Here is a 72089-nt window from a genome sequence, read left to right as displayed (position 1 = left end):
GACTAAACATGACTCTAAGACAACATGGATTAAGTGATTTACACTTAGGTTTTTGTGTTTTTTTTATAATCAATATTTTGGAAGAAAATTTAGATCGGAAGGTTTAGCACAAGAAGATTATGACTTAAAAATGATAGAACCTAAAATCAACAATAAAACATGATTCAAGAGTAGATCTATAAAATTTGAACAATAGAAATGCAAGAACAAGTGTAGATCTAAGATTTAATCGGTATATTTTTTTGAATATACTCTAAACAGAACCAAACCACAAGATAATGGAGGATATACATGGAGAATAAGATGAAGAAAAAGGAATTAAACTGAATTGACCGAACAAAAAGATAGAGGAAGCAAAAGAATATCACCTAGACGAAGATACTCTGATACCACATGATGTAGCTCTAAGTAGAGCTTGTAGGCCTTGGATCTTCTTCATCAATGGAGTCATTTGCTTCTTTAAGATCAATGACAGCAGAATGAAGAAAGAGGAAAGGTGATTGGAGATGCCACTTCAAACAGAAGATGAGTCAATAACAAGCTCACCACCATAGGAAGTCATATATAAGAGCTTGAAGGTAAGAGAAGATGAGTGGAGGGAGAAGGAGAAAAGAAGCATGAAATTTTATGCCTTAAATGAGGTCTGAACTTTGAAGTGTAATTCTCAAATGATCAAAGTTGAAAAAATGCACACACATAACCTCTATTTATAGCCTAAGAGTCACACAAAATTAGAGGAAAATTTGAATTTCTATTCAAATTTTCACTTGAATTTGTGGAGCCAAATTTTGGAGCAAAAATTTCACTAATTATGATTAGTGAATTTTAGCTATGGTTTAACCCACTAATTCAAGATCAAGTCCAACATTCTCCACTAAGTGTGCTTAGGTGTCATGAGGTATGTAAAGCATGAAGGACATGCACAAAGTGTGACTATATGATGTGGCAATAGGGTGTAGCAAGCAAATGCTCACCTCCCCCTCTAAAATTTAATTGGATTAGGCTTCTGCAAATTCAATTAAATTTATTTCTGTAAAAGCAAACATGATATGAAGTTTTATGAAGTTTTGGTGATGCCAAAGATAAGCACTTCTCATGTTTGATCCAAGTCAAGAATCCAGAAATTCAGGATAATTGATGAACTTAGTTCCTAAAATCTAAATAAGAGTTTCTTAATTGATGATGCACAGGTTTGGCCAAAGGATATTTTCCAAAAGTTTTTTGAGATTTCATAAATATGATATTTACTCTCTGGTGCTATAATCGATTAGCAGTGGCCAAAATAATTTCAGAAATGCTCTTACAAAATTTGAATTTAAATTTTAAAGCCTATAATCGATTACACAAGGCTTGTAATCGATTACCAAAAGTTTTAAACGTTTTGTAACATCCTTTAGAAATTTGAATTTAAATTTTAAAGCCTGTATTCGATTACAGCTTATGTATAATCGATTGCCAATAACTTGAGGGATTGTATCATATCTCAACAAAATACCTCAAAATTGTTCAAGAGCCCAGACAACATTGTTTATATGTTCTCCCTCCAAATAGATAAATGCAATTGAAAATGTCATTCCTGTAGGTGTCTAATACAATCTTACCCCTCAAAGGCATTGGATAAAACATTCCAAAATATATCAAGTACAACATGTTCATCCTTCAAACTATGTCAATAAATATACTGATTGTGTTCAAGAAGTTTCATTAGTTGTTGCATTTCATTATTACTACCTCTTATAGAAGACCATTATGCATATCTTGCATTGTCTACTTGCTTCAAATGTTGTACAAATGTTGACATTCTGCTCCTTCAAAGTGAGCAGGATATTATTTGGTGTGACCATTGACTTTGTCATATCACCAATAATAATTTTTTCATCCTCAATCAGTCGACCAACACATGGATGTCCAACGAATGACTTAGTCAATACATGATTATGAGTCTCATATATTAACTTCACCATCCACCCTTCACCTCCCAACACTGGTTTCACTCACAGCTTAAAGGGACACCCACATTTTCTACTATTAGTCACTATTCGTACTAAATCTTTCTTCTATGATCCATATTTTCAACTCCTCTCACAACCAATTAAAACAAATAAGGTCATTTCTCTCTTTCCAGTATTTGTATCTGACCTCATTATCACAGTCACAAAACCAATATCATACGCAACATTAAGAACCCATTGCAATACATCCTCACTGGTAGCAAACAACTACAAAATGAATAATATATGCTTAGTCTTGGGACATTCATTTGCTTACTTTGAAAAAATATAAAATCATATCAATACTTGAGAATTATTGAAGGTATCAGAATAATCAATATTTTCAAACACACTAGGTTCCTCTCCATTGTCTTCATTCATATTAATTTCTTCAAACATTATGCTCTCGTATATCCACTAATCTTTGTCGCTCTTAACAAAACATTAAAAAAATTCAATGACAAACTAACGACAACTAATGAAATTTCATACATATAGCATATATGGATTGACATATAATAATTCATACCTCTGTATACATATAACAATAATTTATCTCTTAATAAAATATATGAATTATTATCACTTATAATTAATTCTAATTATTTATAAATAAATCTATTTATTTTAAGAAAACTACCATGTTGAAATTTATTTTAAAATCTTCTACGGTAGATAAGTATGTAGATATATCAATAAATATGTTCTTTAACATATACTATCACAAAAATTTATTATTTTTTTACTGCATATACTAATATATTACATTGAAATTGATAAGCATATATATCAAAATTTATATTTAAATTTTCATATTTTATACACCTGAATAAACTATTTAATGTAATATTCTTTATACAAATATATTAAAAAATATAACTAAATTTATAAAAAAACATTAAAAATAAATTTTATTTTATTTTTAAAAAAAATTTGTTAAGATATATGAATTGAAAATTCGTATAATTTATAAAAATTAACAATCTATATAAATCATGCGAATAGACAATCCGTAAGGTTTATATGAATTGTCAAATCTGTATGATTCGTACAAATTGACGATTCATACAAATCTTATGGATTATAAATTTGTAAGTTTCTTACGGTAGATATTAATAATGAGTTGTAGGAGTAATCCCAAAACATTTGTGAATGGTGCATTTAAATTATTTTTTTTCAGCCAAATACCCAACTGATCATTTTTTTTTCAGCCAAATACCCAACTGATCATTTTTTTTTGTATCATTTCGTTTTTGTTCTCCATTTTGTCTGCAAATCAAACCCTAACTAATGTGAAATATATTGAACCTTTGGTTGTACATATATATGATCCAATTAATTGAACCTGCAAGAACATGAAATATAATACAGTATTAATAACAAAATTGAGGTCTCTTTTTTTGCTTCTTAATTTGAAAGTTCAAAGGGACAAAAAAATAATACTACTGATTAACAAAGAGCTGACATGAGATCGATATGCATGTGGTCATTGAATGGAATGCCTTTCACTTTAAACAAGAAGATATCTAATCGCATATATCCCTTTGTTACTTTGATTTTAATGATATATCTAGAACCGTTGAATGTTACCGGTTACCACCTTATATGCTCATGCGTGACAATCCTTCACATCCACGCATAAAGTAGATATATAGAGTTGCACAAATAATGTAAGTTTTTGCATAACTAGCTAATATAAATGCTTGTTTAATATACGGTAGTCGTATATATGCCATATTATGATACATGCATATATATGTAACAAGTAATATTAATGTACACATTGGCTGGCATGATATGTATCTTAGACGCGCATGGATTGCAAAAGTATATACAGGATAAATTCTTAGCATTCAATTAGAGCATAAGTTTGATTAATTAAGATTTAAGAATCATGGTAATTTAAACTTAACGCAAGAATGAAAACTTACTCCTCTAGCTTGGCATCTTCGTGAAACAGTTGGGATCAAGGTTATCAAATTCCAGAGTTTACTTAAACTCGTAAGAGTTTCATAAACTCGACTCATGACTCAACTCGTAGACTCGTAAGAGTCTATTTCATATAAAAATAATAATAAAATATCTATAAATAATATAATAATTAAATATTTCAACAAAGTAAAATAGTAAACCATAAAGTTCATAATATTTAATTAACCAAGTCTAATAATAATACACCACTACTAGATAATAACTTGCAGAGGTTATAGTAGTGGTAGATGATTCTCATCGAGGATTTGCTGTTATTACAGAATAAATGTTTGATATTATTAAAGGTGAGAATTTGTATTTGAGAATAATACACTAAATGAAGGTATATTAAATGTTATACAAAAAGAAAATAATAAAAAATGACTTACATTTTAGTTTAATTTTTTTAATTTGCTAACTCGTTGACTCAATAGTAAACTCGATCGAGAGTTTACCGAGTTTACTTAGAGATTATAAAATTTGTCCAAAATCTACTAAAAAAAGAGTTTACTCAAGATTCAACTCGTTAAAGATAAGTGAATTTATAAACTCGTAAAAATTAGTGAGTTAATTCAAAAATTTGATAATCTTGATTGGGATCGATATTATAATGCATGATGAGAATCACTAATATAATTAAAGATATTATATGTAGTGGGTTTAGGCATCAAGACCGTACGCTTTAATTCGACGGTTTTTGGACTTGGAGGATTCAAAAATGTGGTCAAGGTATGATGTATGATTACTTCAGAGTGCATGTGAGTATGTGACATGATGACTCCATTTTGTAGTTCCGGTGGCAATTAAATTGTTTTTTCTGTATAAATATCTTTTTAATATATGTAAATATACTAGATTTGACATTCATCTTTGATTTTTTGTGATGTGTAAGAGATTTTTGGATAAGCTATAATTATGTATTGTATCATAAACGATATCTAATGAGCTCTGACCAATAAAAAAAATTCTAGATTTAACATTTAATTCCGCTAAAAAATTTCTTTTGTAAAATTGTATCTAAATACTTCATTTTTTTTTTGTCAATTTTTGCTTACACAAATGCTTACGTAACTCGGAATTTTACTGTGTAGATGAAAAAAATGAAAGGATTGGATAGTACATACTTCCTAAACAAAAAAAAAAATTACAAGGATTAAAACCATCGAAATATAATATTATTCATATAAAAATGAAAAAAAAATATTTAAACCTTTAACTTTTATCTTTGCCAAATTCTTTCCATATATGACAAAAAGATAAAATTGGAATTACCTCATGCATGGATTGCATGGTATACCTAGCTAGCATAACTTCCTTGTACTTTAAATGCATGTTAATTGTGAATATGAATTGCGAATTTACACATATGCTCCAAGCAACGTACTATACAAATTACAAAATAAAGGATTATACATACATACCCTCGAGCCTCAATAATGTCAATATTATATACATTATTTCAAGCAGTGCCAAAAGAAGGGTTGGGGTTTTAGACTAAACAAATAACACAGAAAGTGAGGGAAAGGGTGGATGATAGAGAATGAGATGAGGGAAAGAAATTAAGAAAAGAAAGTGTAAAGCTATAAGAACCTGGAAATGAGGGAAATGTGGGTAAAGTGAGGGACAAGAAGACAAGGCCTGGGCTTGAAATGCACGCATGCTTTGCCTACTAACAGCAGCTTCCCTACTCACCACACCCTAACCCCTCTCTATCTCAGACACGCCAACTTGTTTTATTTTCCAACACGGCTAGCTTCAACCCCACACACCCCTTTGCTTTCTTTGGACTCAGCACCTCTTTTCACCTCCAAAGAAAAACATAAAAGAAAGTATAGTTCCCTTTTCCTTTAATGCCTTTTTTTTTTTTTTTTTTTTTCAAAGCTAAGTATTCTCATAGTAGGGATCCATATAACAAACTTCACACACCTAATATGATAAGACTGTTATTATTGTTTATTCTTATAGTCACAAGTTGTGAGATTAATTTTTTGAGACTTAAAATTATCAAAATAAATTTTACTTCTTTAAACGAAATCCTTTCATATAAACGGATAAAGAATCAAATTTTGTCATGAAACTTAGTTATCTACTACTTTAATGCCTTTATTGTCATTGTTTTCTGCTAGATTTATCCATGTTTGTGTACATATTATAGGACTTAGTCATCTTGCAAGGAACTAACTAAAGCGTTTAAGTAATGTGGGCATTAAGAAAAATAGCCACTTTTATTTCACGTACAGCAAATTTTTGTGGTTATTATAGAACAAGTATATATTTTGTGCATGCATTGTGTTAGGAATATTTCTTTTCATGAGATGACAATTTTAGTTTATGGGGCGCATTTCTTTAAATAATTCAGGCTGATCAGTTTGAACAAACTTTTGACAATTATGAGAGTTCTTTGATTGGGAGAAGCATTTGTTCTCTTAGACAAAAAATGGTGATAAGTTTATATGTACCTATAGAGGGTAGTTAAATAAAGGAATTCTGAAATAATTAAGATGCACAAGTTAAATTCAACTTAAATACATAGTAAACTTAACTCATTGTGATTCCTATATTCATTAATTTTTTTTTACTTCTAATGTTAAATATCATCTTATCACAAGAGAACTTTTTCATAAGCATTATGTTTAAGACAGCGAATGGAAAATAAAGATATATTACTTTTTATTTTAATAAATTTTATTAAATGAAGTTAAAAGGAAAGTATAAGAAAGTTATAAGTTAATTATTATCAAAGACCTAATTAAACATTTGCCATTTTCAAATTAAGTGTTTATATAATAAAAAAATCTTAAATAAATTATGTTTTTTTTATATGTATCTTGAACTCAAGTATAAAAAAGTTCACAACAACAACTTATGCGCACATACTGCTTAACCAACCAAGGCAAACTTAGTTCCTTGAATAAATTCTATTGAAGTTATTCCATATGCCTAAGAAGCCTAGTGTATTGTGTATGATCTTCATACTCATGAATCACATGAATGGGAAACTCTTCTTAAAGTACATTCATCTTTCATCTGATGAAATTCGAAATATGTGGCCTTCATTTTCCTTTTCAGGTAGCCGTTTATCAGTAAGACTTTAATATACACTCTACTTTTATGACAACAGAAAAGCATAAAATGCAACCAAAAACGTAACCAGTGCTTATTATGTTAGAGAGCATATTAAGGTCCCACACAAAAGATAATCAACTTGAACTTAGCATCATAGAGAGACAGGTAGTAGGTCACTTTCAATCTACAGTGGGAGCCAGATCACAAAGTCGGCTACACATACCACAATTCTTCCTTTTGTACACAACACTACAGTACCATGCAAAATATTCAAGTAATGAGAAAGAAGATATGCCTCAATATCACTAAATTAGCATCAACATTATTCTCATTAGTCCATAATGTATAAAATATAAAACCACCTTCAACATGCTTACCTAGAAAACTATATTAATTAGTTCTCTATAAGAATCTAGCTAGCTAATTATCTCTTCTACATCTCCCTCTATAAATGTAATCCTTTGCTTTCTATGTATCTCACCACTTATCACAAATAAACCAAATAGTGTTTTGCACAGAAATTTTCAGCAATAGTATTATCCAATATTTTTTTGTTCATTTAATCATGGCTGCACCACATGATAATGATCCAAGAAACATTGTTTCCATTTCAAGGATTGTGTCTGTGCATCCAAAGCTTGTGCAACCTCAGAGGGTTTTGACCCTTTCAAATTTGGATAGACAGTGTCCAAATCTCATGCACTTGGTGTTCTTTTACAATAACCTTCCTCACCAAACTCTGAAGGACTTGTCCCTCAATTCAGTGTTCTCCAACTTGAAATCTGGCTTGGAAGAGACCTTGACTCTGTGGTATCCTAGTGCAGGTAGGCTTGGGACAAATCAAAGTGATGGCAAGCTCAATTTGTGGTGCAACAACCAGGGTGCAGTTCTGGCAGAGGCTGAAACCTGTGTTAAAATATCACAACTTGGAAACCTCTCTGAGTACAATGAATTCTTTGAGAAGCTGGTTTATAAGCCAGATTTTGATAAGAATTTCTCAAACATGCCTTTGATTGTTGCTCAGGTGAGAAACATATATATAATCTGTGTAGAATATAATATTGAAGCAATTAAATAGTAGAATATATAGAAGTTACATATGTAAATGTAAAATACGTCATACAAAAGAAAATTAACCTGGTTTGTTTAGGGTTTTATATTTTTTTTGCCATCCGTGTGTTACCTAATTGATTAATTTCTTGATTTTCTAATTTGTAAATCCCTCCATTGGGTCCCTGAAAATTGCTCTTCTCCCCAGAATTAGTTATAAAGAAATGTTGGGATTTGTTTTTCATTATATAAGTATGGCAGAAGCTAGGGTTTGTCCTTGTAGTTGTATAAAAACATGGGACATGTTCCCTTCACACTGGACAATAAACGGAGCCGTAATATCTTCTTGTTTCTATAATTTATTTGCTTAATATTTGTTAATTCTTATTTTTCTTATCATTTTTTAGAAATTCCAGGTTCTGAGATGTATAGAGATACAAGAAAGAAGAAACATAAACCCTCTTCCTTCTGTGCCCTAAGTATCTTAAATATGCAGCCAAATCACACCTCACAACTTAAGTAGTATTTATCACATGATCAACAATGATATTTAATTATCATAGGGTTTCATCTTCATATTTATGTGTATGTGTATGAAAAATTATTTATTAAAAGAAGTTAATTTCTTAAATAAGACTTAGTCGTCTAGTAAATTAATTTTTAACTCTAAATAAAAAAATATGTTGTATTCACAAAATATATATATATATATATATATATATATATAAAAAGATATATATATATATATATATATATATATATATATATATATATATATATATATTATAAATTCAACATATCCTTTGACTAAGTAATAGACTTATATTATTTTTTTTCTATCTCATTTTCTATCTATTTTATCTTATTACAACACATATATCATCTCACGTGATACATCTTTCACTCCTCTCCCTTCTCTTTCTATACTAGCTAGTGCATACACTTAGTGAGTGTATAACGAGTATTTCTCTTATCACATGAAAGTTCTTAGAAAAAATATTAAATTGATTAATTAGACACTTCCCCAAAATAAAAACACTATTTGTTAAATACAGGTTACTAAATTTGGTTGTGGAGGGTATTCAATTGGTATTGGAACAAGCCACTCATTATTTGACGGGCCAGCAACCTATGACTTCTTGTATGCATGGGCCTCAAATTCTGAAATTGTGAAAGGAAGAAGCAGATCTGATGATGAGCTTCCAAAACCAGTGCATGAGAGAGGGATAATTCTGAGTGGTAGTCTTCAAGCCACAAGAGGGACTATAAATTTTCCTTCAGATTCAAGTTCAAATGTTAAACAAGTTAGGGCCATGGCAATAGATCACTTATATCAACTTATAATGCAAACAGCTAGTGGACAAAATGGCTTCCCTATGCAAATTGGAGGACCCTCTAATCCAAAGAAGTGTGTTCTTAAAACCTATCATCTTTCAGGTGATATGATTGAAGACTTGAAAAGGAAACACTTTCCCATGCAAAGAGGTTCACTTCCTTTCTCAACCTTTGAGGTTCTTGCGGCTCACCTTTGGAAGGTAAGTTAATATGCCTCAGTTGTTGTTGTTGTTTTTCCTGTTGATTCCTGTGTATTAATTTGTGTTTTAGTTCATTATATGACAAAGATGTGACAGCCTAACACACATCTTTTGTTTTGCCCCCTAATTTATGCCACCAAATTTGAGAACAAGTACAGTAAGCACCAAGCACGCACTACTAATTGAACCTATATAACAAAACAACATAGTATAGACTTGACTTTGCAAGTATCAGAATATTAAAAATTAAGACTTTCATGAGTTGCAAGCCAGGAGCGCAATATTATCCTTGAATAATATTCGAGATTCAAATGTGAAAATTAATAGTGATATAATCTTGTAAGAACGAGAGTAATACTTAAATTAAGTGTCACATCATCGTTTAAAAGAGTTGTGTAATATTTAATATAATTTATATAAAGTATATGTATTTTAATATTGACCATTAATAAGTTAGTTCTAATAGTTAACATTTGATACTTAGAGAAATTGAAAGGTTTTAGTGCAAATATTTTTGGGTCAATAGATGAATGAGTTTAAATACATCCAGAGAAAGGAAGGAAAATAGGTAAAGCTTATTAAATAGAAACTAATTCAACTATTGGTAAAGGAAAAAAAAAGTGTCCAAACATTTAAATTTTTATATGGTTACTATAGAATTCTCTAATAATTATTCTTCTTAATCACTTATATAGAAAAACATTATCGATAGATAAAAACATACATTTATAAATATAGATATATATAAATATATAAGACATAATTAATTGACACATACATTTATAAATATAGATATATATAAATATATAAGACATAATTAATTGACACCAAGTGTCCAAATTTATAGTTACACCAAATAACAACCTTTTTTTGTATAATATGAAATTAATCAATCTCGTCGTTGAATTGAAAGTTATTAATTATAAAATAAATCAAGTTTATAAAAGTTCATGCAAATAAAAATCTAATTCATTGCACTATTTTATTTTGACAAATAATATGTTATTTAAAATATAGTTAAATATTTATTCATAGATAACATATAAAAATGTGATAATATCAGATGATTCACACGCATACTATTAAATTTGGTAGAATAATTACACATATAATTAATATTAGGTGTTAAATTTGGTAATTAAACTAGTCTTTTTTATAAATCATAAATTTTATGAATTCAACTATTGAATTATATTATATAATTGACTTAAATATATTTTTAATGTCTATAATATATTTACTTTTTTACTTTAGAAAAAAAAATTAAAATATGCCCCATTATATGTAACTTTATATATAGCATAAGTCTCTATTGTTATTTAGTTGTTGTTAACCATAAAATAAAAAAATATACAAAGTGATTTGTTATTACATGATAGGATCAGTAGTAGTTAATAGTGGTAGAATTTTACTTCAAAAAATTAAAACTTGATATATATAATAGGAGCTAAAAAAAAAATTAAACCAGCTATGTTTTTAGGGTCAAATATATTTTTGGTCCCTCTAAAATTTGAAAAAAAATATTATTTTCAGTCTTTCTTAATTTTTCGTACTGAATTTTAATAATTCAGACATTTCTAGACATAATTCAATGTTTATAATTTAAGCATCATATTATATATAAAAATAAAATAATGTGATTAGATATTACTTAATTTTTAAATTGTATGAACATTTTGGACTTTGCTAGACTGAAATTTTAATTAAAAAATTTAATTGATACATTTGATATCTATAAAATGTTATTAAGTATTCATTTTGTCAACTATTAGACTTGATATTAATTTTTTTCCGTACACAAAAATAATTAAAATCCATAAAAAAAATATCAAAACAACATTAAATGTTTATGTATTTCACATCATTATAAATTATTCTACCTTCATTTTTTGTTTTAAAAAATACATTTTGTCCCTCTAATAGGTTAATCTACATCTATATATTATACACTTTAATGTAAATGAACCTCTTATGATTAATTTACTCTCTTTATGAATTTTAGCTTTAACGAAAAAGCAGTTTTGAGCGTATATTATAAACTTTGGAATTTTAAAATTTATATGAAATCAACTTTTTGAGCAAAGTTCTAACCCATTAATATAATAAGTATTAAAATAATTTCATGTACTAAAATATTAAAATTAGTGTATTGAAAACTGAACCGGTGAATTCAACCGAGAACGGTAGAGTAATCAATCCGGACACTCCAAAAAAATTGAGACTTTTCTGAACTAGTAAGAATCGATCAATTAAGAATAAGATAAACCTGTCAAAAACTGGTGTTAAACTGCTACATAGAATCAATTTGAACCGGTACATAGAACCGGTTTGAACTAGTCTTTTTTAATTTTTAAATTCAATCTAAAATAATTTTAGGATAAAAAAGTACATATTTAAATAATTCACATAACTATCAATTATTTTATCAACTATTATTAGTTTTTATCTTGTAAAACATATAATTTACTCATTTATCTTAACTTATAATTTTTTAGATCCTGATCTTTTATAACTTTATATTATGTCATTACTTTAAATATTATATAATATTAAAAAAATATAAAACCGATTCAATCATTGTTCAACTATACAATTAGATCATTAAACCTTGAACCAATATCTTCAGTATTTCAATTTTAAAAACATTGTTTAAAATTAATAATGCCATGTTTAAAATTAGCTCTTGATAAACTTAACCTAAAATTAGCTCTTGAAGAAAAATAATTTTAGGAGATCTTTTATAGCTTTTACCATCATTAGCTAACATACTTAATTATTTACGATAAAATAAATTAAATTGTAACTCATACTAATCTTTGAGAACAAGAATGCAATTTAAACATCTCAAAAAGAGAAAATGACCGTAGTTAATTTATTTATGACAGACAAAAATGGCTTTTGTATGTTTTTAATATCTCAAATTTAGGATGAGTTTATTTTAGGTCTCTAAAATTAAAATTTGATTTTTTTAGTTTCAATAATTTAATGAAAAAACTATTTTGAATTCATTTGTCAAACACCATTAGAGATTTTATTTATGTGGCTAACAAATTACAAGTAACATTACATGGAAACCTACTTTGATTTTACGTTCTTATTATCAAAACTCCCCATCAGTACATTTGTTTTTGGGTTAATTAAATTTTTAGTTCTCAAATTATTTTTTAAAAAAGTGGTCTCTAAAAATTTAGTCATTATTAAACATAAGTCATGTCGTTAATATCTTATGTTAAGTGATGAAGTGTCATGACAGATTAAATATCACGTGTATATCACATATATGTCACATAAATTTTATTATATTTAAGTAAATAATTAAAATATTATGTTATAAAAATGCAAAAGGAAAATAGAATAGTCATTATTGTATCTTAACGCTTTAAGCACTCATGAACGTACAACAATCATTTATGAGAAGATTTGTGATGCGGAGTAGCAATCCATTCTCCTCATCTATAATCTATAGTAATATTTATGGTCACTTAAGTAAATAACTCAATACTCAACCGAGATTATTAACGACATGGACTATTTTTAATAATGACAAATTTTTTAGGGACCAAAAATTCAAAACTCTCATATAATTTGAAGACTAAAAACTTCATTAACCTTTGTTTTTTTCAAAGTATTAACTGTGCTGGGACAGAGACATTTGGATTGAGAGACTAATTTAAAAAAAGGTCATTTTTAATTTTTAGAGGATGAAAACAAATTTATGGGACTAAGAATATATTTAAGAATGAAAGAAAAATTAAGGCTTTATTTTCCGTATAGTATTCCTCATTGAGTAATCCAAACAAACTACGTACATTGTTTAATTTTGAGTTTAGGCAAGGACCAAAGCATTAGGGGTGAAGAAAGAGAAGCTAGTATGTTTCCAATTCGCGGTGGACATAAGGAACAAGATGACACCTCCATTGCCAAAATCCTTCAGTGGAAACGCTTATGTTCTCGCCTCCATTATGATGTCAGTGGCAGAATTGGAACAAACAAGCCATGAATTCATCGTTGATAAAATAAGAGAAGCCAAAAACAGTGTAAACCATAACTATGTGAAAGCCTACGTTGGTGCCCTAGATGGACCACAACAAGGTTCTTCACTCCCTCCACTCAAGGAGCTAACTTTGGTCTCTGATTGGACAAGAATGCCCTTTCACAACATTGAGTTCTTTCGTGGAAAAGCAACCTATGCATCCCCTTTGGCCACTCCTATGCCACAGGTTGCATATTTCATGCAAAGCCCTAGTGACCACAAGGGCGTTGACGTGAGGATTGGCTTTGAAGCGGAAAACATAAGTGCTTTTAGTGAATGCTTTTTGAGCATGGCGTGATGGAAATGTCTATTGATGTATCTAATCATAAATAATTGTGTTGGTGAGGGTCTCGTAGGAGAACATTAGTTTGCATGTTAACTTGTGGAAAGATAAATAGCTGAAAGCTATAGTACGTATATACACTACTGTTGTTTTTAGACGAATAAATCCTTACCTTTATCGTGATATTACATGTGTTGGGCATTTTATTCTCCAACTTTGCTAAAATTTAACTTTTATACATTATTTTCGAAATCTTTGGACAAGTGACGCTTGATTTAAGTGTTTATTTTTTATTTTTAAATTTTTAAGATTTCAAAACTCATGTTTCAAAAAGAAAGTATTATAATTTGTTATTTTCAGTTTTGTGTTTGCTTTTGAAAATATTTTTAAAATTTTAAGCAAACATATTTTTTAAATCACATTCAAAATTTTAAAATAAAATAATATTGTTTTAACTAAAAGAGAAAACAGGCAATAAAAATAGAAAGTAACTTTTCAAGCTAAATAATTTTTTCTTCTGAAAGATGTTAGTAACTAACATAAATGATATTTTATAAACTTTTGTGAATACCATTATTTAAAGAGTCCTTAACATTAGAAGTGAAAGATTTTCAAAATAAGATGAAGAGTAATTCTCCAACAAATTTTTCTACTTCTTTATAAAAGAAATGTTAAATGAAAAGGTAAATACATTTGTGCCCAGCTTGTAGGGAAAAAAAATACTAAAGCTTCTGTCAAAAACAAATTACAAGCTAAAATTAACTTATATATTACATCTTAACTTTTGTAGAATTTAAATGAAAAGACATTTTATAAAAAAAAAAGTCCATAAGTTAATTTAGCCTATGCAAAAAGTTTTTATTTTTTAATTTTTTTCTCCTTATGTTGAAAATATAATACACATTTGATACTCACCAAGTCACAAAGTCCATACTAAGAATGTAAAAGAATTTACACCTGTACAAACTTTTTTTTTATGATGAGAATAAAAATCGAACCCAAATTCTCATGTATATTATTCAAATTTCCACTATTATATACCAACTCTAGTGGGTTTTTCAGTGAATATATAGGACAAAAAAGTCCTAGAAAAATTACACAGAACTTGTTAAGGCATTTGCATCAACACTAAACGATTCTAATACATAAGATAAGACGGAGGAAGGAGGTAAAACACAATTCCTTCATCTAAAGAGAGTTTGTGTTTAGCAAGGCAATCAGCTGAAGTACTGCACTCTCTAAGAATATGCTTGAAAGTCACTTCCATAGGAGTCACAATTGTATGACCAATATTGCTTTCACAATTTGGATACTATCAACACACATACTTGGAGCACCACCTCCATGGTTGATCATCTCGATGGCCTCAGCAGAATCGGATTCAATTCCGATCATCATGTATCCATGCTCCCTTGCGAGTCTAACTCCATTAAGAATCCCTATCTAGCAGCTCCGCATTCAGAAAATGCTCCAAGGAATGTAGCAGTTGAATTCCTTAGCACACCTCCTCAAACAACTTTGCGTGTAGAGTGGGACACAACTCCATCACAATTGACAATTATTTTCCCTCCCTCAGTAATTATCCAAGTGAAAACATCTTGACTACGAACTGAAACATCAGGAAGCTGATCTTGCAGCTTTTTATTTGCATTCCACGGCATGTTCATGTGAGATAGTTGAGCCAACAAGGTCTCGTTGCTCCAAATATTGCTACCAAAACCTTGTTTCTGCTCTGCCAAAGCAAATCCAGCACTACTCCAAATATTTGGTTCCAGGAAGAAGGGAACTGTTAGAATATATGATACATATATTCTATATTTTTGTATATCTTCTATTTTGATTACGTAATTAATCTTATGCATATTCTGTCCATTTTCTTAGCTAATTAGTTTCCTACTTTCTAGGCTAATTAATGCTCTTGTATATTGTATATATTCTCACGTTAGTAATGAGAAAGCGACGATTCAAACTCTTTCATGGTATCAGTTTAGTTTCGATCTTAAAATCCCTAACAACGGCCTCTCTTCCACCCTTTTTAATTCTCCTTCCGCTGCAATTCTCCATGGCTGATCAACCCAAATTCCATCCTGCTTTGACTATCATCAATGTTAAGTCCCTCATTCCCATAACGTTCGATGCAGAGCATGGCATGTATCACTCTTGGGCAGCTTTATTCAAGGTCATTGTTAGGGTTCATGATTTACGTCACCACGTCATCTCTCCTACGGAGGCACAAGAGATAGCCGCCTATGCCGCATCCAAAGCCGCAGACCCTGCTCTATGGAAGTGTCTTGATGTCGTGGTGCTTCAATAGATATACGGGACTATATCCACCGATCTCCTTCACGCTATCTTGCTCAAAGACGACACGGCTCAAGGGGCATGAGCTCGTCCGGAATCTATGTTTCGTGACAACAAGGCTTCTCGGGCTACTCATCTTGAAGAGGAACTTGTTGACCTTAATTTCGATAATTTTTCGTAGATTGATAGCTATTATAATCACATCAAGTCGTTGGCTGATCAACTTGCCGATGTTGATGCCCCTCTCACTAACAGCACATTGGTTCTCAAACTCACGGCAAGGTTGCCTGAGGCCTATGCCGGGACGGTGGATATCATCCAAAATAAAGAACTATTACCCTCGTTTGCGAGTTGCCGATCTCGACTCAAGCTTGCGGAGCGGACCATTAAAAACAGCTTGGCAAAGGAAGGCAACTCCGGCAACCGCTCTCTGTGACACCCTCTACCCCACACATATATGTACTAATAATAAAAGAAATAATTAAAAAAATTAAACTTAATTCAAGTTTTTAAAACATATTTAAATACAAGCCTTTCAAGAGGGTAGCAGACTCACATTCACCTTTCTAACATCATCATAAAATTTTTCTAAATAAATAATAAATTCACTTCGGCTCAAATAAGGCCGTCTATAAAACCCTATACCCCAATGTAACATCCTATCAGAGCGTTGTGTCCCGACATCCTTCAGCATATGGTTCCTTAAAGCAATTCACCTAGTCATCTGCTCCCCCGAACACAAAGTTCAAGATCATCACAGGATCCAAACACAAACAACACACGGGGAGTGAGTTATCACATTCTTAACTAATAGAGAAATAAGACAACTAGATATACATATCATATAAACCAAATAAAACTTAGTTACACGTAATTCCACCACTTTGTCATTCAAAGTTCACTTTTCAATCATCAGTCACATTACACACGAATCACACGCTCTGATCAAGACATAATAACACATCAATTTCATAATAAACAATTAGCAAGCGCATGAGACAGTTAAGCTAAGACTCAAGCCTATATGCAATGTGGAATCATGTCAATGAAAAACCACCCTGGGGTGCTTAGGAGTACATAACAAGACACACCAAACAATGTGTTTGTCAGGTCACTCTCACTAAGTAAGATCATAAGGAGACCAGTCAGGGTCACGATGTTTTGCGAGAATTCTCCAACCATATGGGATCAGCATAGGCTTAAAGGAGCACTCAAACCTGGTGACCCCCAAGGCCTACACTCCGAAGAATCCGTCAGGGCCTCTCCCTCTTGATTCAGGTCCAACCCCTAAAATCATTTTAGCACACAGACACTGTTCGTGAATTATACAATACCCATGACCTCACACTCCTATGTTAAACACGCACAACATATTGCGCTACAATTTAACACTGATTTCTAAATAGGAAACCTACACTTTCTCTTTAACACTGCGCATTTACACTTTTCTCAAGATAACACTGGTCGGGTTATTGTACAATTAACAGCTTACAGCACAAATAATGTCACATCAAGAGTTAATCACACACTTATTCACAACCAAAACTCATTCACAATTTCACATCTCATAATGTCACAATCCACCATCACATGTTTTCACGTATCTCACAATTCAACACATGTTCTACTTTACAGTTTTACTCAATCTCAATAACAATATTATAATCTCAAGGCAACATATTATTCGATAATTCATCACATATTTCATTTATAAACATTGCTCATGAATTATACAATACCACGACCTCACACTCATGTTTCAAACATGTTTAACACAATTGCGCTACAATTTAACATTGGTTCCTAACTAGGAACCTACACTTTCTCTTTAACATTGCACATTTACACTTTTCTCAAGATAACAGTGGTCGGGTTATTGTACAATTCACAACTTACAACTCAATACACACATCTCAATACACATGTATCTCAAATCTAAACATAGTATTCTCAAAATCCAACACTTGAATAATTTTTGGAATCACACAATAACAACACTACAACATTATTTACATAAAATATTAATATAAATATATATATAACTAAATATATATATATATATATAAACACTTTCTCATATATATAAGTATACATGAATTCTTATATATATATATATATATATATATATATATATATATATATATATATATATATATATATTATCTAAGAATACAACACATAGTCTATTAGAATTCTTTTCTCAATTTCAAATATAATATCAATTTTAAACTATAAAAAAACTAAAAATCATGAAAAGGGGAAAAATACAAACTCAATATCTCCTTAATTAATTTCCTCAACTACGGTTCATACTCAACACAAGAGCACATTAATTTCACAAAAATTTCTCATTGGGACATCAAATGATTCATCAAACATATATAATTTATATATAACTCATAGTTATAATTATAAGGATAAAGTAAAAATTGTAGAAACACCCCAAAACCCATTCCAATTGATACTCTAAGGATTCCTGCACATGTTCTCACTAATCCCCAATCGTGAATAACTCATCCCTTACCTCTGAGCGGACTCACGTGTCTTTAGCCAGCGATAGCAGCATCTCTAGCGGTTCCCTGAGATTCCTTCAGTTATTCCTCCGACTGCTCCGATAGAATTTTCAAACGTCAGAGAGACGGAGAAGAGATTGAAACCTCCACTTGTACTGTCTTCATGCGATTCCTTTTTCTCCCTCCACGAATATTATCTCGCAAATCTCAACGGTGGAAGTGTGAGAAATTGAATTTCAAATAACATATCCAAAGTTCATGCAAATCCAACGGTTAAGGAAACCGGGATCATAATTTTACCGAGACAGTTTTGGGTTTCTACGGGAAATTAAAAGGCTACAATGCGAAGGGTTTTCCTATAAGCTCAGACATTATTTTGAAATTCTCAACTGTGAGAATGCTAGGAATTGGATTTTGAACCTAGTGTTTAAATTTCACGACGATCCAACGGTGAATGAGTCCGAGATCGTCATTTTACTGAGACAGATTTAGTGAGCTGCGGGAAAAAGAAAGGGTTTTGAGAGGAGAAGGAGAAAAACGAAAATGAGAGGCAGAGGAGGCTGAGGAGTCAGTTTGAAAAACCTAGCATGTTGCTATTTATAACTAGGGGCATTTACGACCTATTATTTACTCTATTTATTTATTTTTATTATTTTTACTAAAAAACTTTTTAAATTTATTTATGAAAAAAATGGGATGTTACAATTCCACCCCTCTTAAAAGAAGTTTCATCCCCGAAACTTGCCGAAAGATCGAGAAAAAGATATCTCGCATATGATTCTCAATATCAAGTTGTGTGTCTAGTTGAAACTCTTTTTCCGTTACTCCAATCATAAGACTCCTCTGCACTTAACAACTAAATTCGATGATCCTCATTTACTCAATGATAGTATTTCATAAATCTTCTCACGAGAGTGACATCTCAACTATAATAGAATGTGAAAGACATACTATTTGGATTAGGGTAATATCATAGGAAACACGAATAACAATTTGAAACAAACAAATATACCCAAGAACACGCGACTAAACACATGATCGCCCCCTTTTTTTTTAACATGGGACGGTTCAAGAAAAGAAGGAAGAAAGAAAAAAAAATGTCGAGACTTTCACACTCCATCAATCCTAATTCACAATGACTATCGAGAATACATGATTTGCCTACCCTTGAGTCTAAGCCTCTTCCTTCAACATGATCTTTCTCACTTTCGTATACTTGACTCATAAGTCTTGCTTCAAGAAATCGTAACGGTCCAACTCTAAGATGTCCTCGTGATACTAACTGAATGAGCAAAACAAATCACTTCTCACTTCTATAAAATTGTTCAAACTTAAGTTTTACTCCCTATATAAATTTCACTAGAAAGCTTAAACTTACTCGAGTCATCTTTAACAAGCATTAAGTTTAATCCAATGAGTCCTAAAATAACCTTTTGGTTTGACTACTAGTTAAGAGCATTTCATCTTAATCTTAGGTTTTCTCTCATCTCAAAATAACTTCTGCCCAAGAAGGATTTGTAGTTATCTTCCACCTAGACGTAGCATACTCTAAGGGTCATCTTCATCTAACTAAAATGCATAACAAAACTCTTAGCTCGAAATATGATGCCCAAGGGTCTATAACAACCTTATAATACACATCATAATTCAACTTAACTGGAAACATACTAAACATTAATCATCAAAACCACAACAAGAGCTAACTCAGGGTGGGAGATCCTATCACGCATTCTACGAACACACATGGACATCAAGTATATTATGACATGACCAGGTACACATAGAGGTCACAATAGGTACTAAGGTATTTCTTAAAGCATCCACAAACTTTTTCCATATTAAGGTAAAAAGAACTAATATTTATCTTGTTAATCATACAACTATCATCAATAATCTTTTAGGTCACCTACCTTACGCAAGAACACTCACTCTTGAATCCTTCTATGCTTTACTAACTACCTTACTCTTTTCTTAAGGTTTCACATTAAACCTCTTAACTATTCTTCACAACTTTTCCAACTACTCTATATTCTTAAACAACTCTTTACCGGTCATCTTTTAGGAACTAGGATTACAATTTTCTATGGGTACCACACTCATAAGATTCTCAATTTCATACTTAGGTGGTAACTAAGCATATCCTCAAGGAGCACAAGTACTTGACTTATTAAGTTTACTTTCATCTGTAAGTACAAGGATCATGCCTACTCAAGGATTTCCTCTCGAACGCCTTAATGTGATTAACAAGAGTGGAGTCTTTCTCTATTCATAACAAAAATAACAACATCACAATATATCAAGCAGTTCAACAAGACGTGATTGGAAGATGAGCAATCAATAATAAGATGAACACTCGATTGATTAGGAGACAATAATTTTGAAATAAAAAAATGATCACTTATTCAGAACCAACAACAATATTTCAATGAATTCTAGAAACGAAAACATGACCACAATGTACACCCATATGAGGATGTTAACAATTGCTTGATTGTGACAGAAACATCAATAATCCAAATGTTTGATGTAGGCTCACAACACAAAGAATGAATTATACTCAAGCTTGGAAGCGTAATTGAATTACTTGACTTAAGCACACAACACAAAGAATAGTTTGCACTAGAATCAGAAGGTACGGTCAAAAGAGTATTCTTTATGAAATATATTTTTTTATGAGTCATTGAACTATAGAGTATCACCATCGCTAAGAACAAGAATCTCAAACAACCATACTCTTTATGCAATTAAGGTAAAACACCATACTACAAGTATACATAGAATTATAAGGTTCTTATAATAAGTATACAACTTACATATAAGAAGTAAGAATTAAATAGTTAATAAGGATGTATTAAGGAATCATAAACTTCAACTACTACATTCACGACTACGCACAAAATAAAGGGAGTTAAGTAGTCATGTGTTTACACATCAAGAAAGACACACTCATCCAAGACATATATATGGTTCAAAAGGTTTTCAAACCACTAATCCACATATCAAGATAAAAATAAGTTTATTAACAACATACATGCAGGAAGATAAGGGCTCATTAAGGCATTATCCATCAATATCAAGACTACTTGAATCACCCAATGGCTTGCCATAAAGTCCAACCGCACTTCGCAAATTATAGAGATGGCCAGTCTCATAACTCAAAACTCAACAGTGGATTTATGGTATAGAAAACATTAAGGATGCAAGGTAAACACAAGCATTATTATTAAGTCTCATTTAATCATGTAGGAGAAAATATGAATAATAAATCAAGCATCTTTAACAAAAGCATTTATAAGTAACCACATAGAGTGCACACCAGAATATGATAAGCACATAACACACTGGCAGAAGGTTCGACCTGCTCTGATACCACTAAATGTGACACCCTCTACCCCACACATATATGTATTAATAATAAAAGAAATAATTAAAAAAAATTAAACTTAATTCAAGTTTTTAAAACATATTTAAATACAAGCCTTTCAAGAGGGTACCAGGCTCACATTCACCTTTCTAACATCATCATAAAACTTTTCTAAATAAATAATAAATTCACTTCGGCTCAAATAAGGCCGTCTATAAAACCCTATACCCCAATGTAACATCCTATCAGAGCGTTGTGTCCCGACATCCTTCAGCACATGGTTCCTTAAAGCAATTCACCTAGTCATCTGCTCCCCTGAACACAAAGTTCAAGATCATCACAGGATCCAAACACAAACAACACACGGGGAGTGAGTTATCACATTCCTAACTAATAGAGAAACAAAGACAACTAGATATACATATCATATAAACCAAATAAAACTTAGTTACACGTAATTCCACCACTTTGTCATTCAAAGTTCACTTTTCAATCATCAGTCACATTACACACGAATCACACGCTCTGATCAAGACATAATAACACATCAATTTCATAATAAACAATTAGCAAGCGCATGGGCAGTTAAGCTAAGACTCAAGCCTATATGCAATGTGGAATCATGTCAATGAAAAACCACCCTGGGGTGCTTAGGAGTACATAACAAGACACACCAAACAATGGGTTTGTCAGGTCACTATCACTAAGTAAGATCATAGGGAGACCAGTCAGGGTCACGATGTTTTGCGAGAATGCTCCAACCATATGGGATCAGCATAGGCTTAAAGGAGCACTCAAACCCGGTGACCCCCAAGGCCTACACTCCGAAGAATCCGGCACAACCTCCCCCTCCTGATTCAGGTCCAACCCCTAAAATCATTTTAGCACACAAACACTGTTCGTGAATTATACAATACCCATGACCTCACACTCGTATGTTAAACACGTACAACATATTGCGCTACAATTTAACACTGGTTCCTAAATAGGAAACCTACACTTTCTCTTTAACACTGCGCATTTACACTTTTCTCAAGATAACACTGGTCGGGTTATTGTACAATTAACAGCTTACAGCATAAATAATGTCACATCAAGAGTTAATCACACACTTATTCACAACCAAAACTCATTCACAATTTTACATCTCATAATGTCACAATCCACCATCACATGTTTTCACGTATCTCACAATTCAACACAAGTTCTACTTTATACTTTTACTCAATCTCAATAACAATATTATAATCTCAAGGCAACATATTATTCCATAATTCATCACATATTTCATTTATAAACATTGCTCATGAATTATACAATACCACGACCTCACACTCATGTTTCAAACATGTTTAACACAATTGTGCTACAATTTAACACTGGTTCCTAACTAGGAACCTACATTTTCTCTTTAACATTGCACATTTACACTTTTCTCAAGATAACAATGGTCGGGTTATTATACAATTCACAACTTACAACTCAATACACACATCTCAATACACATGTATCTCAAATCTAAACATAGTATTCTCAAACTCCAACACTTGAATAATTTTTGGAATCACACAATAACAACACTACAACATTATTTACATAAAATATTAATATAAATAAATATATAACTAAATCTATATATATATAAATCCAGCAACGTATATCATATTTGATCATGAATTTTAAGAAAGTTTTCAACGTATCAATTCTAAATAATTATATAAACACTTTCTCATATATATAAGTATACATGAATTCTTATATATATATATATATATATATATATATATATATATATATATATATATATATATATATATTATCTAAGAATACAACACATAGTCTATTAGAATTATTTTCTCAATTTCAAATATAATATCAATTTTAAACTATAAAAAACTAAAAATCATGAAAAGGGGAAAAATACAAACTCAATATCTCCTTACTTAATTTCATCAATTACGGTTCACACTCAACACAAGAGCACATTAATTTCACAAAAAATTCTCATTGGGACATCAAATATATATAATTTATATATAACTCATAGTTATAATTATAAGGATAAAGTAAAAATTGTAGAAACACCCCAAAACGCATTCCAATTGATACTCTAAGGATCCCTACACATGTTCTCACTAATCCCCAATCGTGAATAACTCATCCCTTACCTCTGAGCGGACTCACGTGTCTTTAGTCAGCGATAGAAGCATCTCTAGCGGTTCCCTGAGATTCCTTCAGTTATTCCTCCGACTGCTGCAATAGAATTTCCAAACGTCAGAGAGACGGAGAAGAGATTGAAACCTCCACTTGTACTGTCTTTGTGCGATTCCTTTTGCTCCCTCCACGAATAATATGTCGCAAATCGCAACGGTGAAAGTGTGAGCAATTGAATTTCGAACAGCATATACAAAGTTCATGAAAATCCAACGGTTAACGAAACCGGGATCATAATTTTTCCGAGACAGTTTTGGGTTTCTGCGGGAAATTAAAAGGCTACAATGCGAAGGGTTTTCTGAGACAGGTTTAGTGAATTGCGGGAAAAAGAAAGGGTTTTGAGAGGAGAAGGGGAAAAACGAAAATGAGAGGCAGAGGAGGCTGAGGAGTCAATCTGAAAAACCTAGCATGTTGTTATTTATAGCTAGGGGCATTTACGACCTATTATTTACTCTATTTATTTATTTTTATTATTTTTACTAAAAAACTTTTTAAATTTATTTATGAAAAAAATGGGATGTTACACTCTCAAGCCGCTCTCCTCACAAGCACCGGCAGCCACCACGGCACGTACAACAACACCTCTGCATCCTCTGCTTCATCCCGTCAAAGTTCCAAAGGATCAGAAATAAGCAAAAGAAGTCCAACTCCAAGGTTTCTGGGAAAAGCCGTAATAGCAATGGGCAAGTGGCCCCACAACAATCTGAACTCATCCCATTTAATTGGCAGCAACAACCATGGGCCGCTTGGGCTCCTTGGTTGGCTCAGTGGCCAAACTCGCCTCCATGCCCATATCCTACTTCCTCCTGGGCACTGAAAAATGTTGCTGCTCCTATTTATGGGCCAGGCCAATCTAGGCCAGGGATCTTGGATTTGCGTCCACAGGCGTACAATACCATAGCACCATCCACTAGCTACACACCTACGGACATTGAAGCAGTAATGCATGCTCTATCTTTTTCTCAGCTGGATGGGAATTTCTATATGGACATCGGCGCTATATCTCACATGTCTACGGACTAAGGTATTTTTTCTTCTTATTTCAATTCGAGCATTAAAAATAATAACATTGTTGTGGGTAGTGGACATCTGGTTCCAATTGTTGGTCACGGTAGTACTACGTTGCCATCCCCTTACCCTCCCTTTCACTTGAACAATGTCTTACATGCTCCTAAGTTGATTTAAAATTTAATATATGTCCGTAAATTCACCACTGATATTCAGTTTCCGTTGCATTTGATCCCCTTGGTTTTTCTGTGAATGACTTACAGACGGGAGCCATACTAATGAGATGTGACAGTACTAGTGACCTTTATCCTCTCTTCTCAAACACTCAAGCCACTCCTCCGGTCAATAATTCAGCGTTTACCACTATTTCATTTGATCTTTGGCATACTCGCCTAGGCCATCCTGGTGATGTTGTTCTTAGATCCCTTAGTAGCAAAAAATTTATTAATTGTAATAAGGCTTGTAAAACCTTTTGTTCCTCATGTCCTCTCGGGAAACATTCTAAGTTATCGTTTTCTGATTCTATGTCGCACACTGCTTCTCCTTTTGATATAATTCATAGTGATCTCTGGACTTCGCTGTCATGAGTTCTTCTGGCCATTGTTATTATGTTCTATTTCTTGATGATTACAGTAAATTTTTGTGGACATATCCTATTGCAAAGAAATTCCAAGTTAAACACTTGTTCAAATCTTTTTATAGTCTAATTCATACACAATTTACCCGTGATATTAAGACTTTTCAATGTGACAATGGCGCAGAATATATTAATGGCACTTTACAAGAATTTTTTGATCAACATGGCATGTTTTTTTGTCTATCTTGCCCCCATACTTCCCCTCAAAATGGAAAAGTCGAACGCCACATAAAATCAATAAACAATATCATATGGACCTTACTTGCTCATGCTTCTTTGCCTCTTTCTTTTTGGCATCATGCATTAGAAATGGCCACATATCTCCTAAACATTCTCCTAACCAAGGTCCTAGGATTTATGTCCCCCACTCAAATTTTATATCAATGTGATCCCATATACTCGGAATTACGTGTCTTCGGTTGCCTATGTTTTCCTCTTTTCTCGTCCACTTCTATTCACAAATTGCAAGAAAGGTCCACTCCTTGTGTCTATCTTGGTCCCGCCCCAAATCATAGAGGTTCAAAATGCTATGACATGTCAAGTAAAAAAATTATTATTTGTCGTCATGTGAAATTTGTTGAAACTGAATTCCCTTTCTCTAAGATTCACTCCCCTCACAAAGATGACTATAATTTTCTGGATTTTAATCCCATTTTTCATCACTTGCACCACCAAAGCAATACTCCTCCAAATTTAGCGCACCAAGCTGACCCTACTTTCTGTCCTAGGCTTGTGGCGTCAACAGACTCACCTCAGCCCAGTCACTCATCTACTTTCGGTACTGTCACATTGCACGCTCCTGACCAGCAGCCTGGTTCACCCCCTTCTTTCCTTATGCGAACTGGGCCAGTCCACCAGCAAGCCCATCATCCCTCCCCAGATCGGCCTACAACCATCCCTACACCGTTGCCAAGTCCTACCCCTCATCCAATGACAACTTGAGCTAAAAATGGGATCTACAAACCGAATTCGAAATATTTTTCTAATTTTTCTGCCATGACTACCACTACTATATCTCCCTTACCCAAAGATCCAGCTAGTGCTATTCGTGACCCGAATTGGAAAAATGCAATGTTAGATGAATTTAATGCTCTTGTTGCTAATAAAACATGGGAATTGGTACCTAGGCCACCGGATGTGAATGTAATAAGGTCTATGTGGATTTTTCGCCATAAACGAAAATCTGATGGTTCTTTTGAGCGGCATAAAGCCCATCTTGTAGGTGATGGGAAAACACAGCAGCCGGGTGTTAATTGTGATGAAACTTTTAGTCCGGTTGTCAAACCGGCTACTATTCGTATTGTTCTTAGCATTGTTGTTTCTAAATCTTGGCATATTCACCAGTTAGATGTCAAGAATGCTTTCTTACATGGCTATCTCAATGAGACAGATTATATGCATCAGCCCATGGGTTTCCGCGAAAAAGGTCGCCCGGATCATGTGTGTTTACTAAAGAAATCTCTCTATGGCCTTAAACAGACTCCGCGGGCCTGGTATCACTGTTTTGCAGATTTTGTTGCCACCATTGGTTTCTCTCACAGTAAATATGATCACTCATTATTTATTTACAGTCAGGGCTTAGATATGGCATATATTTTGTTATATGTTAATGATATTATTCTTACGGCTTCATCAGATCGATTGAGAAAGCATTTTATGGCTCTCTTGGGTGTCGAGTTTGCTATGAAGGATCTAAGTCCTCTAAGCTTCTTTTTGGGGATTGTTGTGTCTCGCGATGCTAATGGTATGTTCTTATCTCAGAAACAGTACGACATAGAGATCATTGAGAGAGCTGTTATGGCTAATTGCAGCTCTTGTCCCACTCCTGTTGACACCAAACCAAAACTTAGTGCATCGAAGGATTCACCTTATGAGGATCCTATGAAGTACCGAAGTCTGGCTGGTGCTTTACAATATCTTACCTTTACTAGACCTGACATCTCTTATGCAGTTCAACAAATATGTCTTCACATGCATGATCCCAAGAACGAGCATATGAATGCTCTTAAGCGTATTTTGTGCTATTTGCAGGGTACTTTGTCTTATGGTCTACACTTGTATAAATCCTCTTTCAACAAGCTCATTTCTTATACTGATGCTGACTGGGGAGGATGCCCGGATACTAGACGCTCTACTTCCGGCTATTGTGTTTTTCCAGGTGACAACTTGATATCATGGTCGTCCAAAAGACAATCAACTTTGTCACATTCCAGTGCTGAGGCTGAATATCGAGGAGTAGCTAATGTTGTTTTTTATTCTTGTTGGATCCGAAATTTATTACTTGAACTACATTGTCCTATTCCTATAGCTACTTTGGTTTATTGTGACAATGTGAGTACCATTTATTTATCAGGAAATCCAGTACAACATCAACGTACCAAGCATTTGAGATGGACATTCATTTTGTCAGGGAAAAGGTCGATAAAGGCGACGTACGAGTTCTACATGTTCCTTCCCGTTATTAGATCATCGATATTTTTACGAAGGGCCTACCTCGTATTTTATTTGAAGATTTTCGAGTCAGTCTCAGTGTTCGTGAACCTCCCGTTTCGACTGCGGGGTGTGTTAGAATATATGATACATATATTCTATATTTGTGTATATATCCTATTTTGGTTACGTAATTAATCTTATGCATATTCTGTCCATATTCTTAGCTAATTAGTTTCCTACTTTCTAGGCTAATTAATGCTCTTGTATATTGTATATATTCTCACGTTACTAATGAGAAAGCGATGATTCAAACTCTTTCAAGAACTCGCCACCTCCCTTTAGGATCGAGTTTGGCGTTAAAGCCATAAGCACTTTTGAGAGAGAAACTTCCATCAAACCCCAGTTTCCAAGACACAATATCCCTACTTATAATATTGCTATTTGGAATAATGTTAGTTATAAGTTAGCAAATAACACTCGAGAGAGTTATGGAGATAGTTTGTGTCACAACCAACTTCATTAGTAAACACATCACCCACTTTCTTCACGACATCTTCCAACTCTCTATTAGCCACCAAAGCCAAAATTCCATTCAAACCCAACTAATTATCAAACCATACATTTGGCATATTCTCTGGTTTACAATGGTCCAATCACAATTCTCATCAAAGTTGTCCCACACTGCTTTTATGCCCCTCCAAAGATTTGAGCCATGTCTATCTTTATTGATCATTGGCTTCAAGTCATTCCCGAAACCATATTTGGCTTTCACCACTCTAACCCACAGACTATCCATCCTTGTACTTGACTCCCAAGCAACTTTCATCATAAAAGAGTCGTTCATCACATGCCTTGCCTGACAAATTCCAAATCCACCAACATGATATCCTTAGGCTTGTAAATAGAGTTCCATGACACCCATTGAACTTTCGTATGCTCAGTTGTATCCCTCACAGAAAATTTCGAGCCAATTGATCAAGCTTATCATATACGGATCTAGGATTAAACTCATATTGCATGGTGTAAAGAGGCAAAGCACTTAGAACCGACTTGGTAAGAGTGAGCTTACATGCAAAGGAGAGAGTTCTAGCTTTCCAAGTTGTCAATCTCTGTTGCATTCTTCCCACAATATGTCTATAGGAATTACTTGACACTTTTATTTGGTGGAGGTTAATGCCCAAATTTTTCCCTAGATCATTCATCCTTTGGAAACTAAGACTATTAATAATCTCATTCCTTACTCTCCAATTTACATTTTAAATTCTAGTTTTGTCACTACTAATCTTTCCTCCTAAGCCATTGCAAAAAAATCAAGACAAGTAGTTGTAACCTCTACTTGATCCACGGATGCCTCCGCAAACAGAAATAAGTCATTTGCAAAGGCCACGTGAGAAACCTTAGGGCCATTCTTCCCCAACTGAATATATTTCCAAAGCTGATTATCAACTACAATAGATATCATTTGGCTCAATCTTTCCATGCATGCAAAGAACAAAAGGATAAGGGGACAAAGGATCCCCTTGTCTGATCGATACCTCTTGTTGGAGAGAACTCTTCGAATGCTTCACCCTTCCAAAGGACACAAATTGAGGGAGTGGATATGCATTGAAAAACTGCATCAATAAATGAAACAAGAAACCCTATATCCTTCAAGGTATCAATAATAAAGTCCCAATTAAGCCTATCATAAGCTTTTCCCAAATCAATCTTGATCGTCATCCATCCTTTTTTCCCCTTTCTATTTCTCATAGAGTGAATTACCTCGTGTAATGATAATATTTTATCCCTACTATATATGTAGGGGACAAAATTGCGCTGAGTAAGGCTGATTAATTTCACCATCACCAATCTTAGCCTTGAAGCCAACACCTTAGTAAAAGCTTTGTAGGACACATTGCATAGACTGATCAGTTTCAATTGAGACAGAACACTAACTTCATCAACCTTAGGAATGAGAGTGATCAGAGTTTTATTAAGAGATTTAATGTCAGCAGGGTGCCTAAACAAACCTTTTATAAGACTGCAAAGATTAGAACCCACCAACTTCCATTGAGTCTGGTAGAACAAAGCCTTGAAACCATCCTCTCTTGGAGCTTTGAAACTCCTCGTATTGAAGATAACATTCTTCACCTCCCCATCAGTGATTCCACTTCCAAGCAAATCTAACTCCTTTTCTTCTAAGGCTTGAAATTTTCCTCTTAAGCAAAAAGGTTCATGACTTCCTTCTTCCTTAAATAAAGACTTATAGAACTCATTTATCATAGCCTCAATCTCCACAGAATTCGATATCCCTTTATCATTCAACAATTTATCAATAGAATTCTTCCAACGATGAACAATAGTGGTGCAATGAAAATACCTTGAGTTTCTATCTCCAAATTCCAGCCACTTGCATCTTGATTTTTGGGACCATAGAATCTCCTCTTAGAACAAAATCTCCTCCAACTCCTTCCGCAGATCCTACTGCAAGTCTATAAGAGAATCGTTTGGCCTTCTACTCAAGCTTCTATCTATCCCCCTTAACCTCCTATGTATCTCTTTTTTCCTCTTGAAGATATCTTTCAAAACATATATATTCCAAACACTAAGAACATTAATAATATTATTCAACTAGCTATTCCACTCCATCTAAGATCGCCAATTCTCTTTGATAAGTGGGTCAAAACCTTCACGAGTCAACCAAGCCACTTGAAAGAGAAAAGGTCTTCTTCTATCAAAAGGTAACCCCATATCCAAATTCAAATGAATAAGTCACTTATAAAAGAAGAGATGGGACACTTTAGCTCTGGGAAATCTCAATCTCCAAGCCTCATTCATGAGGACCCTATCCAACCTCTCCTGCAGGTTCCCTCTTTGCCACATGAATTTAGGACCTTCATGCCCTCCATCTAACAACCCACACCACTCAACAGTCTCATGGAAGGCTCTCCTACCAATGGTACTAAGATGAGAAGAGCCTCCTTGTCGATACTGATCATCCAAAATTGCATTGAAATCCCCCATAATGACCCAAGGACTTGTCATCCCACTACACCACTTCAAAAGCCCCACAAACCATGTCTGGCATATGGTGTTGAACTTCTATAAAATGTAGTAATAAACCAAGGAGATTCACTACGTCTTCTGACCTCCAAATGAACAAACTGATCATCCACCTCAACAACTCTGATTTTCCACTGAAGAATCCCTAAGATACCAAATCCCCCTGCTTGGCCCTTTGACCCCACTATATAGTGTGAATCAAATCTCATTCTCTTAATGATTTTTTCTGTGTTAGAGACTGAAGCATGAGTCTCCAACAGAAAACAAAGCGACACATGAAATTCATGCATGATATCATTCATCAATTTAGAAAATCCCTTACTACTTGTTCCCCTACAATTCCAACAAAGAGCATTCATAAGGAAACATCTTTAGTAATAGGTAACTTACTACCCTCATCAGCATTGGAGTCGGCTCAATTGTTGGAATTCAATTGATCACTGTACAATTGATTCTACACTTGAACGTGAGATCTTAAGAGAGGAAAAAAAGCGAATAACAACAGATTTTGTGAATTTGGCAGTTATGCCTTTTAGAGAGAGTGAATGCAAGACAAGGAAAAAATTCTAACACGTATATGAATTGACTTATTACAATGTGTATTTTATAACACTTAGGCAAAACTAAACTAATGGTAAAGCGTGAAAAATACCATTGCCTAATTACAGTTAAATGAATTTTAACTGTTCACTAAAACTGATACACAAAGTCTTCTTAATTGCTAATAGGTCCTACACAAGTTTGTAAATACACAACAATACTCTTCCTTAATTCAAACTTGCAAGGCTTAGCATTCCTATTTTGCTCCTCATAGCTTCAAACTTGCTGGTTTTCAAGCCCTTTGTTAGCATATCTGCTAACTGATCTTCTGTACTGCAATGCTCCACTGCTAGTTTCCCTTTGGCCACTTTATCTCTTAGGAAATGATACTTGATCTCTATATGCTTGCTCCTTCCATGAGCAATTGGATGTTTTGCTAGATCAATAGCTGACTTGTTATCCACTTTCAACCTCATAGCACTTTCACAATTCACTTTTAGTTCATGCAACAACATTTGTAGCCATTGTGCTTGACTTGCACCAAATGCTACAGCAATGTACTCCGCTTCACAGCTTGACAATGCTACAACATCTTGCTTCTTCGAACACCATGCTATTTGAGCCTTACCCATCATGAAAATGTAACCAGAAGTACTCTTCATGTCTTCTGTATCTCCACTCCAATCAGCATCAGTGTATCCGACTAACTCAGTAGTTGCTGGTCCTTCTGTACTAGGAAATAAAATTCCCCAATTGATTGTGCCCTTGAGATATCTAAGTATTCTCTTTGCAGCCACCATGTGAGTTCTCTTAGGCACTTTCATGTATCTGCTTGCTACTCCAACACTATAGACTATGTCTGGCCTTGAGTGACAGACATATCTAAGTGAGCCAATCAATTGTCTAAACAAGGTAGAGTCAACACCTTCATCAGTGGCATTTTTCTGCAATTTCACAGTAGTATCAACTGGTGTAGATACAGGTTTGCACTCAATCATTTTAAACCTCTTGAGTACATCTATAATGTACTTCTTCTGATGCAGAAAAATTCCCTTTTCACAGGACACAAATTCCATGCCAAGGAAATAAGACAATTTTCCTAGATCAGTCATCTCATACTCAGTCATCAGTTGCCTCTTAAGCTTCCCTATCTCTTGTTCATTGCTCCCTGTCACTAACAGATCATCCACATACAAGCAGATGATTATCAAGTTATCATTTATGTTCAATCTTACCTACACACCATGTTCAGTTGAACACTTTGAAATTTAGCTTCTGCAGTGAGGCATCAACTTTCTTATTCCAAGCACGAGGTGCTTGCTTGAGTCCATACAAAGCCTTCTTCAACTTCATTACTTTGTTTTCCATACCCTTCTTCTCAAAACCAGGTGCCTGCTTCACATAAACCTCCTCTTCTAATGGCCCATTGAGAAATGCAGATTTGACATCAAGTTGATTTAAACTCCATTTTCTCAAACTTGCCAATGCTACTATTAATTTCACAGTCTCAATCCTTGCAACTGGAGCATATATCTCATTAAAGTCAAGTCCAGGTTGTTGCAAGAAACCCTTTGCGACCAACCTAGCTTTATATTTTGCAATCTCACCATTTGTCTTCATCTTTGTCTTGTAGACCCATTTCACATCAATGGTTCTCTTATTACTTGGTAGATTCGCCATCTGCCAAGTTTCATTCTTTTCAATTGACCTTAATTCCTCCACCATTGCTTATTTCTACTTTGGATTTGAAAGTGCTTGATCAAGTGATATAGGTTCTGACTTTGCCATGAGAACCAAGTGCATTATATCAGTAACATCTTCACACAAGCCTGCAGGGTACGGGGCATAACCTTGCAGTCTCACTGATGGGAATCTTACCCTATCAAATCTTCTTAATTGTTCCATATTGTCATTATCCATATTCTCAACATTGTTTTCATTGGCATTGTTCACATTATCATCATCCGGAATAGTTAGTTCAGGCACATTCACTTCTTCCTCATCTTCAACTCAGTCACTGTCAAGTTGAATGCTTGTTACTTTACTAGTAGCTTGCTCAGTTGATTCCTTCCAATTCCATTCTCTTGTTTCATCTACAATCACATCATTACTCACTACTACCTTCTTGTGAATTGGATCATACAGTTTGTAAGCACTAGTGCTATGATAGCCTATCAATATCATTGCTTGTGCTCTAGAATCAAGTTTTCCTTTATTTTGTTCGGGCACATGCCTGTAACACAGTGAACCAAACATTCTAAAGTGATTTACACTTGGTTTCACACCACTCCATGCTTCTTCAGGTGTAATGCCTTCTAGTCTCTTGTTTGGACACTTGTTCAGTATATGAGTAGCTGTATATATTGCTTCTGCCCAGAACTTATGTGGAAGATTCTTCTCTCTCAACATACATCTTACCATATTAAGCAGAGTTATATTTCTTCTCTCAGCTGTACCATTGTGTTGAAGAGTATATGGAGCCATTACTTCATGAGCTATACCCTCATTTTTACAGAAATCTTCAAACTCATGTGAAGTATATTCACCACCACCATCAGTTCTAAGCAATTTAATTGAACTATCACACTGTTTTTCCACTAACAGTTTAAATTGCTTAAAAATGCTAAACACTTCACTCTTTTTCTGTATAAGGTAAATCCACATCTTCTTAGTATAGTCATCTATAAATGACACAAAATAGGAATTACCTCCGATGGATTTGGCTTCAAAGGGTCCACACACATCTGAATGAATGATAGCAAGCTTCTTTGTTACTCTAGTTGGTATTGCAGACTTATATGACTTCCTTGGTTGCTTTCCTTCACAGCATTTTCCACATATTTTCTTTGGCTATTCAATTTGAGGTAAGCCAACCACCATATTCTTCTTTTGCAACATCTTTAAGCTATTGAAGTTCAAACGTCCCATCCTCTTATGCCATTTCCACACTATATCATCTACTTGTGCAACTAGACATTTTTTATCAATAGAGTTCACACCAACCTTGAAAGTTTTATTGCTTGTCATAGACACTTTCAATACTACCTTCTCTTTGCTATCAAAAACTTCCATGTAACTTCCCTTCATATTCATTGAGTAGCCTTTCTCCAGTAATTGCCCCAAACTAAGCAAGTTACTCTTCATCTGTGGAACATAGAGTACATCACTCACTACTACTTTTGTTCTGTCTTCCCTTCTAATGGCTACCTTTCCAATACCTTCTATAATGACACAACTGCCATCACCAAATCTAATCTTCCTTCTCACAGTTTTGTCAATTTCACAAAACCATTCTAAATGGCTTGTCATGCGATTAGAGCACCCTGTATCCAAGTACCACCATTCTACTCCGCCACCTTCAATAACTGTCTTTAGCACCATCACTTCTTCATCCACTGTTGCCATTAATGCAACAACTTCTTCATCAGAGTCACGAGCTAACTGGGCCTCTTCATTCCTCTTCCTAGGCACTTTAGGATTCACACATTCATCTGCAAAGTGACCCCATTTTTGATAGTTATAGCATTGAATGTGTTCCTTGGATTTCTTATTTCCCTTGCCATCAGTCTCACCTCCTTTCTTCTGAGATTCTTGCTTGGAATTTCCACCCTCATTCTTGTTACTCTTCCACTTTTCTTTACCTTTCTTCTTCCAAGATTCATTACCACCACTTCCTTTTTTCTGAGATTGTGTAAACAATGCTTTCTCAGTTTCTTTCTCATCTTTCTTGACACCATCTCTATTCTTCAATTTCAATTCATGAGCTTCTAACAAACCTATTAACTATTCCAATTTCAATGTGTCTAGGTCCTTAGACTGTTCAATTGCAGCAACTATATTATCAAATTTGGGTGTTAAACCCATGATAAACTTTTCAACCTTCATTGAATATGCTTCACCACAACTTTTCATCTGGTTGGTTAATACAGTTAACCTATTCACAAATTGTGCTACTGTTTCAGTTGGTTCCATTTGCAATTGACCTAATTGACACCTTAAAGCCATCAATTTCACCTTCTTGGTTTGTTTATCACTGGCGTAAGTGATTGCAAGAACATCCCAAGCTTCTTTGGCCGTCTCATATTCAATTATCTTTTCCAAGACATTCGAATCTACACATTGATGGAGAAAGTATATCGCCTTATCGTCTTTCTTCAATTGTTCACGGTGAGTTGCCCTCGCCGTCTCCGTTGGTGCTGCATCAAGCGGTGTCACTCCACTGCGAATGACATCAAGAACACCCTGATACCTAAAGACAACCTTCCTTTACGCCGTCCATCGTTCGTAATTGTTGTCGTCAAAGATTGGAAGTTTTGCATGAATTTGATCACTGGTTTTTGAAGTTTCTGCCATGTTCACCGTCATGCATGGCCGTAGATCGTCTTGCTCTGATACCAAACTGTTGGAATTCAATTGATCACTGTACAATTGATTCTACACTTGAACGTGAGATCTTGAGAGAGGAAAGAAAGCGAATGACAACAGATTTTGTGAATTTGACAGTTATGCCTTTCAGAGAGAGTGAATGCAAAACAAGGAAAAAATTCTAGCACGTATATGAATTGACTTATTACAATGTGTATTTATAACACTTAGGCAAAACTAAACTAATGGTAAAGCGTGAAAAATACCATTGACTAATTGTAGTTAAATGAATTTTAACCGTTCACTAAAACTGATACACAAAGTCTTCTTAAGTGCTAATAGGTCCTACACAAGTTTATAATTACACAACAATATCAATAACATAGGTCGTTGGCATCGACTTTGTTTTCCATCTTCCTCCTTTGAGTCACATAACCTATAGCCTCCTCATCCACGTGAACTTGAATGATAGGAAGTTCATTGTCAAGACTACCACTAGTCTCACCATTCCTCTTTACAAGCAATAAGGGCTTACTAATTTTATTTTTCCCCTTGTCCCCTTCAAATGTCTTCTTCGCATTAACTTGTGCCACAATCTCAGCTCCCACCTTCTCTTTATATTTTATTTTAGAATTCATGTTCTTCTTACCAAGCACCTTCCCTCTTTTATTCACTTCCTTCCCACAAGTTCCTTGTGGATTTTTTTCGCCGTTTACGTTTCTAACCATTACATGCTTTGGTTGATCATCCTTAAAAATCAGGTCCTTCACGTTAGCATTATTCTTCTGACCCACACTTATTTTAAGTGTTACTTTATGGCTCATAATGGACTTCCCATTCTTTATGTTTGCTAGCCCATTCCCAGACACGTTCCTTACACTTCCTCCTGCACCACTTTTATTTTCCTTCATATCTTTGCCGTCACGAGATGGACCCACCTTTTTATTTTGCCTCACAATCTCTATATCTATGGCATTATCTAAGGAGGTATTGTGATTGGAAATAACTGTGAAACGTGATCCAGAGCCTCCCTCCTTTCCATAATCAGCTTCCTTATTTGCATATCTTCCATTATTGTTTTTCTGCATCTCCACCTTCACAGAATCTTCCTTTTTTATTCCCGCAACCGCCTTCTACTTTTTGAAATTCCGAAAATCATCCAAATACCATTACGGTCTTCACCCTCTTCAATGTTATTTGCAATCTCTTCCATAATTATAGGCTTTGATATCTTAGGATTGACGTCACTCGTAGCAACAACGTTCTCCTTTACCACGACTCCAACTGTTCTTCGCTTCTATACCTAGTTGTTGCACACCCAACATTCTTTCCAGTACCGTCATCAACTCCCTGCATAGCTCCTTTTTATGCCCTACACGTCCACACCTAAAGCAAATGGCATCCCTCATATTCCAGATTCATCTTATATCCCCTTGCATAGATGTGTGTTTCCAAAGGTTTCTCCAAGTCTAGTACACTTTAAGAAATTTCCCTAGACTATTATCAATTCTTTGGAGAAAGATGTCATTGTATAACTCAATGGGCAGACGTTGAATTCTAACCCAGGCAACCACCTTTTTCTTCGCTTTCGCCTTTATCAAGAAAAAAGGTCTCCATCGTTGTACAATTAGATAGTGATCTGTTACCATCCATGGACCTTCAAACAAAGCAAAATTATAGTTTTCCTGATTATTGAAGACCACCTGATAGAACACATCATGCATATCAATGATTCCAATAGTTCCGGTATGAGCCCACTCCCTCTGAAATTTAGCTTCTATGGTGGGAAATTGACTCTCTTCTTCCCAACACATTTATAGGGATGGATAAGCGGGTTCGGGTCCATAGAATAGCAGGCGGGGCCCTCAGTGCACGCGGGTAACAGACCATTTTTTTTAAAATAATCCATGGTTATGCGGTATTTTGGGTCTGTCCCACTTAATCCACAAAACTGTGCGATTTTGATTCGTGGGTCCACAGGTTGACTCGTAAGCCTGCTTATTAAGTCCAAATATATATTTTTAGTTAAAAATTGAAAGTATCAAGCATTATTGTGCATATTAAATAAGACATAAACTTAGATGAAATTTTTTTTATTAAAAAAACTTTTAAGTGCTATCTGTGTTGTTTTTTTTAAATTAGAACTAATAAAGTTTTTTCTTGAAAATATGTATAATCTTTTAATATAAATTTTTATTACACGAATTATTAAGTACAACTTCAATTTTAATTGAAAAATAATTCAAATATTACTTAAGAACATGTATAGTAAGAGATGTATCAACAATATTTTGTAGCACACATTAATTACAATACAAGTATAACTTTAAGACTCATTCATGCACTATATGTGATACAATGTTTACTTCCATTAATTAAAAAATCATTTCTTGTTGGAGATGTTTAAGTTTCATATTTTAGATTTATTGTTTGAATTTTCTTTTGTTAAGACATTATTTATTTTATTGATGTAATTGACTAATTGTTGAGATTTTATTTACATTTGTGTTGAACTTAATTTGATTGTGTTGCATTTTTTGTTGAAATTGTAATTTTTTAAAAACTAGGCCATGGACCAGCTCGTTTGAGTCGCGGGGTCCACAAGGCGGGGACGGACCAATATATTAGGTCTGTGTAAGAGTGTGGGGCGGGCTGGCCCCCTTACCCACCCCTATTTACCAATAATGTGTGGATGTTGCTTTGGGCAGAAACAAAATTGTTGGTACACCCAGCATTTAGGGTGAAAAACCAAAAACACCCTTATGGGAAACCTATACAGATTAACAATCCGTAAGGTCATTATGGATTTGCAATCCGTAAGGTCATTACAGATTCTCAACTGTAATGCCATAGACCTCCGTGGCAAGGTTGGCGACGACAAAGGACGCGTGCAACGTGAGGGGGAGACACGTCCGCTTCGCCTTTGCGTGAGGGGGAGACACGTCCGCACTTGCAAGCACTTCATCGTCCGCTCCACTTATGTGAATCCCGACACCATCATGTGCAGCTTGTCGAATAACTCGCGGACATACGCGCCATGGTTGAGCAACCGGAAAATCCGAACGATGAAGGCTTCCGTGGAAGTCTCGGAGAGTGAGCACACATTGAGGATGACTATGCCAGCGATCTTGGAGGTAGGTAACTTGTTGGTTAGGAGGTCGACGATTAGGATCCATGGCATGATGAAGAAGGCGTTGCTGCATGTGTAGAGCGAGGCGTAACAGGGGCAACAAGGCTAGCCTTACAAATTCGTCGTTACGAATTGTGAATCCATATGAAGGATTCTTATGGATTTGCCATTATGGATTGCCACTCCGTATGAATCATTTATATGGATTCGCAATTCGTATGTTTTTAAAAAGGGGTAATTTTGAAAAAATGAAAAAATTGTTGGGTGTACCAAAACCACATTGGGAGTAATTCCCATAATGTGTTCAAGGGTGTTGCTACGCGAAAGCAAGAGAAACCCCATCCCTCTCTTTCCTTTTTTTCACCCCATCTGTCGTCCTGTGTGGCGACATGGATGGGGTGAAAAAAGTAGCTCCTATGAGCTTATTCCAACCTAGGATAAGTAGTGTCAAACTAAACTACCCAACAAGCATTAGCTCTCCCTAAAAAGGAGGTGATCCAGCCGCAATCCGTATGACTCATAAGCCCAATTCAAAAGTTTTTTTTTTTTTTGAAAAATAGTTATGTCCGTGACTTTCAGGTTATTAGCACAATGCTCTAACCAAATAAGCTAATGAGTCAATTACATTATAAAATAAATAATGTTGTTATACATAACACTAAAATTTCTAATGTATATTTAATGTGAATGTAAATTTAAATAATAAATTTTGTGACAATTAATTTTGATATAAACCATATGAATTATTTAATTTGTATATTTTTTTATAAATAAAAAATATTTACTATTACAAAATTTAATATATAAATTTAATATATATTAAATTTTGTAATGGTAAAAAAATTTTAATGCACAAATGAATAATTTAACATATTAATAATTAAAAAAATAAAATTTTAAGGAATTAAAAAAAATCAAAAAACTAATACAAATTAACTTCATCCGTATGTTTTATATGGATGAATTTGATCCGTATACTTTATACGTATGAACTTCATTCATATAAATCATACGTATCAACTTGATCCGTATGTTTTATACAAATGAACTTCATACCTATGGATCAACTTCATTCATATAATTCTTATGGATCAAGTTGATCAATATGTGTAAAATTGTTTATGGATCACCACTCAACCAGAAAAAATAACTTAAAAAGCAATAACAAACCAAGAATATTTTGGACATTAATCAAAAATACTAGGTGCACCTAACAACACCCTGTGTTCAACCATGGCGAGGCCAAACACAGAAGCTCAACATTCGTTTACAGAATAAGGGGATCATAAAGATCCTGTGTCCCCTCTCCACTATTCTCTTTTGGGACTTCATCCACATTAGGTTGTTCTCTCCATTCCACCTCCATCAAAACTCCCTCAGCACCCCCCCCCCCCTCCCCACTGGTTGTAGAAGCTTATCAACAAAGGAAATTTCCTCCATAACCACTTCCATGCCTTTAATGCTGAAATAATAAAAGAATGCTATTTGTGTAAAAAAACATGAATGCTATTTCGTCGGCCATTATTTGCATTCATAAAGGGAAGACCCCGAGTTTATTGCCACTAAAATTATTTTATTCTTGCTTATGGACCACTAACAAATTGCTAGAAAAGCATGTCTGCACAAAACTAAACATGGTTAACTCCATAATGCACTAGAGGGCCCCATCCATAAAACAACGCATTTTCACAAATTGAGAAAGCCCTTGCTGAAAGTAATAATAATACCCTAGACCTAGAAAATACCACCAAGAAGACAAAACTGGGAAGAGTGGTAAATCAAGACTTGTCACGCTACAAAATTCATCAACAAAGCATGACATGATGCGCAAATATACTGCCAAAGTTCATATCACATGGATGTTCCGTCAGGGTAATTATTGTTGCATAAATATGATCCGTCCAAGAATTTCACCTTGTCTTGTTTCTGCATCAGATGACAATGTTATTATTGTTAGATGAGCAAGGATGAAAAGGTCATGGTGCAAAATGCAAAAAGGATCAACAATGAAAAATGGATCACAAGTTAAACAGTAAAAATGGATCAGTCTAGTAGTTATACAAAATCATTATGTAACATCATAAAACAAATTTATAAAGAAAATAGTGAAAAAAGAAAATGGAAAAAAAAACTAAAATTTGCTTGTATGCATTATGAACTTTTTCAAACAGAAATAAAAATAAAAGCAAGATGAAATTTTTGTAATTAAAAATTAAAACAGGACACATTCTGAAACAAAATCTCTAAGCTATTAAAAAAAACAAAATCTATAAGGTTCTGCCTTCTGATTGCTTTCAATTAAATCAAGTATATTCATGTCAAAAGGTAATGAGTCTAAAAATACCAACATTTTTAGCATGAAAGGGTATACCCAGTAAATGTTGAATGTTGAAACAATCGTCTTCAGTTTAAAATATAGCGCAACTCATGAGCATGTTCATTAACCATATTTGAAGTACGTATAACAAATATCTGTCATCTCCTTGAACAAAATTCCCCTAATTCTGTTTAGTTCTGAGCTAGCTAAAAGGGAAATTGAACAGAGATTTATATCCATCATGTCCCTAATGTCTTATAGCATAAGGGAAATTTAAACAAACTTTAGGAGGTAATATGTGATGCATAAGAAATTCAATGTCTATATTGTCATCAATCAACCAATGATTAAACAAAACATTAAATTTCGACATGGATGTAGATTAACTCAATTAGCGGTAAGTGCCAATCAAGAATACTGGTAGGAAGAAAATAAAAATCAGTCAGACCTCATAATCAAATAATGAAGCTTTGCTAATTGAATTTATTCTTCAAGTTATCTTTGACATAATAAAAACGTCCCAAAGTTATCAATTTGTAGGCCCAAATTTAGCAATGTCAGTGCCCTTAAACAGATATAAAAAGGTGTATATCATAAAACAATCACATAAATCATGGGCATAGACGAAAAGAGACTGTCTGCCAACAACCATGCAAGCATTACCTTCACTTTAATTCTACTAATTACTTAATACTCAATCACAAAAGCAAGACCTCCATACATAGTATATTACCTATTCATAATGTATACATTGATAAAAAAATCATGTATAAAGTTTTAAGACTTTAATGGTGTTGGTTAATAATAAGGTCAAATAAATAACTTTCTATCATCTTCTCCATGTTGAAATCAACCTAATCAAAAGATCTATACATGTTTTAATCTATTGGCAAACAAAAAGAGGAAAAATTCTGTAATCACAGAGAAACAGAAACTACAGAACGGATGCATAAATAGGTAAAGTCTTCATAACCTTAAAACAAGTAATGCAGAAACAACTGAAACCTCATCAAATTGCATAAATTTGATTACCTGTTTCATCATCGAACTGACAAAGTCTTCCAATGAACCAATATTATTAGGGGCGCGACTGTTTTGAGACTTCTGCTGGTTCATGATGTACCTGTGTTGTTGTTTCAATGAGTTTTCGTCACTCAATCCCATAATTCCATCATGCTTCATTTGTAAGGGATCACAGAAATTGAAGTCCAAGTTTCTGTTGTAGGTTGAGTTAATAGAAGTATGACCTTCAGGATCAATCAGAGAGTCTATTGAGTTACCAATAACATTTGAATGGTAACTACTATCATGATTATGGTCATCCCACCCTAGAAATGGCACATTATTGCTAATTTGTCCTGAATTATTTGTAAAAATGAGTCCTTGAGAGTGCATATCCGTCTGTGAATCATGGGATCGATTAGACAGTGAAGTAATTGATGAAGCACCACTCAGATTCCCCCCTTGCAAAGTTTCACTTGGAGGGTAAGAATTTGTCCCAGATGACCGCATAGGACTTGACCAAATATCACTACACCTACCATGATCCAGCAAAGGAAGCGAAAATTGTGAATGCTGAGATGCTACTGAAGTTAAATTCTCATATACTCCTCTCCCTTGTGTGTTTTCACTATCTGCTTTCAATACCAAGGCATTGTTTGAGATGTCCAAGACCGGAGAGGGTGAGCAACCCATTGTTACTTTTGGTATTTGATCTGAGAGTCTATTTGACACAGCAAAAGTTGGTCTAGCATCAATAAGAGGGGACATGTTTTGAATAGGACCAACACTAACACTAACACCCTTATTATGTTGCAATTGATCAAGGCCTATAGACATTGGCATTCCCTGGATAGCATTTTGATTACCACAAGCTATGGCTGATTGGAACTTAAGTGGATCATTTATGGAGTTGTTTAAATTTTGTGCATGACTCAACTGAAGAGCTTCTGAAGAAGACAACCCGTGATTATTCAGACCAACAGAAGTGTTCAATCTACCAATCATTCCACCAGGTGGAAAGGGTCTGAAAGCATTGTTATGAAACTGTTGTGGACCAGTCAATGTCTGCAAATGTCCAACGCCACTCAGAGAACCCATTCTCAAATAAGATGAATCTGCAGTACCTAAGGCTGCCACCATATTAGCCTGTCGGTTTGCCCCACAGCTAATTCTTTTCAGATAAAGTCTATATTTCTGCAACCATTGCAAACACAGTGAGATTCCTTCATTGTCTTATGTTACATTAAAATAATGAAGATAGGCCGAGAAAAATACCTGGAGGTGGCTGGCCACATTCTCCCTTGTAAGCTTTTCATCATTCATCAAGTCAAGAATCTTTTTAGGTACAGCCTCTGCAAGTAAAATAATTAACACTACCATGAATTACACAATTTAGTAATGGAACACTCCGTGGCAAGGTGTAAAACATACATTATGATCATGGTATTATATTTACCCCCCCCCCCCCAAGGCACTTATGATAAGAGTTCAAAATAATGCTTAATAACATTTTCATTTCATATCATAAGAATCTCAACATTGGATTGCTATCATATACCCAGATATTCACTTAAAAAGGATAAAAGAAAACAACAAGTGATTAAGCTCTTGTAACAATTGATCACAAATAGAGCAAATTACACTAACACCTCTTGTTAATTCTTCGAAATGCACAAGATACCCTACCTTTTTAACTTTAAAATAACCCCCCCCCCCCACTTACAAGGGTACACAGTGTAGGATGCTACTTAAGAGATAGGAGAGTCAGTGTAACATATTTCAAATAGGGGGGGCCTACCATAGGTCAAAAATGCAGAAATATGGTGTGATTTTCAAAGAAACCATGTGATGTTTCAGTATAATTTGTTCTAAGAACTCGTTTGGAAATAATAGACAGGTTGAAGAACATACTGTCAATGCCTAATAGATTGACAGCAGAAACAAACTTGCGGTGCAGCTCCACAGACCAAACAACTCGAGGCTTCTTCTGAGTTGATGGGTCCTCATTGTCATGGTCAGTATCATTCTCTTCATCATCATCTTCATCCTGATCCTTCCTCTTTTTTGAAGGCTTTCCATTTTGATCAGAATTTCCTGTCGCTGCTGACCCTCTTCCATTGCCACTATCAGAATTAGTTTTGTCATAGTCGCTGGTTTTGTTCTGCTCCTTTGAATCAATCTTTTTCCTCCTGATTACATGCTGCCAAATGTTCTGTAGCTCCTCAATTCTAACAGGTTTCAGAAGATAATCACAAGCTCCATGTGTAATTCCCTTCATCACCATCTTAGGGTCATCATTTACAGACAACACTGAAATCAAACATTTAACAATGTCAAGGGTTCATTAAGCAACTAAATGAAGCTGCAACACCTAGTCAAAAGAAAATCTTCCTAAGATCACTTTACATTTGTATACTATAGTTTCATATTTATCATTCGATTCTGAAAATAGTTGTTAGAATCACATGATTTATGGTAGGCTAAAAAATTTTATCATGTGATGAATTGCAGAAGACTTCTAGTTGTTTGATACATGAATGACTTTAAATACTTGTTAGGCTTTAAGTTTACATTTATATACCAAAGTTTCATATTTATCAATCAATTGTGAACATAGTTGTTAGAATAGCATGATTCGGGAGGCTAAAAATTTGTATCATGTGATGAATTGCAAATGACTTTAAATTGTGTGATACATAAATATGACTGACTAGGTGCAGTTCCAATATCAAACACCAATGCAAACAATTCCTTTTATGCTCTACAAAACAAGACTCAATCCTACAAAATCTTTGGTAGTGATAAAGTAACAATACTTAGTTAAACCATACACAAACCCAATCCAAAAACTAAAACCTCAACTCAGAAAATATACATATATAAGCATATTAACTGCTTAAGAAGAACTGAGAAAGAAGAACTGTTGATGATTGACTATAAGATCATCACTTACTTATGACAGGTAGGTCCATCTCAAGCCCCACAAGCTCCAGCAGCTTAAATCCATCCATGTCTGGCATGTGGACATCACTGATTACCAGGTCAAACATGGTTTTGTTTTCTCTCAACAAATTCAATGCCGTTATTGCATTTTTAGTAGTGGTTACTGCAAAATCCATAAAAATAAGTACCATTCTGAAGAGCAAAATTTTATACCCCAGATATAACAAGAACACAAAATCTACGTATTGTTCATTAAGAAAAAACTCAATCAAATGAAAAGTGTTGCATCCTTCATCCAATGAAACCTAGTTTAGATGCGGTCAAATATTTGAAAACAAAGAAACAACAGAAAATAGAAAAAACCAAACACAGAAAATAGAAAATTGGGGAACTTCAGTCACTAATTTAATTGATCCGAACGTTTGTATCAAAGAAAAATGGGAAAAAGAAATACTAATTTAATTGACTAATAAAAACTTTGACAGACCATAAAGTAGAAAAATAGAGTCCGATGGAAAAAGAAGAGTCAACTCCATTGACAATAATTTCACATATCTTCAGATAAATATACACATAGATATATACATATCTCTAGAACTTAAGGCATATCCTATGATCAGATCTGCCATATGAAAAATCAAATTAACACCCTCAATTTGACAAATTCAGGTTTACAAAACAAAATCCTTCATCAATTCAATAACAATGTCTAGGCCAAGAAAAAGAGCACAAAATAGAATTCCCATATAGTAAACAATGCAATCAAAAATTCAAAATTAAAAAACATAAGGCAAGAGTTGAAGAAGATTACCATGGTATTGACACCTTCGAAGCAGAGTCTCCAAAACCATGAGACATGTTGAGTCATCATCAACAGCAAGAACACGCATTCCAATAGGAAACTGGTCTCTGAGATCATCCATTGTATGATTCTCCACCACGGTCATTTTCTTGCAAAGGGGTCTTGAAGCCAATACCCCAGAACAGAATCTATGAAACAAAGGACCCCGAAAGAAAGAAAGAGAAAAAGAAAAGAAGATTTTTAAGGAAGAATATCGTTGACAAGGGGAAAAAGTAGGAGTGATGAAGGGAAAGAAAGAGAGAACAATTAAAAAAAACAATTGTTTTTTATTTTGAGTGTTATGTGTTGTGTGACAAAGTTGAATGAGAAAGATACAGAATCTTGAACTAAAAATGTGCGGTGGTGTGAGTACAGTGAAAGTTTGATTTAAACAAGGAGGAGATTTTGACCGAATTATAATTATGGAAGTTCGTGATGATGGACCTTCCTTTCTCGTAAGAACGAGAAAATCGGCAATTCAATTCAAAATTTTCTGGGAAAATTTGACGCGTTGTGTGCACGCGCTCATAAAAACGGAAACATATGATGATTCTTTCCTTTTTAGAATTTAGACACCAAATTACAGAGTATCTTTATCTTTTTCCTAATTTCTCATCATATCTGTCCTTTTATTACCTAAACCCAACTTTCCCTAATTATTTGAGATACATCATAGCATTATCTTGTTGTCCAAGAAACATATTACACCATATATCCCTTATTATTCAAAAACACATTGAATCCTTTGCTTTAAAAAAACATTAATTTTTTTAAGAAATCACCCGGAATATTACCGTAGTTTATTTTACAATTTTTGTTAAGCATTGGAACGTTTGTAAGTCGATTCGGGCCTGTTTTAGCCAAATTCTAAGACTTATCCTAATCAAATTTGAATGATTTAGTTGGTTTTAATTTTCACAATTTTTTTTTTAAACCCAACCCATCCTAACTCATTCATAAAAGGTTTGTTTCGGTTCAGGTCAAGAGATTATCCATTTAAATTTGATTTTTTTTTCCCTTAGAACTAGGGCTATCCACGGGTATGAGTTACCCGCGAACCCAAATTGATCCAAACCGATCGGAATAATTTGGGTTAGGTTATTTATGTATTTGGGTCAAAATCGAGTAGAATCGATCAAAACCGTTCATGTACGAGTTGGGTCGCAGATTTAGATTTATAAATTCGATCAAAATCGAACCAATTAAAACCGATCAAAATTTTTAAAGTTGTCTCGATTTGACTTTAAATATTACTAATATTGGGACTCCAAACATTGGAAGTGTAAGTGATGAGACCACTAATCTTAAAACTTCTTAATATATTACTTTTAGGTACATTATTATTTGTTTTACCTTTCTTTCATATATTTTTTTTGTCATGTGGTATAATATTAATACTAATAGATCATATTTTGTTCATTTGTTTAACAAATCTGATTGTAACAAATATGGTTGTAGCAAAAATTATTGTAAGAAATTAGTTTATAAGAAATAGTTGTGATTCAAACTATTATAATAGATCTCATGGAAGAATATTTTGTTTTAATTTGTATTAGTTTATTTTATAATATTATATTAATGATATTAAATGAATCAATTTTACTACTTTCAGATATTTGATAATATTACGTTATATTGAATATTTAGATGAATCATGATATAAAAATAACAACTTAAAAAAATTAGAAAATAAGTGCAAAAAAAATAGCAGCTTTTAGATTGATTTCATTCTATAGTACTATGCTGCACCCTCCACATCTTACCACCACTTCTCTTCTGGCCAGTTATTCTGCCACCCGCCACCAGCGATTTCCGGCAGTGATGCACCTCTAGCGCCGTTGCCAGAGAAGAGATTTAAAACTGAAACAAAAATTGGCCTTACCAAAAATAATAGAGAAAATATAATAATTAACAAAACTACATTTTTTTCCTTTTCTTTCTTTTCTCAAATCTCAAACACAATAATGCACTTTGCTTCGCTTCGCACATGCTCTTGCTCGTTCCAATTCCAATCTCACATTCTTGAATTGTTCTATTCTATTGAATTCAAATGTGCAATCGCACACTGTTGCTGAATTTTTATTATTATTTTAAAAAATTGCACCTCGGTTACTAGTATTTGTTTTTTCTTTCCTTATTAATTATTATTATGTGGATCCATCGAGACTGTGGTGTGGAGGGTGTACTGTTGCCGGAAATCGTCTTCGGTGACGGCAAATGGGGTCCATGGCAGAGTAACTCGAGAGAAGAAGAAAGATGATAATAAGATGTGGATGGTGCATCATAATACTATATAATGAGATCAATCTAACGGTTATTATTTTTTTATTACATCATACACATGAAAATTTACTTCCTCACTGTAGACTATGCCTAGAAAGTAATGAAAAAAAAAACTGTAAAATGAAATAGACAGAACAAAAGGAAGGTGAATAAAAATTAGACAATAAGTAAGGCATATAAAAGAATGGATAAAGAATATATTTAAAATTTAAAATGAAAAATTAGATTCAATTCAAATAATTAATAAATAATTAAACCGAAAAGATCAACAATCTTAATTATATATAATTAATTTTGAATAATTATAATTGAATATTTAATTGTTGGATTACTTGTAATTGAATAATAATAGAAAAATTCTGTAATACTAATTAATTTTTCATTAATTAATTATAATGCATTTTCAAATAAATAATTTTTCATATTAATAAATATATTCAAATTTTTTTATCAGAAAAGTAATTATTAAAAATCTATATATGAAAATATATTTAAATTTTTATTATTGTAAATTTAATCATAAAAAAATAATATATAAAAATATACTAAAAACATTTTATTTTTGAATATTATAGAATAAATTAAATTTACAAACATATTTTTAAATACAGTCTAAATCATAAAAAATGATTTAAAATATAAGAAATACAATTATAAAAACTTGACTTATAAAAGATGAATGTCTCTGCAAACTACCAAATGATAACAGTGTCATTTAAACATTGAGAAATTGTCTATATTGACACCTGTTGTTTAAACCTATTTTTGGATTTTTAAATTTAATTTTATACATATAAATTACATATTATCACTTAACCCTTTTTAATATTAACACTTTTTAATTAAATAAAATAAATTAACTTCCACAATCTGAAATCTAAAATTCAAGTAAATATGTAAACGTGTTTCTAAAAATAGGTGAAAAGTATTATACTCTAAATAGTTTAAGGAAATAAAAAATACAACAAATTATACTAATTTTTCATGAGATTTCATTAAATTCGATCGTCCTGGTATCTCTCGTTTTTTAATCCTACACTAATTACGTTAAATGTTTAAAAAACATTACGCTAATATTTTTCAGATCACACTAAATATTCTTCTTAATTATTTAAAAAATAGAGTTGTGTGTTCTTGTAAGATAAATTACTATAAAGGTAAAAAAAAAAAGGTGGCGAGCAATCTCAGTAATTTGTTCTAAAAATATGTAAACCAAAATTTAATTGAAGTAAATTACAGTACATCATATCACTGTCATCACAAATCATAAAATTAAAAATAGCCTTGTCTTTAATTAAGGCATAATTTCCAGAATTCCAGTGGGCGCTATTGAGAGGTTCAATAATTAATTTAGTTATCGTCAGATTTTTGTTATCCCGTTCTACTGCTTGGCATCCCTATTCTTCCACTTATTTTTGGTTTGCATAAATGAATATTTTAGATAGATGATAAAGGCTATGTTTGAAAAACTTTTTCATATTTTCCTTTCTTATATATATATATATATATATATATATATGTGAGAAACAGTGAAAGTGTTTCTTTTCTCTGCATCTCTTACCACTCCCATCTTCTTTCTAATTTCTTACTTAATGATTTGGATAGAAGTATGGTACTTGATAGAACATTATGGCGGAAGTTGATCCATGTAATCGACCCACCTAGTGGGATAAGGCGTTATTGTTGTTGTATTTTTTCATACAAATCGAAGACATGTATCAAATGATTTATAATAACTCACATATTTCTCAACCAAAATTAAATTGGGTTCTTCAATTTTCAATGAACCATTAAGTTTAAAAGTAAAACATTTATCTTAATTTTATTCTTATTTTGATTTAATATATGTTTTGAAATATAAAAAAACCCAAAAGATAGCTTATTTTCTAATTATATATATATATATATATATATATATATATATATATATATATAAAGAGAGAGAGAGAGAGAATCTGAAAAATCCACTTTTAAAATTTTTAGTTTAAAAAAAAACTTTAATTTTCTTCTCAACTTTGTTAGTTAAAATTATAAAAAAAAAATAACATGATAAAAGTAGGGAAATAGGCAACCATCCATCAATGGAAACTTTAGTCTTTTTGTCAAAAACTACAAATAAAATTTATAATTTGATTAATGACAAGAATATATTTAATAATGTAATCAGGATTAATCTCAATCTACTATCAAAACGGATAGTTTTAATAGGAATTTTGTTTTGGTCGTCATTTTATATTATATTCTTCACTTTTCCATTATTTACTCAATCAATCAATCATTAAAATTATAATTAACACTTTGGGTAAATATTGAACGTAAATTTGAAACATAAATAAATAATTTTTTTTAATGGTAAATTGGCCCAAACTTGAAAATGATCTTTCTACTGAAACAAAAACATGATTTAAGTTTTGAAGGAGTTTCTGGTTATAATTTCTTCACGTGAAAAACACATTTAATTGCGCGCATGCATTGTAAAAAGCCAACAATGACCTATGGGACATGGAAACGTAGAGAATCACTTAGGAGGGTTGGTGGAGAAAGTTAGATAATGACTAATAAATTAACAATGACATCCTCTTAATCCAAACAACTCTAGTTAACAAAGCATCTCTTAGTTGAATGCCCCTATGTTGACTGCTGTCTTTGCCCTTTGGAGTGGAGAAAACTTTATCATATGGTTCTAAGATATAGTTTCAAAAGTTGTATAATTAGAGGATGTTGACATTTCCCTTTGTTTAATTGTTAAATGGTTTCTATCATATATACTTGCCCTTAATTGGTGGTGCCTATTCCATCTACAATCCCAATAATCCGATATATTTTAATCCCTCTACCTTAATAGACACACAAGGAATAAAAATTAAAAAGTAAAACGTTAGATAATTAACTGAGATAAGGACAATTTTAGCTAAATCAACTATGGACGTGAAAAATATGGTTTTATTGAAGTAGCTTTAATCACTGTTGAAATCACAAAATCTTAATTATATCTCAGTACATATAGCTTCTAATACATCTCTTTTTTTAAATCTCACATGAAGAAAGTATTAAGAACTTATTTAATTGTTTTATAACAATAATATAACCATATATATTGTCAACTATATCTGGGTTAATTCTTTCTTAATAAAGGGACATTTTTATCATTTTGAAAGATATACAATTTTATAATATCTAGATTTATCTGGGTTGGATACTAGAATATAGTTATTGAAAAAGAAAAAGGAACTTTATTAGTAAGACATTATATATATATATATATATATATATCCCCATTTGCTATAGATTACTAGAGATTTCCTAGCTGGAACTAGCAAACATGATGAAGAATTCAAGACAAGAATATTCATTAAAAAAGTTCGAAGAGAAAGTTACTTCCTTGGAGTTGGTTCCTCAAATACATGTGGGAAGATCCTCGCGCATTAGATGTATCCAAACAAGATCCTATGAGCTCATTTATGATTATCCTAAGCACCATCATTGGCCCTCCTCTCTAATATTCAAATAAGTTTATAACCTCTGGCTTATATAATAAGCATATCTTAAAGATTCATTCTTGGTACAAAATCTTGGGATTCCTTGCTTTTTGAAGGCACATGACTACCTCTACCTCTTTACCAAGTTAATTATTTCATTTATTTATTTATTTGGGGTTGGGGGGGGGGGGGGGGGGGGGGTGGCGGGGGAGGACACTGTTGGGAGCAGAACAGTGTAACTTAGCTTGCTTAAAATGTTTATGCTCGAATAAACTTAATTAGTTAATGCTGTATCCGTGATGATACAGATATTGCATTTTAATTGTATCATGTAATATATATATATATATATATATATATATATATATATATATATATATATATATATATATATATATATATATATATATATATATATATACTTCATAGGTACTGCAGTACGTACGAGGAGTTTTTTTATTCATATATAATACAAGGAGATTAAGTATACTTTCTATGAGAAAAATTATTAAGTGATTCTAGCTAGATTACTATTGTTTCCACTATTCTTGGTATATATGAAACATAATTAAATATTATTAATTTTTTTATAAATTGAAAAAGTATGTGTCACCCAGGTATCTATCTATATTATATATAAATCATCTTCTACATATGCCAAAAAGAAATTTCTTCAATCCTAATTGTCTTACATCTTTTTTAAACCTTCTAACCTTACTAAAATCTCATTACTTTACATTCTAACCTTACATCTTCCGTATCTTCACAATTATTTGTAATCTCCATCTTTCAAATTGATAACATATTAATATTAATAAAAATTAATTGGTTATTTAACCACTGACATTCTTTACCTCCATTATTATTAAAAGTTTCTAACCTTAATTACCATTTCAAATTGGTCATTAAGGACGCATAAGAAAAAGACTTGAGGAATTGACATTGCTGGAGCAATCCTTCAATATTAAAACCTGAAATCTTTTTAAATCCAAAACTTTGATTGTGATTAATAATAATAATAATAGTAGTTGTAATATTCATTCATTTATATATTACGTTAAATTTTATGATTAAAAAAGATAAGTAATATGTACAACTATTATTATTATTATTATTTGAAACTTGCGAAACCATTTTAGTAACACTTTTAATCCGTGTATAAAATTTTGAAGATGCAAGTTTTGCCTACTCAATCATGCAAATACTTCATATAAAATGAGCAGTTGATTACCAAATAAAACAAAAATCAGTTTTATTTTGCTTGTCACTATTAATTTATCCAATGTAACAACTAACAAACTCAATAGTTTTATGAAGATATAGAAGTGGATATAACACATTATTAGCATTCATCTCGGTCACAAAACTACTCCGCTCAAACACTCATTAAAAACACATATCAATGTCATGAATAAATAAGCGATATATTTACTTAATGATTAATATTTAACACAAGATATTAAATTTTGTAACCATACTTATTTAATAATTAATATATATATATATATATATATATAATTGAGATATTATGGAATATTAAATTTACAAACGATAAATAATTATTAATTTAATAATTTATATTTTTTAGATATATAGATATATATAGAGAGATGGTATGCTTTGTTAAACTTTTTCAGTTTGAGGTTTGTATATTTTTGCAAATTCTTTATTTTATATTTCTATATCTTGCACAATATTTATTTCCTTATTTCTTGTGAAAAGCTTTTTGTTAGAGCTGTGACATAAAAAAATTGCACTCATTTTAAATCTATTTACTAAAAGAATTGATTGGACTTTGAAAGTCTATGCAATGCATCTTTGGATATTATTAGAGTTCAAAAATCCAAATGATACGAGTAGAATTGAATTGCTTTTGTTTGATAACAAAATTATCTTAAATTCAAATATTGTACTTTTTATGCAACCTTTTCTAATTTAAATTCAACTAACATATGTTTATGTGTAGAGTGATAGAATTCATGCATCTATCAAGAAAAAATATGTCAACAATTATTGGAAAGTAATTGAAGAAGGAAAAACTTACTTGATTCAAAATATGTTGGTGTCAAAAAATGATTAAAAGCTCAAGTCTATGAATGATGAATATGAGTTGGTTTTCTTACAACACGATTTTTCATAGATTCAAGCTTAGGAAATTCCCCATTATTGTTTTGTTTTTATGTTTTTTTTACATACGTTGTTACTTCAAATGATGAAGATCTTATTGTTGGTAAGTTTTTTGTCTTTTAAAACCTTCAACAAGTATTTCTCATATAAATTATTTTTGACATTTTCTCTTCAATTTTTTTTTTGTAGATGCAAGTAGTCACATGATTGAGAAAAATGATACAAAGAAAATTAAAAAAAATGGTAAAGAAAAAATTCATTGAGATTGTGCCGCAAGATTTACAGTATATTTTAATACAATTATTATTTCAATTCAAAATGATTTTCATAATTATTTATGTTTATTTATACTAACACATTTCCTATAAAAAATGACAATTTTCTTTGTAGATTTAATATTATTAGCCACACTTTGTGGGGAAATTATGTTGTCGCCATACAACAACATTTTAGATAAGGAGAATTCAACCAATCCTTTCATTATCATATTGTAACTATGAAAATTGAACAAATTGATGGATAACATAGATTTAAAATTTTCAAATTTTATATTTCAGGTATTTAATATAATATAAACAATTTTTAATTAATTATATGTCTAAAAATTATGGGAATTTCCAATGTGTTTTTGGAACAAAACTATTCATAAATTCTGATATTGATATAATCAAGGTATACAAAGAGAAGTATTTTTATATTTTTTTCACCTATGTTTTACCCTTTTTTTAAATTCTATTTTAGAAATAAACTATCTTAATAAATATTTATTTTTAATTTGGCAGGATGAATGCAACCAACACAACTAACTCAAGTTGCTTGTGAAATAACTTAACCTTCAATTATTTTTTTGTTAGATAACATGCTACACATTCATCACATGTTCGTATTGGATTCATCTTTTAAAAAATCATTAATCAAAATTCTATGAACAAGTCAGTTATGCTTTAGTGTTGGCTAAAACTGTATTAGTCGAGACAGAATTAGAAATTTATATTTAGATCGAATTTCATATTTTTTGGTTAATCATGCTCAAAATGCACTGAAAAGATTTTCGAAGCTGAGAAAATCTTTTTTGTGATAGGTGCAAGAAATTTTACCTGTTATTCTTAGGTATTTTCAAAATTTAATTTTTATGATTATTTTTACAAATATCGTAAGGATTTCGTAATTGGTGTAAAAATAAATAAGTTTAAAACATTTTCAAACTAATTAACTAACACTTTCTGCTTCAAAAAAAAAAAAAAAAACACTTTCTAAATGTTGACTATCTTATATCTCTCAACAGGACTACAGTGCTAAAGAAGAAGCTGAGTTAAAGCAGATTTTTAACTCCTTAGTTACATATGTTTCATAGTTTAATGTTGTGAATAATTCTCTCATTACTTATATCTAAAATTAATTTTTCCGGTACATATAATTTAATTAAATAATTAGATTTAATATGAAAAAAATCTTATCCTACACATCACACGCATAACTTAACTAATTGGTTAAGATCACAAGTAATAGTTCTGAAACTCCCTAATAATTTCCGCTTCGATAATAAAGTGTAATACGAGGAGAATTAAAGTTTTATGACAAGTAATAATTCTACTTTATGTGTGTTTGAAATCTCATGAGTTACGCATATGGTTCACTAGAATTTCACGTCAAAAGTCACAAAAGAAGTAAAAGCGCTAATAACCTGTGCTGTAATTCGATAACTAATTAAGAATTGAATAAGAACGTTAATTAATTTTATAAATCTTTTTTGGGTTAGAAAACTTCGTCTTCCCAAGTATTCGGTTGACAAAAATGTTTTTATTTTATTTTTATAAAGAAGTTAATACTTGATTAACTAATTAATAATAACTAAAATTTTAGTAACAATAATAAAAGTCTAGTCCCTAAGTTAATTTACCATAATAAATTTAAGTGCTTATTAATATTTGTTAATATATTTTTATAGTTATTACTTTTTTTATTTGTAGAAATCATAAACATGTATCAAAGCATATACAACAACTCATACTTTCTTAAGTCAACTAATTGAGATAAACTTCTAAGTGATACCAACTAAGTAAATTGTGACATATTCAAAGAACCTTATTCTCAAATATAATCATAAGATTGTTGTCTTGTTTCTCCGATCAATCATTTATTTTTATTTATAACCATATTATTGTACGGAGTATTATTAATTTTGCCAATGATTAATTTTTCCTAAGAATTTTAGCTAACCAATTTTAAAGCATCTCATATCCAAATCATGTTTTTTCCATTTATAAAATTTAACCTAAAATATTGCTTAAAGGGCAATTCAAATTTAATTTCACTTATACCAACATATTAGAATCTTCTAATTTATATATATCTTTTTAGAGATTATTAATACTTATAGAACTATATATGTAGGATTCAAATATTTTGTTTCACCCTTCACATATTTGTTATAATAGGTGTTTCGAAATCTAGAACATAAACCCTATTATTACTCATAAGCACACTAGCATAAAAAACATGATCCAATAAATTAAAAGAGAACAAAACTTGTCCATTAATTTAATATGAAAACCTTTCTTGTTCAAACAACATTACAAGAAAAATGATATATTTCTAGGAGGCTTTTGCCTACAGAGATATATTACTGTAGGTAAAAGTCAAAAAATACTTATAACTACACTTGTTTGTCATAGGTAAAATTCAAATATTTACACCTACTACCTACTATTATTTGGTGTAAGTAAAACTCAAAATAACTTCTACTTACAAATACTCAGTGTTGGTAAAATCTAAAAAAAAAACATATACCTATGATTATTTGGTGTTGATAAAATCCTATAAAACTTGCACTTATAGTTCATTGGTATAGATAAAGTTTAAAAAATTTCTACCTACAAATACATAGTGTAGGTAAAATCCCATAAAACAAATACATATTAAAATAATTATTTTAAAATAATTGTTTTAACTTATTAAAATAATTATTTCCAAAAATATCACAAGAACAACAATGAAAGGGAAAAATAATACTAGTTTCCTTTATCTTTTTATTGAAGACAAATATTTTTCATATTCTTCATGTGAGGCGGCTTCTTAATTACAAAATTATTTAATTGAGTTTTGAAATACAAAATTTAATCAAGTAAAAGAAAAATAATAAATTAGTACAAAGCAATAAGATTCTATCCAAAGTTATCTTTCCATGTTCCAAATGTGAGAATTCAACTTATTAAAATTATGTGATATTTTTCTATACAATATGCATTCATATTAAAATAATTTTAGGGTTTTAAAATACATCTCATTGGCCCGTCACTTTGAGACACATCACTCCCAACTTTTCTCCCAAACACCGTTTTAATGAGTGAGCTCAAAGCAAACAAATAATAAAATCATATAATGTTTTCTCACTCTTATTAATAATTCCAAATCACAAACAAAAACACAATCCTTTCTCTCTCCTCTCTCTCTTTTTGTGAATTTAAATTCTTATTTCCATTTCCATTGATAGGAAGGAGGAAGGAACAAAGTTGAATCTGAATCTAAATCAATTTGTCTTTGAAATTCGCAATCACGCTCGTGTCTCTATATTGAGCCACTTCGAATCTGTCGCCGATCAAATCGAATTTCACCTTAATGCTCTTTCTGGACTCGATTTAGAAAAAAGATACTAGCAAAGATTCTTTGTTGGTTCCCTCTTATACCTAGACTGCAAAAACTTTTTGTATCACCGAAAATAGTTTGTTCTATGATATGGCATGAGGATGGTCGAACAAAAGATGGACGCTTGAGGCATCCAGCTGATTCATTTGCTTGGAAGGATTTTGATCGTCAGTATCCTGATTTTGCTTGTAACGCTCATAATGCTCGACTAGGTTTGGCTTCTGATGGTTTTAATCCTTTCAAAACTATGACAACTTCCCATAGCACTTGGCCTGATATATTGATTTCGTATAATCTTCCTCCATGGATGTGTATGAAGCAACCTAATTTTATACTTTCATTGCTTATTCCTTGTCCAAAAGGTCTAGGTATGAACCTTGATGTTTATATGCAGCCTCTTGTGGAAGAATTAAAGGAATTATGGGAAATTAGGGTAAAAATATTTTATGCATGTAAAAAAGAGTCATTCCAAATGCACACTGCAATTATGTGGACTATTAATGATTTTCTTGCTTATGAAAATTTGTCTGATTGGAGCATTAGAGGTCAATATGCTTGTCCTTGTTGTGGTTTTGATATTGGCTCAAAATGGTTGCATTATGGTAGAAATTTTTGCTATATCTGTCATCGTCGTTGGTTAGAGCCCGATCATAGGTGGAGATACAATAAAAGAGATTTTGATGGAACCCAAGAGTTTAGATCTCCACCTAATCTACCTAGTGGAGCTTTTGCTTTGAGACAGATGGAATATCATGGAGTTTGGGATTGGTCACCATGGAAAAAGAGAAGTATTTTGTTCACATTGCCTTATTGGCAACATAGTGTGCTCCGTCATAATCTTGATGTTATGCACATAGAAAAGAACATGTGTGATAACATTATTGAGATGTTGTTACAATTAGAAGGTAAGTCAAAGGAAAATGATAAGGCACGCTATGATCTTGTTGACATGAATATTAGAAGCCAATTACATCCAAAGATGCATCCAAGTAAAGGAAAACAATATTTTCCTATAGCTTGTTACCAAATGACTTCAAAGGAGAAAGAAACATTTTTGGAAGTTCTCAAAACAATAAAAGCTCCTGATGAATATTTGTCTAATATTTCAAGATGTGTGAAAGTGAAGGAACACAAAATATTTGGTCTCAAAAGTTATGATTATCATCTTTTAATGCAAGAGTTTCTTCCTATAGCTATGAAAGGTTGTTTGCCAAACAAAGTGAGTTTAGCTATATTCGATCTTTGTTGTTTCTTCAAGGAGTTATGTTGCAAGGTGCTTAATGAGCGTAATTTAGAGCACTTAGAGCATCAAGTAGCTCTAACATTATGCCAATTAGAAAGGATTTTTCCTCCATATTTTTTCACCGTAATGGTACATTTGGCATATGAAGCAAGAGTTAGAGGTCCTGTACATTACCGATGGATGTATCCTATTGAAAGGTATGAATACTTTTTAATCATTTTAAAACATTTTAGAGTTAAAAGTAAAATGATATTATCTTAATTTGTAACCTAAAATTTTCTTTTTAGGTTCCTTTTGACTCTAAAGTCATTTTTCGTAATCGAGCATATCCAAAAGGATCTATTGCAGAAGGATATTTAGCTCGTGAATGCTTGATATTTTATTCAAGATATCTATCTAAGGTGGAGACTCATTTTAATCGATCTGCTCGAAATGATGATTCATGTTTTGTGGAAAATGTAAGTGTTTTAAATCCTAGAGGTAGACCATTGGGGAGAAAGAAGTAAGTTGGACTCAATGTGAAGAAGAGAAAAAGAGCTTCTCGAATCTCTCTGGATAAGAAAGCATTGGTTCAAGCACACAAATATGTGCTTTTCAGTAGCAACAATGTTGACCCCTTTTAAAAGTAATACAATTTTTTTTCATTTTCATTTAGTTATTGAAATTTTGTAATTTATATCAATGTTAATGCTTACTTTTTCTAACCTTTTTTACATAGAGCCCATACTGATCTTATCAAAAGACAAAATTGTCAATTATCTCCATATGAAGTTGACAAAATTCATGGTAAAGAATTTCCAGATTGGTTCCATGAACAAGTAAGTTTATGAAGCATCAATAATGTTAAAATTTGCATTTATTTAAAATTTTAATCATTTGAAATAAAATTGTGGTAGGTTGCTCGATTGGAAGAGCAAGACAACACTCTAGTGACAAATGATATCAAGTGGTTAGCACATGGTACACTAGAAATAATGAGAAGATATAGTGGGTACGTTGTTAATGAAGTTAGATTTCATACAAAGACACGTGAAAGGTGCTTGAAGACTCAAAACAGTGACACTGTTGTAACTGTTAAGACATTAAGTTATGTCAGTTCAAGAGATAAAAACCTAAAGGAAGGAGAAATCTACTACTATGGTGCACTAACAGATATAATTCAATTGGATTATTCAGGAAAATATAATGGTGTACTTTTCAAGTGTGATTGGGTTGATATAAACAGGGGTTGCAAAATTGATAATTTCGGTATGACAATGAATTTCAATTATTTGCAAAATACAGGGAATGATATATGTGATGACCTATTTGTTTTTCCATCTCGAGCTAAGAAAGTATTCTATGAGGAGAATAAAACACAAAATGATTGGTTTGTTGTTGTGCATGCTAAAATCAGAGATGTATATGATATGGGTGATGAGCACCCCAATGACATAGATCAAGGGAATGAACAAGTCTTACAAGAGATAAATCATAATGATTTGATCAGACCAGAAGTCGATGATAGTGATGATATCATTGAAGTTACAATACCTATGGAGAACATTTTATCACACGACAAGGATGATAATTATATAGATGATGATGAGAGCGATGCAAACTTCTTTTTATTTGTTCTATTTGAACATTTGATTATATTTTTAGTATACATGTATTGAACATTATGTCACATTTATATACTCTTATTCCTTTCTTTAGTTTTTTGTTCTTATTATTCATTACTTTTGTGTTCATTTTTTGTTATGTATAAAAATCACTCAAAATATAATCATGTTATCAGTTTTCTATCAAAATTTGTTTTGTTGTTTCCTCAACAGTTTGATTCTTGGTGATTGGAGATTGGTGAAAAAAGAGCTTACAAACAATCTAAATTCACATTTTAGGTAATTACATTCACACCATTTGTTACTACTTTATTCTTCTTTTATTTTTTGGCATGGTGTTTAAAAAAATCACAGTCCATAATGTAGCTACATCTAATTTTTATTTTGTTTTATTTTTTGGATTGGTTTATTCAACATACTATGGGAAAGCGTAGAAAGTTGAATTTCATTTAGAATGATGGTCAATCACAAGTAAAAGAGCAATCAATTGAAAGCTCTACTGAAGCGAACCAAAATAATAACTTTATACTAAAAGAAAATGCACAATTTGAAGGAGGTATACATATTTTATTAACTTAATTTATTTATTTTACATTAAATTGTTTATAACACAATTGTTTATTACCTAAATCAACAATCACAAATAGAACAACACATACAAGAAAAAAGTCATGTTGAGTCTCATACTTCTCTTGGAAGTGCAAGTGAAAGTTCAACAAAAGGTAATTATAATTTTTGGTCTTTTTATCAATGCAAGTATATACACTTCTCTCTCTCTTTATCATATATATATATATATATATATACACACTGAATATGAGTCAGACATAAGGTCTTTTTCAGTTAGAACCCATTCAATCCCAATAGGATTAACCAGATCTGAGTCACAAAACCAGTTCCCTACTGTAAATCTTCAAGGCTTAGATACCACGTCTAGTATACCTAGAACAACATACAACCAAGAACAAGAGGACAACCAAAAGTCGATCCAATCCCCAACTTATTCTTCTATGGAACCTTATGATGTTATCTGACAATTTTAGCATTGATAAGGAAACCCTTAGAAAAGACTTTTATTCTCTGGAGAATGAACCTCAAAGAAGATGGTTTTTTCAAAATTTTAAGGGTTCAAACAGAAAACAAATCCAAGACAAATTCTATGCATTTGTCGAAAGAGTCAAAATTAATGTCCTTTTCTTTGATTGGTTCCATGCTTATACCATCAAAAAGGATATAGATTACCCGTGGAAGCAAGACATCATAGGTGATCCAACAAAAAATGTGATAACAAATTGGCAAATTAAAGATGGTGAGTTAATCCAATCGGAATTACCTCCCACAACCCAATACCAACTACCAAAGATTAAAGACAGTAATAATAAACCTGTCATGGTCGTTCCATTCAAAATAAAAGATGTCAATGAGGAAGTAACCTCCAAGGATATCAAAAGCCTAATGGAACAAGCGAATTACACCAATAAATATTTACAAGTTTTAGGAGAACCTTTCAAGGCCAAAACAATTCCTAAACGAAGGTCTTTAGAAGAGTCTTAACAAAATATCCCAATGGAAAAACCTTAGTTCAAACCTTTCAAAATTAGCGACAAAGCTAAACGAAAAATTAGGGAACTTAGAAAAAACAAGTCCCTAATAGAAGGAGTAGGTGACAATAATAGTAAATTATTAAACAAGCTTGATAGTTTACTCAAGGTCATCCCCGAAACTCCCCAGCCTTCAGAAGGAACATAAAAAATGGTAACAAGAAGTACCTCCAAATTAATTAATGTCCTCAATGAAGATAGTGACCAAAACTCATAAAACACAACTGAGATAGGTTCGGTATCAGAAAAAGACATAAATCCAATAAATTCCAGACACTGGAAAACACCCTCCATGTTATATTATCAACGTCCAACTGCCCCTGACCTTCTACTAGAAGAAAGAGGTGAGAATAATTTTAAAATTTTTAGTGCAAATAACATTTATGAGTGGAACATAGATGCCCAAACGGAGTACAATATCATGAATACACTCCAACACATGACCATGGTAGCCACAACCTACCAAACGTCCCATGAGTGTTCAGAAGAAACCATTATTGATATTTTAGTGGCAAGATTTTTTGGACAGTTAAAAGGTTGGTGGGATAACTATCTCACTAATGACGAAAAATAAAAAATTTACAGCGCAGTTAAGACGGATCTCAATGGAAAAGTCATTACTAATGATGATAATAAGGAGGTTCCTGACGCTGTTAATACATTAATATTTACAATAGCCCAACATTTCATTAGAGACTCATCTCTCTGGAAAGATAGGTCTGCAGAATTATTATCAAATATTGAGTGTAGAACTTTAGCCGATTTTAGGTGGTACAAAGATACCTAGGGGTGGGTAAGCGGACCGGCCCACCTCGCGTAAGGCCTGCCCACATAAGCCTATATTGGCAGCGGACTGGGCCAGTCCGCCCCGCTTCTTACACGGACCAAATAAATTGGTCCGCCCCCGCCCCGCGGACCTCGCGGATCAAATGGGCCGGTCCACATGCCTAGTTTTAAAAGAATTTCAATTTTAATAAAAATACAATACAATCAAATTAAGTTCAATACAAATGTAAATAAAATATCAATAATTAGTCAATTACATCAATAAAATAAATAATGTGTTAATAAAAGAAAATCCAAGAAATAAATCTAAAATATGAAATTTAAACATCTCCAACAACAAATGATTCCATATTTGAAGTAGCTTGAGCCTTCTCCATCTCCACATTTAAGAGTATACCAACAACGAATCAGCCCCAACAAAAATAGGATAAAACAAATTCTAGAGAGAGAAGATATCTACTTTGCATGGTGTTGCGGTGGTGGGCCGAGGCTGTGCCGTTGTGGTGTGTCGCGTGACTGCGTGAGTGTGAGTCGTGTTTAGTTTTCCTTGTAAGAAAAAGAGTCAAATGACTTGCGCGCGTGCGTGACTGCGTGGTGGAGAAAAACCATGAGGAAAAAAAGTATTCTTAGCCTGCTACAATGATAACTGCTAAATATGATGTGAACTATTTTTTATAATAAAAATATATTGAAATATCTTTAAAAAAAGTTATTTAACAATTATTTTTAGCTTAAATGATAAGAATTGATATTTTTATTATTTATGGCTCCCAGATATGAAAATGATAGATTAAAAGAAAAAGAGATCGAGAAAATATCAAAAAGGAAGATTTTTAGCATGTTATCACTTATCTTTTTTTATCTTAATCTTTTATTTCTATTATCTTTTATTTTTTTATCTTATCCTTTTTTATCTTTATCATATTTTAATTTAAATCTTTTATTTTATCTTTAAATCTTTATCTTATCTAATATATTTCTTTATCTGTTATTTTAAAAGAAAAGTTTAAAGTGAAAAAAGATCAAACCTAATATAATTGGGTCAGGGTCACACAAATCAAACCTAATGCGGGTTGCGGGCAACCCGCGGGCCAAACCCGCATAGTCCACGGGTTAAGCTGGACGGACCCAAAAATATGACATAATCATGGACCGTTCAAAAAAATTGGTCCGTAACCCGCGCGGACCGTGGGCCAGTCCATGGACCTGGGCCCGTTTACCAACCCCTAAAGATACCTTCCTAACTAGAGTTTACACCAGAGAAGATAGTCAACAACCTTTCTAGAAAGAAAATTTTCTAGCCGGTCTGCCAAGATCATTAGGAGATAAGGTTAGAGATAAAATCTGTAGCCAGTTTGCTAATGGAGACATTCCATATGAGAGTTTAAGTTACAGTCAATTAATCTCTTATGTCCAGAAGGTAGCCCTAAAAATTTGTCAAGACGATAAGATTCAAAGGCAATTAGCCAAAGAAAAAGCCCAAACGAAGAGGGACTTAGGTTCTTTCTGCGAATAATTTGGACTACCAGCTTGTCCAAAACAAAAGAAAAAACAAACTGCTAGGAAAGAAACCCATGAGAATAAAAGTATCCACAAAAAGAGATTTCCAAAAGGGAGATCTTCGCACAAACCCTCAACTAGTAAAGAAATGGAAAATCCTAAACAAAAATTAAAATAAAAAATAACATGTTACAATTGTGGAAAACAAGGCCACATTAGTAAATATTGTAGGTTAAAGAAGAAATTAAGAAATCTTAACCTAGAACCGGCCATTGAAGAGCAGATTAATAATTTGCTCATAAAAACTTTGGAGGAAGAAACAAAAACTTCATCCTCCATGCTCTCTGAAGAAAATCTCAACATAATCCAACAGGATGACCAACTATCATCAACAGATGATGATGGGCAAATTAACACTCTAATGAGAGAACAAAATCTTTTGTTTGAAGCAATCAATTCTATACCTGATCCCCAGGAAAAGAAAGTTTTTCTAGAAAAATTAAAGAAAACCCTGAAAAATAAGCCCAGACAAAAAGATTTTATTACAAATAATAAATTTGATGTTTGCAACATATTCAAAAAAGGTTAGAAAACACTTCAGCTAAATCTATAACAATCCAGGATCTGCAAATAGAGATTAATAACCTACAAAGAGAAGTTAAAGAACTTCGTCAACAACAAGAAATCCATCAAATTATCCTTTCTCAGCTCAAAGAAAGCAGTGATTCTGAGAGTACTAAAAAGGATATCAAAAATGAAGTCGAAAATGTAGAAGATGAAATGTTTATGGGATTAATCAACAAGATCAAAATCCAGAAAATTTACATAAACATTAAAATTATTATTAATGATTTTGTTTTAGATACAATGGTCCTATTTGACACAGGGGCTGATTCAAACTGTATTTTAGAAGGATTAATTCCCACAAAATTCTTTGAAAAAACTTCAGAGAAACTAAGTACAACAAGTGGATCTAAATTAAAGATCAATTACAAGCTATCCAATGCAATAATTGAAAACCAAGGTCTTAGGATTAATACAAACTTTCTTCTGGTAAAAAACCTTAAGAACAAAGTAATCCTAGGAACTCCCCTCATTATAGCCCTGTTTCCCATTCAAATATCTAATGAAGGAATAACTACAAATCATTTAGGAAGAAAAATTATATTTAATTTCTCTACCAAACCAATCTCCAAAAATATAAATCTTATAGAAAATAAGATTAACCAAATTAACTTCTTAAAAGAAGAAGTATCTTTTAATAATATTCAAATACAACTGGGAAAACCCCAAATAAAAGAAAAAATTAAATCCTTGTTAAGTCATATTGAATCAACTGTCTATTCTGATTTGCCATATGTATTTTGGGATAGAAAGAAACACATTTTCAATCTCCCTTATGAGAAAGACTTTAGGGAGAAACAAATTTCCACAAAAGCCAGACCAATTCAAATGAACGAAGAACTTCTTCAATATTGTCAAAAAGAAATCAAGGATTTTCTTGACAAAGGCTTAATCCGAAAAAGCAAAAGCCCTTGGTTTGGTGCGGCTTTCTATGTCAATAAACAAGCTGAGCTTGAGTGGGGTACACCTCGCTTAGTCATAAATTTCAAACCTTTAAATCAAGCCTTACAGTGGATTAGGTATCCTATTCCAAACAAAAAGGACTTGCTTAACAAATTAAATTCTACAAAAAATTTCTCCAAATTTGATATGAAATCCAGATTTTGGCAAATCTAGATCCAAGAATCAGATAGGTACAAAACAACGTTCACTGTACCTTTCGGGAAATACGAGTGGAATGTAATGCCATTCGAACTGAAGAATGCCCCTTCAGAATTTTAAAAAATTATGAATGATATTTTAAATCCCTATTCAAAATTTGTCATTGTCTACATAGATGATGTTTTAATCTTTTCCCAAAACATTGACCAACATTTCAAATATCTTCAAACTTTCATCCATATCATCAAACAGAATGGTTTGGCAGTCTCTAAATCAAAAATCAATCTTTTCCAAACTCGAATTCGATTCCTTGGTCATAATATATATATATATATATATATATATATATATATATATATATATATATATATATATATATATATATATATATATATATATATATATATATATCAAGGTACAATCATTCCAATAGAAAGGTCAATAGAATTTGCTAACAAATTCCCCAACCAAATCTTAGACAAAACCCAGTGACAAAGATTTCTCGGTTGTCTAAATTATGTAGGAGAATTTGTCCCTTATTTAAACAATATTGTCAAACCATTATATGATAGGCTGAATAAAAATTTGCCTCATTGGTCTGATCTCCATACCCAAATAGTTAAAGAGATCAAACTCAAAGTCCAATCTATAAAATGTTTGTATCTTCCCATTCCGCAGGCATTCAAAATTGTCGAAACCGATGCATCAGACATAGGTTATGGTGGCATCCTCAAACAAAGAGTCCATGGCCAAGATCATGTCATTGCATATACATCAAAGCATTGGAATTCTGCACAATTAAAATATTCAACTGTTAAAAAAGAAGTTTTAGCAATTGTTTAGTGCATTTCCAAATTTCAATCAGATTTATTAAATCAAAAATTTTTAATCAGGGTTGATTGCAAGTCAGACAAAGATATTTTACAAAAGGATGTTAAAAACCTTGCCCTGAAAAAAATTTTTGCAAGATGACAAGCATTTTTAAGTGTCTTTGATTTTGACAGAATATATCAAGGGCACCTTAAACTCTCTGCCTGACTACCTTACCCGTGAATTCTTACAGAAAAGCGGTAATGCCTCCTAAGGCATCAGGGACCTACCTGAGAGGAGGTCAAAGTTTAGGGAAAGGATCCAAGCTAGCTCTACCAGAGCCAACTACTAAGAAATCATCTTCAACATCTTTTGGGTCACTAACCCAGGCTAGGTCATCCACCCAGAAAACCAAATTTGAAGGGTCATCAACCCAAATCATCTCAGTTAAACATGAGTCATCTACTCAGGAATCCCTCAAACCGACAACCGCCAAACAAAAATCGACCGACTATGCTTGGCCAATCGAAACACTTCAGACCCTTTAAGAAATGGGTCTAACCAAATTCCCAAAAATAATCAAAAAATCTTGGACAGATATTGCCTCAGAATCTGACGATGATTCTGAACCAAACTTACAAACAATGATTCAGAATACATCAATGACCAAAGCAACTATCAATTCTAAAGGGAAACAACCCCTAGCCAAAACTCAAACACCACCCACCAAACAAACTAGTAATTATATTTATAAAAATAAATTTTCAACTATTTTGCAGATGGAACCTGAATTCTAGGACAAGAACCCATTTAAGGCAACAGCCAAGGCATTCCCGTTAGGATTTCATTTCAAACCAAACACCATCATGAAGTCCAAGACTTTTTATGAATTGATATTGGTAGACTCAAATTCAATGTCTATTAAGCATTTCAAAGACCCAAAAGATCAAACGTTGAACACCCACTCAACAATTCAAATACTAAAGGTTCTTCAACCAAGACATTTTGGTTCAAACTTAAACAAAGGGAAAAAAATTTCAGTACCATTTGACCCTGTAGGTTATACCTACTGGGATTATGTTGATGTTTGGACCAAGGTTTTTTGGCACCAAAATACCCGCTTCAAACACTCATGGTTAATATATTTCAAAACCAACACAATCTATAATTTCCCAAACTGGTTTTTACAATGGTGGGATTTCTTTGGTCCAATTCCGGAGATTTTCCTAGAGCAGGTTCAACAAGGATTTGCTCAATTTGAAAAACAATAGAATTCTCAGGAATCATGAATTCCAGCAGACCTTAAATATTTTTTCAGTTTTGCTCTGTCATGGATTTTTTCATGGCAATATCGTTACAGTAAAACTAAAAAAACAAACCAATATGCATCACTACAAAGGCATGCATTTGTAAAATGGTGGACTCAGTTTGATTCGCCCAAAGCTGATCCAGAACAAGTGAAGCTCTGGTTCCAATCCCATCCAAAATTTCTTAAAGCAATTGATCCAGAGACTTCTGTGTTTTTGAACCAAAAGTCTCATCTGGCTGCATTTTTAGCAGGATCAAAATGAAAAGAGATCCTAACCAAAAATCTTTAAAAAGTTCTGCCAATGTTGCAACAAGAAGAAGAAGGTTCATCCTCAAAGAAGGAAGAAACAAATTTTGTTGAAGAAGAAGAAGACTTTTTTTACCAGAATGAAGATGATTGTTTTGGTATTTGTTTAGATTAATTGTAATTACAGTCACATAACCATTTGTATTTATTTTTTAATAGTTCCGGACAATACTACCTGTCCTGTAGCAAATAAGTATCGGTCAAAACTAATAGTCTTGTAACAAACAGTCAAATAATTCTGGTCAAAACTACCGACAACTATCGGTCTTATGAAATTTTTTGGCTATATAAGGAGTCCTCAGACATATTGTGAGGCACCCTTTGATTCAGCCATTTTCCAGGAGTCTTGAGAGAGAGGTGCTTTCATAAGAACAACTTTGTAAGCTCTTCTTTCAGTTTCAATAAATTTGAAGTTTTCTATCATTTCCCTTCTCCCTTCTGTCGATCCTGTGCGGCTCTGTTGCCGCTTCGGTTTCTTTGTTTATGAAAACCTAGGATTTGTAAGCTAGTCTTCGGTGTGCCCTTGATAACTGTTTTCAAAACCTGCATCCTCATACTTCATATTGCATCATTCCTACTTTCTATTTGTCCGATTGATCCCTTCCCGCTGATCTCTGGTATCAGAGCCAAGAACACAGCCAGAGGTTATATTCTATGATAAATGTCATATCCATGAATGATATAGGTAAAAAGAGGACCAGAGGTTATACACTTATGCTAGATGTGTGGGACTTGCCAAATGGAGAATTCATATTTGTTGAAGTAGATCATTGGGGCAATCCTATGGGTTGGGAAGGAAAAACTCTACTGAATGCAATTGGGAGCTTGGTAAGGAGACACTAATGTGCTCCTATCAATTTTCTTAGTTGGAAAGACATGCTTGAGGACTATATTACTGACATGGTTGAGTTGATTTAGGTCTAGTATAAAACTTTATAAGTGTTGTTTCATTTTGCTTATTGTAAAATTTTATGTTTTGTAATTTCTAATCTTTTTTGTTTGTTAATTATACTCATAATAGAGCAAGTTTCAATTTGTTCCATAATTAACTGAACAAACAAAGAAAATATTGATTGATGACATAAGTCTGAAATGGAGGCAATTTAAATATAAACTGAAATCAAAAGGATATAATGAGAGCAAAACTAAGTAGTAAATGATTGCTCAAATCCCCGATCCGTGGGTTGATCCTTCTCAATATCATGATTTAGTACATTATTGGTGTTCTGAGAAAGGACGGGTATACATGACAATGTCATCAACCTTTGGCTAACATAACAATTATATATTATATGATTTTTTTATTATTGACTTTTTATATTTGTTGGTTATAGAAAATAAGCAACATTAACAAAAGGAATCGCTCAAAATATGAGGGCTTGCATTGCATGAGAATCAAGAATCTTCCAAGATGGATTCATGAGATGGTTTGTCTTTTTATATTTTTTAATATTTAATTGCTTAATACAAATAGGATGATTGATTTTTTTTAACTAATGTTAGACAACAAAGGCTAAAGGAGTGCAACTTTCTCAAGCAGAAATTCATATTGACACTCAAACTCGAAAAAGATAGAAGCATTGTTACTGAAAAGACTGCTACTGTAATTGTAAGAATTTTGATTTTTATTGCAATACTTTCTCTTTGTTTTGCTCAATTTTCTAATAGAAGGTTATGGTGTGAGGAAGAGTAACTAATGAGGAGATGAATTTTGTTTAGTGACATTGAAGTATTAAGGATATTGATGCATGATAATAATTTATAAGGTGTATTTATGTAGGATGAACTAAAAAAGAAAATGGTTGAAGCAAAGAGTTCACAAAATTTACAAAGCACCCAAGATTGTACTAATTGGACAAATGATATATATTTAAAAGTCAAAGCACCTGAAAAATGAGGACGTGTGGATTGTCTTGGCAAGCTTCCACATGTTCATCTCAAAGCTCTTATGCATACAATAGAATTCAAAAATTGGAGAATTTGCTTGAAAACATTGTTATTGTCCTTAAACTATGATTTGCAGAAAATCCACAAATTGATCAAGTCTTAGAAGCTATAGATCAAGAGGTATGAATTTATAATTCAACTTATTCAAAGATTTAACTATGATATGATACTTTACAAATAAAAAAACATTCTTTTAATTTAGGTACCTACAAATGGTTCTACTAGTAAAAATCATCAAACTACAAACGATCCCAACTAGAGGTGAGTTGAAATTTAATAATTAATATGTTGAAAATACCATTTTTGTTAGCATATTATATAACTTGTAGTGTATTCATACTATCTATGTATGTAGTAAGCTCTAGCTTTCCTTTACTTGGTTGTCTCCTCTCTTTCTTAAGTCATGTATGTATCTAAACTTGTTGACTAAGAAAAAGAGTTTGAATTTTATTGTTTTAAGAATTGACTCAAACTAATCTAGCAACTGTAATTGAGAAGCTATCACATATATTTTCATAAGATATTCATTTATATATCTTAATATGTATTCCTTTATGTCATTGTAATGGCTTGCAACAATGGAGATAACCAAGTAATGGTTTTGAGGTAAAGACATTTTCTTATTACATATATGCTTGATCATTTTAAAAAATTGTTGATGACTTAGTTCATGAATGTGCAGATCGGTGATTACTTGAATGTGAGTATTCTGTTGGTTGTTGTGAATGCCAGATATCATCTCAGCTTGGCTAGGTGTTTTGGGACATAAATACTTTTATTTATTTTTGTGTTTATGTGATTTTACTTGGATATGGCTATGTTGTTGGTTATTGTAGATGTTAGATATCATTTCATCTTTGTTAGGTGTTTTGAGATACATAAATACTCTTGTTTATTTTTGTGATTACGTGACTTTTCTAGCAAATGAACGTTTGTCCCCTTCATCCCTCAGAGAGAGAGAGAGAGAGAAGTTTAATTAGTCATGTTTGTCAATTTTCAATGTTTTCTTCAACGTTTCAAAACTAATAGAACTTTTTTTTAAAGTAAGGCAATTACTTTATTGCATAGATTAGTTCCTTGAACTTGTAAAAGGCTTAGACAATTAACTTAAATACAATTGATATTCATTTCACCTAGATAACTGA

General features: G+C 32.4%; 2 protein-coding genes across 2 annotated transcripts; one reads left to right on the top strand and one right to left on the bottom strand.

Annotated features, from left to right (window-relative positions):
- Nucleotides 1-7458: 7458 nt before the first annotated feature.
- Nucleotides 7459-14112, top strand: LOC114392874 (brassinosteroid-related acyltransferase 1-like). Its single transcript, XM_028354121.1, has 3 exons — nucleotides 7459-8052; nucleotides 9134-9613; nucleotides 13444-14112. The coding sequence occupies exons 1-3, from the start codon at nucleotides 7594-7596 to the stop codon at nucleotides 13942-13944; spliced, it is 1440 nt and encodes a 479-aa protein (XP_028209922.1). The 5' UTR covers nucleotides 7459-7593; the 3' UTR covers nucleotides 13945-14112.
- Nucleotides 14113-40966: 26854 nt separating this feature from the next.
- Nucleotides 40967-47182, bottom strand: LOC114392032 (two-component response regulator ARR12-like). The gene is made up of 7 exons (XM_028353071.1): nucleotides 46990-47182; nucleotides 46550-46728; nucleotides 45749-45901; nucleotides 44707-45105; nucleotides 44071-44147; nucleotides 42826-43989; nucleotides 40967-41402 (listed from the first exon to the last, which is right to left on the bottom strand). Exons 2-7 carry the CDS (start codon nucleotides 46683-46685, stop codon nucleotides 41328-41330), a joined length of 2004 nt encoding a protein of 667 aa, XP_028208872.1. The 5' UTR covers nucleotides 46686-46728; nucleotides 46990-47182; the 3' UTR covers nucleotides 40967-41327.
- Between the last annotated feature and the right edge of the window lie 24907 nt (nucleotides 47183-72089).

Source organism: Glycine soja, chromosome 17, assembly GCF_004193775.1.
Source record: "Glycine soja cultivar W05 chromosome 17, ASM419377v2, whole genome shotgun sequence".
Classification (NCBI taxonomy): Eukaryota; Viridiplantae; Streptophyta; class Magnoliopsida; order Fabales; family Fabaceae; genus Glycine; species Glycine soja.
Note: the sequence above shows the minus strand (reverse complement) of the source record. Positions and strands in the feature narration are given on the sequence as shown.

Bases quoted from the DNA above. Each gene is read 5' to 3' on its own strand.
- LOC114392874 (XM_028354121.1), top strand. From the start codon at position 7,594: ATGGCTGCACCACATGATAATGATCCAAGAAACATTGTTTCCATTTCA. The intron at 8,053-9,133 runs GTGAGAAACATA...TGTTAAATACAG, and splicing joins TGCCTTTGATTGTTGCTCAG to GTTACTAAATTTGGTTGTGG. The intron at 9,614-13,443 runs GTAAGTTAATAT...TTTTGAGTTTAG, and splicing joins TTGCGGCTCACCTTTGGAAG to GCAAGGACCAAAGCATTAGG.
- LOC114392032 (XM_028353071.1), bottom strand. From the start codon at position 46,685: ATGACCGTGGTGGAGAATCATACAATGGATGATCTCAGAGACCAGTTT. The intron at 45,106-45,748 runs GTAAGTGATGAT...GTTTGATTTCAG, and splicing joins GATGGACCTACCTGTCATAA to TGTTGTCTGTAAATGATGAC. The intron at 43,990-44,070 runs GTATTTTTCTCG...CAATGGTTGCAG, and splicing joins ATGTGGCCAGCCACCTCCAG to AAATATAGACTTTATCTGAA.